The sequence below is a fragment of the Miniopterus schreibersii genome (genome assembly GCF_964146895.1).
Source record: "Miniopterus schreibersii genome assembly, chromosome: 22".
Classification (NCBI taxonomy): domain Eukaryota; kingdom Metazoa; phylum Chordata; class Mammalia; order Chiroptera; family Miniopteridae; genus Miniopterus; species Miniopterus schreibersii.
In genome coordinates this window covers 1,579,564-1,651,652 of record NC_138124.1, presented here as the reverse complement: position 1 = coordinate 1,651,652, position 72,089 = coordinate 1,579,564, and the positions used below count along the sequence as shown (strand labels likewise).

General features: G+C 47.4%; 1 protein-coding gene across 1 annotated transcript; it reads left to right on the top strand.

Annotated features, from left to right (window-relative positions):
* Window positions 1–22,114: 22,114 nt before the first annotated feature.
* On the top strand, window positions 22,115–70,657 carry LOC308550481 (neuronal acetylcholine receptor subunit alpha-7; the record flags this gene model as incomplete). The annotated part of the gene is made up of 10 exons (XM_081124355.1): window positions 22,115–22,160; window positions 22,377–22,516; window positions 49,985–50,029; window positions 54,239–54,348; window positions 59,198–59,277; window positions 61,472–61,639; window positions 62,533–62,727; window positions 63,664–63,750; window positions 65,613–65,722; window positions 70,157–70,657. The coding sequence occupies 10 exons, from the start codon at window positions 22,115–22,117 to the stop codon at window positions 70,655–70,657; spliced, it is 1,482 nt and encodes a 493-aa protein (XP_080980481.1).
* Window positions 70,658–72,089: the final 1,432 nt, after the last annotated feature.

Below are 72,089 nucleotides of genomic sequence, written 5' to 3'. Positions count from 1 at the left end.
ATATGACCAACTCTTGGGGCAGAGCTGGATACGCGAACACCAACACGGACTTTTGATGAGGTCCTGGTATCTTATCTCATTGTGGAAACTTAGAGGGGTGCAATAGGTTAACAGGTGGAAAGGCCTCTTCGATGTGCTTCCCATTTACCTGTTAGAGGCCCCCATGGAGAGCCCCATGCAGAGAGATCTGAACTTCTGAGGCAATAGCCCTGGTTAAGCGCCCAGCAGAGAGCCACCCCCAACTCCCCGGCCCTGTGAGGTGAGTGGTCTTACAAGTGGCTCCTCCTCCAGCCTCCACAGAGCTGCACTGACTGGTGCATGGAGCAGGGGCAGGCTGTTCCTTCCTGCCTTGCCCCACTCAAATTGCATATTCATGAACAAAAGCAATGGTGTTCATTGCTTTTAACCACAGGCTTTGTAAAAGTTTGTCACAAATGAATCAATAACCAGTATGCAAAAAATTGGAATATCTAGATATCGTAATCCATCTACTATGAAACCATTCCTCTACGTGTAAGTATTTCCCCTATGTTTTCAGGGGTTACCCCCAACTTCTAATACTCCCGCATTAAACATCACGCAGTAAAGGGTAGTGCAGGGCCTGCTGACCACAGGTGATGCTTTTTCCACACTGGTGGCTTTTCTTCAAACGTCTCATGGTTTTTGTTTCACGGCACATGATTTATAAAACAAGACACAATGCCTGGGTGTTTCTAAAGGTTCAGCCTTGCGGTGCTGCTCCATCAACCCTTCCTGATCTATTTTTCTGATGCTTTTTACTGATGACAGATGCAGACTCTTCCTCCCACACATTAAAAACAACTAAGTTTGATTTTTAGCAAAGTCAACAGGATGAGTCATGAGTTCTTTGAAATGTAAACTCCCCTTTGAGAAGTCTTTGAACTGTCAGCCTGTGGCATCCAGTCTCTTACATGTTTTAAGAAAACTAGTTAGCGCAAGCAGCAAACGCTGGAAAATACTTTCTGAGCTCACAAAACCTGGATACTTTGTCACTTGTCTAAAATGTGTCTGAACAACAACAACAAAATAACACATTGCATTGGTTCCTCTCTACTCCCCACTGAGAAAACCAGCGCTTTGGCGAATCGTTTCCATTTCTCTTCATCATTAAGGTGGTTCAAAAGCACAAGCTGGCTGTGCAGCGCAGTTGGTCTAATTTCAGCATAATTTGTTTGCCGCCTTCCTGTGTGGCACATCAGAACGGCCTGGTGCTGGCTGTGCCATTCGGACACCAGTATGCTCATTTCTTTTAAGCTCCAGGAGGACAAATGGTGATGATTCCCACTGAAACCATGTGATTCCTATTAATTTGGCACTTTGAATGTGGAAATTTATGGCTCTGCTGGTGCCTGCACTCTGACCAGACGATACCATGGGGAAGGACTCCATGGTCAAACATGAAATAAAGACTCCAAGGGAGGCTGGGGAGTTACCAAGAAAGGCGAGCTGCTTACCTGTGTATTTACAAAGTGTATGTACCTCAGTACACTGCCCACAAGTGGGGAATATAGCCTCTCTCGGGGACAATCCTGCCAATGAAGGTAACAGTAAAAGTTAGAACGCCACTTGCTCACTATAATGATGAAGGGGAAGTATATACCCATCAACAATTCCTCTTCTTTGTTACATTAACACCTACACTGGGATGTAATATCTAGGCAACCAATAAAGCATCTATAAAGTGAGATACACTAAAAAATTATAGAAAAATCAAAATGGAATTCTAAAAACTGTTCAAGTAATCCACAGGAAAGCAGGATAAAAACAGAGAAACAAAAAACAGGGGGAACAAAGAGAAAACAAAAATAAATGGGCAGACTTAACCCCTAAATGCCAGTATTACATTCAACATAATGGTCTAACTATATAAATTAAAAAGGACAGGTTGATATAGATTTTTTTTTTAAGTGACCCAACTATACAGCAGCTACAAAAAACTCTCTTCAAATACAATGATCTAGTTGGACAGAAAGAAGGATATGGGAAAACATACTAGATGCAAACATCAATCAAAAGAAGGCCGAAGTGAATCTATTATCACATAGAACAGACTTATCAGGGACAGAGAGAGACACTGCATAGTGATAAAAGGGTCAACCCATCAAGAAGGCATAGCAATACCAAATACCAATGCACCAAACAACAGAGTTTCAACATATGGGAAGAAAATACTGATCAAATTGAAAGGAGAAATAAACTTAGTTATTGCTGGATCCTGCAACACTCCTCTCTCAATGACTGACAGACTATCACCATCAATCAGCAGGATCCAATCAACATTCAGAGAACACTCCACCCAAAACAGGCAGAACACACATTTTTTAAAGCACCCACAGTATATTTACCAACATAGTCCATCTCTTGGGCCATAGAACACACTTCAATGTGAAATGATTGAAATCACACCGAATTTTTCCTATGGTCATAGTGAATTGAAACTGGGACTCAATAACAAAAAAATAAGAGGAAAATCTCCAAACACTTGGAAACAACATAATACACTTCTAATTACCTCAAGGCTCAAAAAGGAAGTGTCAGAGGGTTTTAAAGAGTATACCGAACTGAATGAAAATACCACATATAAATGTCTGCTTCCAGAAAGATGAAGTAGTACCTGGAGCATACTAAGGACTTTGGGCAACGGGATTCACTTCCTCCATTCCACCACTTTCTGAGGTGGCAGATACTGCCTGAATTTTCCAGATGTGGACGCTGCTAAGAGGTGAGGCTGTCTCCCAGATACTTAGCTTGTGAGTGACAGGTGGGGATTTGAACCCAGCTGGTTTAGCTCCAGAGCTTGAGCCCACGACTGCTGTGTTGTGCTGTGACTGACCTGCCAGAGGCTCCCCAGCTCCCCGGGGGGTCCTAGACCTGAGCATTACTGCTATTTCCTAGAGGAGGTGGTACCTGCGGTTGAGAAACTGCCAGAGCAGGGACAACACAGAGGACTTCCCATCCTCACGTGGTGATGAGGTGGGACACCTATTCTGCAGCAGAGGGGAAGGCTAGGGATTGGCCTGCTGATCACCCTAATTTATGAGGCTGAAGCACTTCCTATCTGCCCCAGTCTGCACTATCTCGTCCTCAGCGTTTCCTGCTGGCCACTCAGCATCCCTGTAGGTGCCACTCCTTTGACTGTCATTGGACAGGTGATCATACCTCATCCCAGCAATACTGAGCCTCCGGGGAAAGTTCAAGTTCCTCCTGGTGCTGGAGGGGCTGGGAGGGGCCCGGGCAGCTGGAGTCCACAGCCTCAGTGCCAGTAGGGATAAATAAGGTGTCCTCCTTCCACATCAGAAAACCAAGCAGAGTCCCCTCCAGACAGACAGGCCAATGACAAGATATATCAATTGTCCAGAATCTTGCTCTGTTACCTGTACAAGCTCAGGGACAGACGCAGGATTGGGACGAACACTGGGTGAGGCGACCTGACCTTTGTATTCGATATTCTTCTGTTTTCTCTCTTCTTTCCCCTCCAACAGATGAAATCACGTTGTGATTCTGACACCAAGAGAGCTGAGCAGGGAGGGGTCTGCAGCAGGGCACGGAGCTGCTCCAGGAGGACACGTCGTTCACTGTTCCTGGCCTTAGTGCACGTTTGCCAAGCACTAGTTTGCCCTCATAAGGCAGCCTGGTGGGGGGCCAAGGTCACTGCCCTGAAGGGCAAATAATTACCTGCATTTGAATCTGTATGTTATGAGTTTTTCTATCAGGGAATACAAAGACTTTTATAAAAGTCCTCCAGCAGTTCTTGAAGGTGCTGCCACCCTTGCAAGGTCTGGAGCTGTGAGCTTCAATATTTATTTGGACTAAATCTCTGGACCTTCAGGAAGGGAAAAAAATCTCATCTCGGGTGGAAGGTCAAAGCCGCTCAGGCAGCTGTAAAAGGTAGTTTCGTGGCGCCACCTAGTGCCAAAATGTTCAAACTGCTTGTCCTAAAGCACCACAAAATTAAGATGCAGAAGGGCGGGGACTGTGGAGGGGGCGGCAGAGAGGCTGGAGGGAGGGAGGGAGGTTTCTTGCTTTCTCGGCTTTAGGACCAGAGAAGAGCTGATGCACAGAATCAGTACAACCTCAGGACCCTTCTCAGATTCCTCCCTGACCTACTCCGCTTACAATCACTGGATTAGTCGCTGTCTAACATCGCAGGTGGAGGTGCAGTGTCAGAGCCTGATGGGGAGAACTGGCACTATCTAGTAAAATCACAGACGCTGCCCCTTGACCCGCTATTCTAGGAAATCATGCCAAAAAGTACCCTGGCAAAAATGTCAAATGAGGTACAGATGACCCCTGAACAACACAAAGTTAGGGGCGCTGACCCTTGCACAAATGAAAACCTGCGTATAACTTTTGACTCCAAAAAGCTTAATTACTAGTAGCTTGCTGTTCACTGAAAGCCTTACTGATAACATAAACAGTTGATTAACATATTCTGTATGTTATGTGTGTTATATACTGTATACTTTTATTTTAAATGTCTTGATTTCAGAAAGAGGAAGGGAGAGAGAGAAACATCAATGATGAGAGTCACTGATCAGCTGCCTCCTGCACGACCCTCACTGGGGATCGAGCCCACAACCTGGGCATGTGCCCTGACCGGGAATCGAACCATGATCTCCTGGATTATAGGTTTATGCTCAACCTCTGAGCCACACCGGCCAGGTTATCCTATATTCTTATAATAAAGTCAGCTAGAGAAAAGGACATGTGATGAAGAAAGTCATAAGGAAGAGAAAATGCACTTACAGTATTGTATGTATCTATCAATGCAGTAAGTTTACACCATGTTTACAAAACAAACCATCTGTCAATACCTACACTGTTTTATATGATACGAAACACTGTCGATGTTACTGCATCACTAACACTGGGCACCACAGGTGAAAAGACATTTGTATTTACTTACAGCTATGACAGTTCGTACACTGACGCAGCAGCAATGTGACTGCTGTATGGTACCCTAGTGCAACCAATACGATTGCTTCAAGGTAGGAAGGAAATCTCTAAAAAATTTTCCAAGATAGGTACTGAAAAAAATCTGTGTATAAGTGGACCAGAGCAATTCAAACCCGTGTTGTTCAAGAGTCATGTATAGACATGCTACGCATCGCAGGATTATGGTTTAGTACATGCTATGTGCTGCAGGATTATGTCACAGTGGACGCTACTACCCACACAAAGAATTCCGGCCAGAATGCTCTGGGCTCTGTAGTGGCAACACAAGACACTCAGATCCCATTCTGGAGCCTGGCTGCTCAGTGGGGCGGGAGAGACACGGTGAGCCCTGACTGATGGGGAAGGGGTTCCCCACTCACTCTGCATTCCTCAAAGCTGGCTCTGTGCCAGCTGTGTGCCCACTGCTGTGCTCCTGGCGTCTGTATCCAACACGTGACCCAAGCATGTGTTTCTGCCATGTGCTGGGCATGTGTGCCCGGTGTTGCTTGCTCAGCTGTGTTTGCCTAGCAGTGTACGCTTGGTTCTGTGTGCCTGGTGTGTGTGCCTGAGGGTGGCATGTGCCCTGGTGAAAGCCCTGGCTGAAGGGTGTCTACCTGTGGTGAGTTCACAGGGCCTGTGGGAGTCACTACACGCCCAGATCTGCAGCCCCAGCCATAGGACAGAACCAAAACCCAGCTCCAGAATTAGAGATATGCTGAGACGGCTCATCTCTCAGGGCCTGCGGCATCCCTACCACCTGAAATTGCAACCAGGGCCCAGGTGTCATGGCCTGGCCCAGTGTGATCATCTCCTGATGCAGCCACCAGGTGGCGAGCTCTCTCTGTCCAGGGAAACGATCCTGTCACCTTCAATAGCGGGACAAGGGACACTGCCTCTGCATCAGGGCTCCCTGGGATGGACCCTCCATATGGAGATGGGGTGCAAACACAGAGGTGAGTCAGGAACTTAACCTCTGCACAAACAGAAAGGGCGGCTTCATTAAAAGCTCAGAACACTTACAAATGTAGAGAAAAGCACAAACCTATTAAAAGCACTTAGAACACTGCTTTCTTGTGATTTCAGATGTCAGAGAGCGAAGCATCTAATTGTTGGATGCTTTCACTCCTAATGTTTTAAATCAGGGCTTCTCTTGTTTCCTGCTGCAGTTGGAAGTGGCTGAGTCTTCCTGCCTCTATTGTCTCCTCATAAGGAGGGTCAGAGTGGGAAGGGGCTCAGCGAGCTGCAGTGTCTAGGACTCTTCCACTGAGACAGTGAACCAGAGAGGACCCCTCCAGGATTTTCCAGGGGAGCCCAGGTTGGAGGGCCAGCCTGACATGGGTGCTGCTGTCTGGGAGCCCAGACCTAGGAAGCCCTCCATCCCATTCTCTGCAGCCCTTACCGCTCGCTCCTGGAGCTTGTGACAGGGTACTGTTCTGTGTTGAGTCTGCCTTTTGAAGATTCCTAAAAATTCCTGATATGCTGATATTACTTCACTTTTTGGTGCTATGACAGATGTCTTTTCTTCTTGTTTCTGAAGAGACAGGCAAAGGGGGGGGTGGGGACACTTGTCAGGACCACCCTTGGTCACCCTATGGGGCCTGGTTTGGTGCCCTTCAGGATTCCAGAGAGTCTGTGTTAAGTGGGCAGCAGAGGACTCAATGCATCATAGACGCAAAGGAGTATCTTGTGGTTCCCAGTAGTTCACTGAGGCCCTGAGCTTGACCTGAATCTTAAAGGGGTTAGGGATGGACAGATGGACAGGAAGGGTCTTCTCTCCAGGAACAGAAGAAGCTCGTGTTCCAGGCTTCGGTGTAGGGTTCCCATGATGATGCTGGGAAGGAGTGCAGGTAGGGTTAGAAAGGTGGATGGGAGCCGGGTTCTGAAGGACTCAGGAGGAGCTGTGAACGTGGAAGGCTTAAGTATGCGGCTGGCTTGATTGATGTTTGTCATATGCACACAACCTGTGTGCCAAAGGGGAAGGATTGTGGGGGAAACCATGTGGAAACGGAGCCCCCTGCTGGCTAGGGCACTGGTCCTGGTGGGATACAGGCCAGTGTGAACAGGACTGGCAAGCAGGTGAGGATGTCAGCTCTCAACAAAACCTGGCTGCTTGTTGTGACGGGGCCCTGTATACCCCTTCCGCCTGTCTGTCCATGGTCTTGGCTGGTGAGAAGAACTGGGTGTTTTTATATAAAATTAATCATATACCTACTGTCTGACTCAGAGACCTACTCCCATTCCCAGGTATTTCTTCAAGAGAAATAAAAATTTATGTCCATACAAAAGCCTGTATGGGAATGTCCTTGAAATGACAAATGGATAGTTAATCTATGATACAACCATCAGATAAAATACTTTTCAGCAACAGAAGGAAACAAACCACTCATGCATGTAAAATTATAGATGACTCTTCAACACATTTTTCTAAGTGAAATAAGAAAGACCCCAAAGATGCCCTATTACGTAATTCCATTTCTGTAACACTGGAAATACAATCTATAGAAAGAAAAGCAGACAGAGAGTGTCTTGCATTGGAGGAAGGGTGCATGTAAAAGGGGAGTTCAGGGGAGGTTTGGGGATGGTTGGATTGTTTGGTATGAAAAAGTTGATATGAAATTGTGGTGGCTGACTCTATTTGTCAAAATTCACACAACTCTTAACCATGCAAAGTGAATTTTATTGATATAGTATTTTTAAATCAACCAGGATGTGGGGGAAAGGTTAAACCCAGACTGTGGTAAAGGAATCAAACTATAATAGCAATGAATGACATAAGCATGCTTAGGGGCAAGGAAGAAGAGAGCATCACCCACATAGGTTCAGAATTCCAGTTAGGGCTGAATAGGGTCAGGCCGACGGTAAAGGAGAAATGGGAAGACACCACACTTTCGTTAATATTCTTGTTTTCCAGGGGGGCTGGATTAAGAATTCTGAAACTTTTTTATTTGTGTGCTAGTGTCAAACAAGTAAGTAAATGTGCTGTATAGAATGACAGCTAAGTTTCTCATTGTGGGAGAAAGGAGTTACAAATAAGGGAAGGGAAGGAGTCTAGAATGAATGCTATGATGCTGCCTTGAAGTTGGAGGTTCGACATGGACACTTGAGTAAATGAAAGACAACAATTTTATAAGGGATATGAGGTAGGAATTTTGAATACTTTAAGACCCTTCAAGCAGTACAGTGTATGGGAACATGGACTTGGATTACTCATAAATGGGTATTTCAAACTCTAGGGCAACCACTAAAACATTTAAAAAGAAATACAGTTAATAGGCTAAGGGAAAAGTATTGAATTGTATAAAATTCTCAATCAAAAGTGGAGGAGGCCAAAAATGACAAAAAACAGAAACAAAAACAAGACAATAAATTAAAAAAACACACCATAACAAATATGGTATAGATTAATTCAACTATATCAATAATCACATTATGTGTCAGTAAACTAATTAAAAGACAATATCACCGTGGATCAAAACCAATACCAATGATATGTTGTCTACAAGAAACAATTTTTAACTATACAGACAGATAGATTACACATAAAGGGATAGGGAGATATCCCAGGCTAACACTAATCAAAAGAAAGCCGGAGCTGTATTAATTTCAGATGGAGCAGACTTCAGAGCAAGGACAGATATCAGCAGTAAAAAGAGGTATGACATCATGATAAATGGATTAATTCACCAAGGACAATCCTTAGTGTGCATGTGTCTAACAACAGAACCAAAATATATGAGGCAAAAACTGGGAGAACTACAATGAGAAACAGATAAACCCACTGTTGTGGCTGGAGACTTCAGCATCCCTCACTCAGTAACTGGCAGGTCCAGCAGGCAGAAAATCAGTAAGGAAGCAGGTGGACGGAAGAGCATCACCAATCCGCTATACCTAACTGACATTTACAGGATACTCCTCCCAGCAACAGCAGAATACAGTCTCCACCAGTGCACACGGAACATTTGCCAAGACAGACCACATGCTGGGACATAAAACATGTCTTAACACGTTTAAAAGAATCAATGAAAACAGAGTGACAAAATAAGTATATTAGCTTTTTACAACACTCAATGAAGGGACCTAGGTGCTGACTGTCACTTCATGGTGACAGCACAAGAGTGACATCCAGCTGCCATGTGCTTCCTGGAGAAAGGTCACAGCACAACCTGTCATCTCATATAAGGGACTGAACCTGAGTCAGAAGGGGCATCCAGGTCCCGCTGCTAATTTGCAGAAAACAGGGCATGGAAACATGCTGAGCTGCAAAATAAGTTAGAAATCCAGGCAACAGAAAACTACAGGGCAAAGAGCCCAGATTCTCAAACAGATAAATGATTAAAAAAAAAAAAAAAGAAAAAAAAGAAAAGGGATGGAACAGTGATCTCTAGACGAAAAGAGAATTAAGTAACATAGAAAGTTGATCAAACAAACACGGCAATGCTATGTGTGTGGGACACACAGTTGGATGGTAGAGCCATGGAGAAATGCATTACAGTGCCTATTACAAAAGTCAGCAGTTACATTTAGAGCAAGGGAGGGGTGGGGTTTGGATGAGGTGTAGGAAGGGCTTTCAAGTGACTGACGAGTTCTGCTTCTTGACCTGGGTGGTATTACTAGGGCATTTGCCTTATAATTGTACATCACTAAACTCTAGGTATGTTTTAGTCTGGTTTCCTGCTTGATCTTACAATAAAAAGATAAATAGGAAACAAACTAATGTATACATAAAACCAAGGAAAGAAAATTAATGGGAGTGTGCCGTGGAACTTAATGGAAAACAGGGTATACAGGGGATGGAATGGGATACCCTCCTGCTTCTGTTTCCGTAGACAGCTTCCGCCCTGGCCAGCAGCAGGCACAGCCTCACACAGGAAGTCTCCCTCACCCCTGGCTTGTCGCACTGCCCAGCTCTGAAATTAACCGCCCCTGTCATCCCTGGACAGAGGGTAGGGAGGGAATCTGCTTACCCAGCCAGCGTCGCACCTCTCCCTGGACTGGTCCAGCAGCTGAGCAAAGAACAAAGGCCAGGTACTGCCAGGCTTCCCCACTCTGAGCTGTCTGTGGGGCAGAGCCCACGAGGAAGGAGGGAGAGCACAGAGGGGTCCTGGTCATTTCCAGTGTGGCCCGTGACCCTCAGTGAGTGTGTTTTTGGTCTTCTTGCCTTTTGAGATGTTGGCTTATCTTTCCATGTTGCTGAATTAATTTTTTTCCTTATTTTTAGCATCTTGTTATTTGTGCATAAGAATTCCCAAGTTAAGCAATCAAATTACACAATCAGAGGATCCCCAAGTCTATCTGAGTCCCACCTATCTTATTTTGTGCTCGCTTGACTATACCGATTATGACCTAAGCAGCATTCATCCTCTTTGAAAGGACAAATTAAAAATTAATCTCAATTTCAACTGTCTCGTAGCTGCCAGTTTTCCACAAGCTGGCACTTCAGGACAACACCCTCTGCTGACGCCCGTCTACATGAGTCTCGCAGCCCAGATACAGCTCTGTTCTGTCCTCATCAAAAGCGACCAGCTCTGGGCATGGATTGAGGATGCGCATTTTTTGCACCATTGCTATAAGTTTAGATTTATGTTTTCTGGGTATGCATCACCAAAATAGAAAACTGGTGTCATAATATCACAGAACCGCTCAGGAACATTTTTGAATATCAATGAATCATGTCACCTGGAATCTGCGGAGTCACAACATTTGAAAACGATGTTCCCTTGCCGGCCTGGATTTACACTTGCAGAATCTTAGCTCCCAGCTGTGGAATCCTACAGTCCTCCTCTCTGAGATCTTCAGCCCGATTCAAACATTCTGCGTTTGCAAATTCACAAACTCTGAGAAAGGGAGTCATGGAGTCATAATGTCTTAAAGAGGCATCTGGGAATGCTGAAGCAGTGCTGTGAATGCAGAGTGAGGGTGCAGCAGAAATGCCCCGTTATTAAAACAAGTCCCTGGGGGGACTCAGATATTCAAAGTGTGAGAAGGAGGGCAATGCTAACGCTTTATTCTGCATTAACTACACATCAGCGGCTTTATATAGGTCATCCAGTGTCCGGTGGTATCTCCATTTTAGGGGACAGTCAAAGCTGAGAATGACTGAATAGCAAAGGTCAGCTGACACACACCAGGGCCAGGGAGGTAACTGCACACCTGTCAGATGCCTTGATCGATACATACGACAGCTCCGGGACAGTGAGAAGACCGTGGAGGACTCAGCTTCTGTCTTGTCAGGGCCTCATCTTCTGATCAAACGCAGCCTCTCACAGCCACTCTCTCTCCTGGTAGAATCACCAGAGCAGGCATTCAGCTGACTCGCAGGGTTTGCAAATGATCCCTGTGGACTGATCTGAAGATTAAAATACTCACAAACCTCTACTCTTCCCCTGCTCCAGCCCTAGGGCTATTCTGGGAGAGGATCTAGGGTGGATTCCAAATTTGTCTGCAGGTTAGAATCACCTCCCAATGTGTAGAAACTTCCAAAGCGCTGGCCACACCCAGATCAGTTACACCTCAATCTCTGAGGACTGGACTCTCCATATGATCACAATGGAAAGACAAGGCTGGGAAGCAGGGCTTACTCCGTGATTCATGGAAAGCAGTGGTTTTCACTATACTGAAGCCAAAGCCCGCAGTCATGGGCAAACCGGGCTGGTGCTCCACCTGCAACCAGAGCATCCTGCCAAATTTATTTTTCCCCGGACTTCCCAGAATGACCCTCTTCACCCTCCTAATCGGGGGTCATAATTGAACCACCACCATGATTCATCTCAGCCACGTGGATCCCTGAGTATGTTGGGCACCTATATCCTGAGATGTCATCCACCTCACTGGCTCCCATCCTTGTCAGCTCCCCTCTTCACTTACAGCCATACCCCAAACGACCCCTGGACCCTAAGTCACGGACACGTCTAAGTTGGAACCACCAAGTTTGCCTCCACAAGTCCTGTTATGAGCACCTGCCTCCCCCTGCCCCCACGTGTGGCTTCCAGCCACTGCAAACTGAAGTATGAGGCCCACGTTCAGCTCTCTCCCTACATGGGACTGTGTGGGTCTCCTTGATCACAGTTGAAGGCCACTGTCTAGACAGTCAAGAAAGCAAAAGGATGATTCTCCATGGAACAGATGTACTCACACCACCTCATGCCAATGGGAGGAGGACATCTTAAGAATCCACTTAAGAAAATGGAAAGCAAGAGTCTTAGCTGTGGGTGGGTCTTCACAGGAACCCAGGGAAAGCTGACCAACCATGCCTCACACCAGAGTCAGGGGCTCTGAGTTGGCCACCAGGGAAATGTGAATAGAGGGCTTCCTGAGTCCAAGGCAGCACCAGCCTCAGGGATCCAGGGGCCACTCTCGGGTTCTGTTGGTGGGTCCCTCAGGTCAGCTTCCGTCTGCCTATCAAGGAGCTCATTGTTGCCAAACCTTCTACTTTTAATTCCAGAAAGGAAGACTCCCCCTTGCTCAATCGATACCCATAATATCTGGCAGGGGAAATCTTTCCATGACCTTCATTCACCTGTAGTCCCCTGACTTTTAGAGTGGTTCCCTTCAGGCCATCAGCTGTGGAAGAGAGGGGAGGTCCTGGCACGAATACCCAAGGCTGTCCTCTCGGGGGGGTTACCTTAGGGTGAACAACAAGCCCTAGGGCTGGCATACCTAGCAAGGGGATAGAATCTTGGCGCTGGATGAACCCGCGTGGATAACGAAATGCAATTCCAGACTTTCAGAGATGAACGTAACGTGCTGCATATTGAAAAAACTCACGAGATGTTTGGGTTTGAACCATAGCGCGTTCTCACCAGTTGACCTTGTGCAATTTACATCACCCTCTTGATTCATCTGTAAAATGTAGGAGTAGAATGGTGCCTGCGTCTGTCACGAGGGCTGATTGATGCAGCCTGCCCAAGCCCCCGCACACACGAGGCCCTTACAACTACAGTTTCCAGCGTGGACTCAGGTGCTTCATTCTCCTGCCTTTGTCCTCAGCTGTCACACTGCAACGTGACACAGCACAGTCGGGGCTCTTCTGTCAACAACCAGTTCTGCTTTAGATGGAGCACAAGCTGGCTGGACTTGGGACCCAGCCACCCTCCATCTATCTCCAGTCTCTTACATAATCCACACCCATGATCAGAGGTCTTATTATATCTGAAACCTGAACCATCCATCTTGGAGCTAATAGAATACAGAAAAACACTCTCTCCTGGGATATCACTGAGAGGTCATGGCCTTGTTTCCCCTGATGGATTTTCTGTCGTGGTATATAGCCACATGCCATTGGGTGGCGAGGTTACTGTCCCCCTGACAATAACAGCCGTCTCTGCAGCTATTTTATCCAGCTGTCCTCCAGGGTCCTGAGTTTCTTCAGATATGACTTTTCAATCTAACTTCTAACTAGTTTTACTTCTCAGGACCACAGATGAATAAAATTAACCTAACCATACTCCCTCAGTCTATGGCATACACGCCATCGGTTTCCTCTGCAAAGTCCCTTTTGGGTTCTCTCTTTCTCTCTCTCTCTCTCTCTCTCTCTCTCTCTCTCTTTCTTTCCCTACATTAGTTATTAATTTTCCCCTTCATTCATCGTCCCCATTGCCACTCCACACCCCACCCTGACCTTCACAACATACACACACTGTACCTAAAGAATGTCCATTCACACCATTCGCAATCGTTCACTTAAAAATACATGTGACATAGAGGTGTTCTCTGTGTATGTGGTTAATATAAAGCAATCAACAATGCTTTGTTTTGTTAACTGCACATATGTTGATATATGTAGATGTAATTCATTACTTTGCTGCTAAGGTCTCCACTGTGTACATGCACGTCACTACTCATTTTTTAAAGGAAGGCTGCCCAGACTGTCCCCCACTGCCTGCTGTCACAACCAAGGCTGCGTGTCCTTGTATCGGTCTTCCGTGCTCATTACTGACACTCTCTTCAGGGTCTATGCCCTGGAGGAGGGTTGCCAAGTCAAAGGTATACACATCCATAATTCTACCCAACTGCCTTCCAGAATGGCTCCCCGAGTGTTCAGTTCCCAAAGTAAACACAGCTTCCCATTTCCCCAAATCCCCAGTAGCACTTAACATGATCAAATTTTCTAATGTTGCCCAGTATGGTAATGTGATACTTAAATTCGAATGACTCAGATGACTAGTGAGGTCAGGCATACACTCATTCGATTAGGTATTGTGTCTGGTTTTCCATCTGAAAACCTTTCCACGTATGTTGGTTATTTTCTTCTATTGGGTTGTTGGTCTTTCCATGATTTGCAGGAGTTCTCTGCATATTCTAGAGACTGGAAAAAGTAGAGCTCAGTCTGTCATCTGTATTTTAACTTCACCTTTGCTAAACAGAAATCACAAATTCTGAATGGGCCAAGTCCATCCGTCCTTCCCTTCCCTGTGTGTGATTTTGGGATTTTAGCTAAGAAAGACTCCTCCACTCGAGTTTGCAAAGACATTCTGCAGGTTCTCCTATTAGCTTAATAGGTTTACTTTCTCTATAGAACTTTAACCTATTAAATGCTATTTTGTGCATATATTTCTGTAAGGTAGAAATCCAGCTTTCTCCCTACAGGTAGTCAGCCTACTTACCTCAGAGCAGTTACTAATTAATCAACACATCTTCACTGACGGTCATGTAACCACTGCCCTATATAATTCCCCTAAATACACTAGTGGCTCTGTCTGAACTGCCTAGACGACCCCATCACTCCTGTACGAATGGTGCAGTGCTTTTATTAAAGCATTTTTTTACTGTGTTATTTTGAGGGAGATAATCACCTCATCTTGGGCTTCCCTTTCAGAATTTGCTTACTAGGCGTACACTTCTAGAAATGGTTTTACAATTTTCCCCAAAGATGATTACAAAAATAAAGCCTGGCTATTAGAAAGAAGCTGACTATCTAGACTGATTCCTGGTTTATTCCAAAAAAAGTAAACATGCAAATAAATAGAACAGCAAACAAATGAAGGGAAATTAACCTAAATATACTAGAGGTTTTTTTAATTAAAGAAATTTTGTTTTCAACATCCCACTGATATCAGAATAAAGAGGAGAAACACTGCATCAGTGTAGAAGGACAAAGTAAATACAATGACTTCAGTTAATAGATGGTGGAAACTTTTAAAAGTAGCAACACAAAAGGACTAAGGGTGTCTGTTACCCGGAAGCTAAGTGCCTATGGGGAGTGAGGCCAATACATATAACAGAGGAGATTGTGTCCATGGAATAAAAACAGGATGCTTTTAAAGAGCACCCAGACAACAAAAATTCTTGGAAATTAAATATATGATGGGAAAAGCAATACATTTAATAGCAGGGCTGGAAGACAGAGTGGAGTTACTCTTCAAATGTACAGAGTAAAACAACAAACAGATAAACTATAAGGAAAAAAAAAAGATCAATCTGGGAAGGCCAACATGCAAATAATTGAAGTTCTGAAAAATGAGAACAGATATAAAAGAAGATAAGTTATAATGAGATAATACTGGAAATTCAGAATCGTAGGGCATGAGTTTCAGGGTTGAAAGGTCCTACTGACCAGCTAATGCAACGCAGAAAAGGGAACGAGAGGAAACTCACCCCCCGTACATCAGAGCAATGTACAAAAAATGCATAAAAAAATGACGAATACAAAAGATCAGTCATTAAAATGGCCTCGGACAATAAATGATGCCTTTTCCTTCCTAAGGAAATGTGACTTCCAACCTAGCCTTCCATGCAAACCAGTCAATCAATCTCATATGAGGATACAGTGAAGGTAGTTTCAGAAAGTAAGGTTCCCCCTGGCCGGTGTGGCTGGGCATCGTACCAGGCACCAAGAGGCCACTGGTTGGATTCTGGGTCAGGGCACATGCCTGTTGCAGGCTCGATCCCCAATAGGGGGTGTGCAGGAGGAAGCGAATCGATGTTTCTCTCTCTCTCCCTCTCCCTTCCTCTCTCTCCTAAAATCAATAAAAACAATAAAAAAAAAAGTAGGGTCTTAAAATGAGATTGCAATGTACCCTTTCTTAGAAGGGTTCGCTCTACTAAAATGTGACAGTAATAAAATAAAGTAAGTATGAGACCTAAAAAATTAGCTACTTTAGAAAGTAAGCAAATAGTTCTTACTCTGATAATAAGAGGAAACTCTAGGATGACAGTTGGAGGAGAATTCAATCGAACCAGTTTGCAGATTCCACAGGAGGTCCCTGGGAGAAATAGGAAATTATTAATGGTTTGGATGTATTGAAAGATTTGCTTTTTAAAAAAACAATAAGAAGTATTTATTTGATACAAATTTAAAAAGCAACTTAATTTAAAACTCATTGACAAAAATATTATGAACAATTGTAAAGGACTAAATATAAAAGCCTAGATGAAGTGAGAAATTTTCTGGAAAAACACACACACTAAATTTGGTGCCAAAAGAAAGAAAAAAAAGTAAGGATCAATAATACATATTGAAAGAGTGATCAAATTCTCCCTTTATAGACTGAGACAGTATCACATGATACAGGACTTGAAGATAAGCCTCCAAGCTCATTAGTGAAGTCAGTTAATAACCTCGGTACCATAACAGAGCAAGTAAATTACAGTGAGAAAAATGACAGACCGATTTCACGGGCGAACATGCATTCAGAAATGAGAAGAAGTTAGCTAATTTAACTCAATCACATATTTTTAAATTAACAAAACAAAATGACTATATAGAGTTTATCCCGGAAAAGCCAGGGTGACATCCACAAAGACTCGGCTTCAGATTACTGCATTATTGGAAAACCTGCAGTTCAATGTACAATGTACACAAATGCAGTGGACACCCACATGGCCTTCCCTATACATCATCAAAAAGCATTTTAAAAAGTTCAGTGCCTGTTTAAATGGAAAATTCACAGAAAAGGAGACTCAACAGGCATCCCATAAGAACAAATAAGAAAACAGCAAAATCGCCAAATAGGAAATCATCATATAAAAATGAATTCCATTTCTTTACACCAGTAATAACTATTTTTTTAAATGTAACAGACAGTAAGATTTAATTTATAATAGAAACAAAATGTAAAATATTTATTTTTATTTTTTAAATTTTAATTTTTAAAGTATATCTTTATTTCAGCAAGAGGAAAGGAGAGGGAAAGAGAGAAACATCAATGATGAGAGAGTCATTGATTGGCTGCCTCCTGCACGCCCTCTACCAGGGATGGAGCCTGCAACCTGGACCTGTGCCCTGATCAGGAATCGAACCCCGATCTCCTGGATCCTAGGAGAACAATGCTCAACTGCTGAGCCATGCCAGCTGGGCAAAATGTAAAATATTTAGAATAACAACTAAAAATAGGTCATGAGACCTGTATATAGAAAAAGAATCACTCTATTCAGGACTATTTTTTAAATTAAACTTTTTATTTTGAGATAATTGTCCATCAAGTGTCCATACACATGCAATTGTAAGAGATAAAATAGAGAGAACCTGTGTGTCCTTTGCCCAGTTTTCCCCAATGGTGATATCTTGAAAAATGATACTACAACATCTTGATATAGTCTACCTACATTGTTCAGATTTCCCCAATTTTAGGTATATAGCAGGATAAGGAGAGAGGGAGAAAGGAAAAGGGAGAGAGAGAGAGGAAACTGCAAAACAAAATTTCAAAACTCATAAGGAATTTTAAAAGCTAACAAAGTCAATCCTCCACCCACACAATATCAATAAAAGGAACATATATTCACTGAAGGAAATAGTTAAAATAATGGCACCATAAAAACAAGCAGAAGGTTTTTGGGGTGCTGGCTATGTTCTTTTTCTTGATTTCACCCTAAGTTTCACAAACTCACCGCCCTTTGTGTTAACCTGTTATGCTTCCATAACAAGTTACAAAGTGAAATATTCTGAGGAAGGAAAGACCACATTAGATGGCTTGACCAGCTAATTGTTCTAATGATCTGGTGGTGGTGGGGCAGTTACACAAAGCTTACACAAACCCTTTCACAGTACAGGACATGGGGAATAATTCCCGACTCATTTCATGAGGCCAGCATAATCCTCATACCAAAACACCCAAGCTTATTGCCAACATCAGACAATCAATGTCAGGCACGTTCCTTTGAGAAACATAGATACAAAGCTCAAAAGAAACTATTGACCAAACAAATTCAACAATATGTTTAAAAGTAATAATAACTAAGGTCAAGTGGGCTATTTCTCAGGACTAGAAGGCAGGAAGAAACAGGCTAACAGGCTGTGTCTGTAAGTTCCCTTCTGTTTCTGAGACAAAACTCCCAGCAAAGAATGGCTGATGGAATGGACCAGATATAAGATAAATAAGGACTCAGCAGGGGTTGCTAGGAATTGATTGCTGATCCATGATATATCTGGCTTGTCCACAATGTTTATTATAATAAATCTGAAATTGTACTTTACAGCATCTATTAAGATGATATTGTGTTTCTACTTTTTTCTGTGAATATTTTGAATTACACTCACTTTTTATTGTTAAATTACCCTGTGTAATGGCCCATGCCGTTGATCAGACTTATATGACAGTCGAGTCTTGTCCAGCACTGGTTTTACCAATGATTAGTAAAAGATGCAAAATAAGAGTGATCATACCTTCTACACCAATATCTGAGATGCCCTGACTGCTGCAATTCAGCCCTCTGAGCTCCCGTTTCCCACTCAGAGGGAACTCTGGGGACAGATAAAACAGCTATGTTTGATGACCACTTAGCTTCTATATCCTGCAACTCAGGTAGCCCTGCTCCGGAGAAGTGGCTAGCTTCTATCATTCAGTGCAGATGCAGCCTGCAGATTTCAGAAAGTTAAAATCCTGAAGCTCTTTAGAATAAATATAAGATGATATCTTCCTGAACTTGGGGGAGGCAAAGAAATGTAAAGCAAAACAGACAATGCAAACTGTGATTGGAAATGCTGATGAGTCAGACTACACTAAGATTAAGAACATCTGTTCCTCAAAAGATCCCATTAAGAAAGCAAAAATGAAGCCACAGTGTCGAAAAGAACGTCTGCAATACATACGTCTGAGAAAGGGCTCCTGTCCTGAACAAAGAATGAATTCCCACAAATAACTAAACAAAAGACAATCCAGTAGGAAAAAATGGGGGAAACTCTTGAAACTCCCTTCACAAAAAAAGGATGTTCCAAATAAATATATGAAAAGCTATCCAACTTCCTTAGTCATCAAGGAAATGCAAATTGAAAGCTACAGTGAGATCAGATTATCTATAAGCTGGAATGTCTGATACTGAATTAGAGACAAGCAGATGAGTAGGCAAAGCAACGAGATCACTCACGCACTGTGGTGGGAGCATAATCAGAACAAGCCTGTTAGGAAACTGACCGTATCTGCTAAAGCTGAACATCTGCAAATTCCAGGACCCAGCAGGGCTCTCCAGAGAAACAGGAGATATCCACATCTATACCTATATCCATACCTATAGATAATCATGTAAGCTCTATACATCACATACGTACGGCTTTTATATGTAAATGTTCATGTACAGGGTGGGGCAAAAGTAGTCTTACAGTTGTTTGTATGGGAAGTAATACAATAATTAATAATAAAAGAATAATATAAGAATAAACTGTTTCGAGTACTCACAACTGTAAACCTACTTTTGGCCCACTCTGTATTCATATATATACATATTCATATATATATTCACATATACATACACACACACACACACATATGTCATGATTAGGGTTTTCTGGTCTCAGTTACATGGAAGGGGATATTTTTCCAGGCCCTGGATTTATGCGGACATCTCCATTCCAGTTCCCCACCCCTCACAGACACAAGGCCAGGTCATGTCCTGGGGGAAGGGAGCATTAAAATTTCAGACGCTTAACTGTGGAGCCCATGCCTAGGTTTGTCTCTCTGCTGGGCTGTGTCAGCAGCATTAGCTTGTGAGTAGCTCACTCTGGATTTGTTTCTGGCTCCTGCCTTTCTAAGCTTGAGTATTTATCCATTTCTCTTGTTTTAGTTACCATTTCTTTATGTTAGAAATGGGAGTGAGAGGGGGACCTGTCAGCCCTACTCCCCAAATGTGCTACACTCCTTTCTTTATTTTAAAGATGACAAAGTTGAATCCCGCAGATAGGGGTGATGAGAGCCAAACTCAGACACCGACTTACTGGCACAGCACAGACTGGAATTTACTTCTCACGTGTCAGTTCTAAATTGTAAACAGAGCTAGTGAGTGCATTGTGCTTGTCGGTCTTCCCAGCGCTGAGCAGAACACAGGGCATAAATAAATGCTATTGACCTGCTGTCCCACCGGAAAGTGGTTTATTTCTAGGTTTCTGATATTATGGGGTACAAGGGAGGCAAGGAAGCAGTTATGCCTTCAGGAACATGGTCCCAATGACCATACTGAAGATATATGAATTCCCTGGGCCCCTCTGGGCTCACATCCCTCTAGAATGGAAGGCAGGGCTCTTAGGCCCTTTCAGGACACTGTAGGACAGCCAGCACTGCCATCACGTGGCCAGTGGACATGGTGTGCCAGAATCTCCCAGCCCATGCTTCCTTTGCCTCCTCTATTCTGCTGTTGGGTTTATTTGCCTTCTCTGACTCCCTTCCCTCCAGCAGCCAACACCCCGTTCTCATTCCTCCATCGTGTGCCAGACTGCCACAGATGGTGCGTGACCCAGCAGCCAGATGAGGCTAAGAGTACGCCTGTCTGCTCCCCAGTAAGCATGGCCCTGGTGTCCCCTTCTCCTGGCTGAACGCCTCCTTGGAGGCAAGCCCAGGCCAGCTGTCACCTCTTCCATGAACCCTTCTCCCTACTGGATCCTTCCTTCCTTTCTTCAGGATCCTTTCACGGTCGTCAAAGCCCATAGTGATGATTTGTTTATACATGTAGCTGTTAACAGGTGTGGCTTTGCTATAAGACACTTCACTGCAAGGCTGTCACATTCCTTTATTTTTCCAAATCAAGTAACTGGCTCAGTTGTCCATTCCTGCTGCTGGGGAAAATTCAAGGGCAGTCACGTCTTAACATTCCCTTCCCTAGTTTTTGGCGTCATCCAAGAATCCAGTGTCTTACACAGTTCAGAAATGTGGGCATTGCCTCTGCTGGCCCACAGTGGCTGAGCTCCTGGTACCAGCAGATGCTCTGGGGCCTGAAGGAAGGCCACCGGCAGCGCCCCCTACTGGGTGCAGGGAACCCTGCTGTACTCAGTTTTCTGCAACCTGCTTGCTGTGAGCAAATGAGACAGAGCTTTCTGCCACTGTTGAAGGCCCTCCTCAGTCCCCTTGCCCCTCTTCCAGAACTATGTCCCCTCCTCAACACCTAGGTCTTGACTTGGCCCCTGTCTCTCCTTGACTGGTGTCCTCTCTGAGCATCCCCTTGGCACTTAACTCTCTCCCAGGCTCGCAAATAGTCTAAATCACACCACTGACTTCCAGCAAGAGGGTGGGAGTTAACTTTTCAATCTTTTGACACTCCTTTAAAAGAGGATGGCACATAAAGAGGGCATCCACCGGGGATCCCGTCATACACTTTTGCAGCCTCTCTCCCCAACCCTGTAGAATGCCTCCCTGGTCTCTTCGCCTCTCTTCTGGGCACGTCCAGAGCCTGGCTGAGAGTCAGGCTGGCGATGCTGAAAGAACATCTGGATCTGGTAGGAGGTGGGAGGGGGCTTCCTCTCAGGTCCGTGTCTTCCGGTTGGAGAGACTTCGGAACCTGTGGGAGCCCGGTTCCGGGTCGCTGTCACCCAGCCACCAGCGCGGGAGGGGACTGGACCCCAGAATAGTCCCGGCTTTCTCCCAACGGCTTTGTCCCAGATCAGCTTCCCTGAGAGTGAGAGGGAGCGGAGTGGGAACAAAGAGAGCCCGGCCCTGGACCTCGCCCTGCATAGTCTGATGTGCCCTGCGGAGGGAGGGCTCCCTGGAGACGGAGGCGGGGCGGGTGCACCTCCCACTTGCACCGCGGGCTGCAGTTTCCCCCGCTGCCGGCTGGGGTGGGGGCCGGGGGCGGGGCTCGTCACGTGGAGAGGCTGGGGGCGGGCGAGGCCGGGGTGCGCTCAGCTCTTTAAAGGAGCTGGAGCCGGGAGAGGCGGCTCGGCGGCCGCAGGAGCAGGCGGGGCTGACAGCTGACGGCGGAGACGCGGAGCGCGCCAGCCGCGGCAGCTCCGGGACCCAACATGCGCCGCTCGGTCTGGCTGGCGCTGGCGGCGTCGCTCCTGCACGGTAAAGCCGCAGGGCTCCCCGCACTCCACTCCTCCTCCGCGGGCTCCTGGGCGCAACCGGGGCGGCTCAGCGCGCCCGCGCTGGGGCCAGCTATGGGGGTCGCTAGGGGCATCGGGGGCTGCCTGGGGAGGGTGGCTGGGATCGTGGGCAGGGGGGCGTCAGGCGCACCCCCGCCGGCCTCCCCTGAGCAGCCTGGCCCGCTCTCCTCCCCTCAAGTGTCCCTGCAAGGCGAGTTCCAGAGGAAGCTCTACAAGGAGCTGGTCAAGAACTACAACCCCTTGGAGAGGCCCGTGGCCAACGACTCGCAGCCGCTCACCGTCTACTTCTCCCTGAGTCTCCTGCAGATCATGGACGTGGTGAGTCCTCGCGCGGGCCGCAGGGCTGCCCTCTCCCGCCGCCGCGGGCCCCCGGGGGTCGTGGACGCGGCCGGCGGGCTCTTAGCTGGCCCCCGGCCAGGCGGGCTGTGCTCTGACCCCTGCCCTGCCCTGGCCTTCCCGCTGCTGCGTGCCTCAGTCTCCCCGCCTGCCCAGGAGGAACCAGGGACGCTGTTCCACCGCCTGGGCCACCTGTGCCTGCCTGTCCCCCAGCTTAGAAACTCAGGGCCAAAGTACCCCGAGCCAGGAATCAGCACGAACAGGGTCCAATTGGTTCTATCTCAGCTCCACATGTGGAATAAGTGTGTCGGCACAGCAGCCTGGCACTTGGTGTCCTTTAGCCATTTCTAGATTTCTCTGCTGCTGCCCGTGGCATGCGGTTTCTTTGGGTAGGGCCTTGGCTCTGGGATTTGCAGTTGGTCGATATGCCCAGGCAGGGGGCTAGCTGTGGGCATTTAGGACCCCGCCTCCCCGATACCAATAACGCACATGGGCTGCCTCCCGCTGAGGGTGGCGCTGGGAGTCCTGCTGGGAGCACGGGCGAGGCCGGGCCCCTGGGCACCTTGGCTGTTCCTCGGGGCAGCCGCCCCAGCCCCACGGGCTCCCTGCCCCGCAGGCCTCCCCCAGTTGCCACATCTATGCAGTGGCCGTGTCACGTGGCTGTTTCGCTCGTCTAGACCGCTTTGAATCTCCGGCGTCCATTGCCGTGGCCTCTCCACGCTACAAACACTTTTACCAAATGCTTCATTCACTGCCAACGGGTTGGAGTGACCCGTGGGGGGTACAAGGCGCGGGGTTCGTCGCCGGGCGTGCGGGGCTCAGGGACACAGACCGGTGGTCAGGGAGAGGGAGGGATACGGTGGGGAAAGGCTGTGGTAACGGCCACAGCCCCACGGACGACGCGCTAAGGAGCCGCCCGAGGGGCTCGGAACAGGGGGGCAGGAGGGCAGGTGATGGTTCACAGTCACGCCCACGAGGGCCCGGGACAGGAGGACGCGGCCCTTGTCCCCGCGCGTGGGCAACATCACACTCACACACGGACAGAGAGAGCAACGACGCCTGAGAGACGACCGGGCCGAGCGCCCAGCTCTGGAAGCAAACGCGAGACAGGCGAACAGAGACGCCGGGGCCGGGCCTGCGGGCCTGAGGAGCCGCGGCCGCCCTGGTCCTGGCCCGGCCCGGCCCCGCCGCGGCTGAGGGTCTCTGCCTACCTGAGGGTCCCCCGCTGGGTCGCGGCCACGTGCCCGGCGCCCTGGGCCCGGAACAGCTGGAGCGAGCGGAGCAGCGAGGCGTCCGCGCAGCCACCGCCCCGCCGGCCTCGCGCCCGGAGCGGCTCCTCCCGGCAGGCAGTGCGCGCTCCTCCCGGCAGGCAGTGCGCCGCTCCTCCCGGCAGGCAGTGCCCGCTCCTCCCGGCAGGCAGTGCCCGCTCCTCCCGGCAGGCAGTGCGCGGCCCCGGGGCGCCTGCGCGGGCTCGCCCCGCGTTTCCCACAACCCCCCGCGTGTGGGGCGCGCACGAGGAGCCGGCGCGAGGCCGACGAGGCCGAGGCTCCGCGGGGAGGCGGCGGGCCCCGGGCGCGGGCGAGGACGGCGGGGACTGTGGGCGGCGCGGCCGGTGAGTAGCGCTGCGCGTCCCTCCGCCTCCGTGGGGGGGGCTCTGGCCCGGGGCGCGCCCGCCCGCGCGGTCCCCGCAGGGTCGCCCCGGCCTCGCGGTCGGACGCGGAAAAGGCGCAGAGGCGCCCAGGCCCGAAGGGAAGACGGGACGCCGCCGTTCTTTGCGGGCGGCAGGGTCGTGGGCACAGAATCCCCCGAAGGCTCCCCTAAAACTTAGAGCTGACACGTGACTTGGCAAGTTTGCGGGGCGCGCGGTCTGCGGAACCGGCTGCGTGGCTGGGCAGCAACCGCGCATGCGCAGAAGCTAAGACACCGGCTCCATCGCGGGGGCGTCAAAATGTGTGAAATACCTGCCCTGGCTGGCATGGCGCTGCGGTTAGAGCATGGGCCTGCTCACCAGAGGTCATTTGGGTTCGATTCTGGGGCAAGGGCATATCCCTGGGTTGCAGGATCGATTCCCACTCTGCTAGGGGTCCGTGGGGGAGGCAGCCAATCTCCATGGAACACATTAATGTTTCTCCCTCTCCCCCTCTCTAAAAGTCAACAGAAAAAATATCCTCTGGTGAGGATTTAAAAAAAAAAAAAAGGTATAAAATAGCTAGGAATAAATTTAACCAAGGAGGTAAAAGGTCAGTACTGTGAAAATTATAAGACACTAAAGAAAGAAATTGGGCAGGATACAAAGAAATGGAAGGATACACCTTGCTCATGGATTGGAAAGATTAGTATTGTTAAAATGTCCTTGCTGCCTAAAGTAATACACAGATGCAGTGTAATCCCTGCTAAAATACCGATGGCATTCTTCTCAGAATTAAGACAACTACTCCTAAAACTTATATGGGGCCGCAAAAGACCCCAAATAGCCAAAGAAATCTTGAGAGAGAATGAATCGGGAGGTATCACAATCCCTAATATCAAGTATGACAAACCTACAATAATCAAATCAGTATGGTACTGGCATAAAAAACAATATAAAGATTAATGGAATGGAATAGAGAGCCCAGGAATAAATCCTCACTTAGATGGTCAGTTAATCTATGATAAAGAAAGCAAGGGTATACAGGGGTGGACAAAAGTAGGTTCACAGTTGTTTGTATGGAAAAAGACATGCAGATACCTATTAATTAATAATGCAAGAATAAATTGTGTTTCGTGTACTCACAACTATAAACCTACTTTTGCCAACCCCTGTGTAATGGAGTAGAGACAGTCTTAAATAGTTGGTGTTGGGAAAACTGGACAGATACATGCAACAAAGTCGCCCACTTTTTCACACCATATACAAAATTAAGCTCAAAATTGATTAAAGTCTTAAATGTTAGACCATAAAGCTCCTAGGAACACTTTGGCAGTAAACTCTTTGGCATTGACCTTAGCAATATCTTTTTTGACGTATCTTTTCAAGCAAGGGATTCAAGAGAAAAAATAAACAAATGGGACTAAACACTGTCCGTGGGATTGTAAATTTGTGCAGCCGCTATAGAAAACAGTAAGGAGAGTCCTCAAAAAATTAAAAATAGAGCTACCATACTATTCAGCAATTCCACTTCTGGGTATTTATATGAAGAAAACAAAGACACTAATTTGAAAATGTATATCTACCCCTATGTCTATTGCAGCTTTACTAGTAACAGCCAAGATATGGAAGCATCCTAGGTGTCCATCAATAGGTGGGTGTACAAAGAAGATGTGGCACATATGTGGAATATTCAACAATAAAAAAGAGTGAAATCTTGCCATTTGCAAAAACATGGATGGGCCTAGAGGCATTATGCTAAGTGAAATAAGTCAGACAGAGAAATACAAATACTGTATGATCTCACTTCTATGTGGAATTTAAAAAACCCCACCCAGAATATGAGGGGTGGGTGGTGAGAGTAAAAGTGCACCCACAGTCCTACATTGATGCCTACCGCATCACTAAACAGCTGTTAAAATAGCTGTGATGGATGACTTCCTTTCTCACACTACACCTGTGTTATAGATGAGTACTTCCTCCTACAGATAGAGCTGAGCTTTAAAATAGTGAATATATATGTGATGATATGGACAAGATATCGTAGGAAGGGCTGTAAAGGAAGACAAGTGTCATCGTATAGGTTACAAAAGACTGCTGTTTACAGAGCTCGGGCTATAGGAAGGGAGAAAGGACAGAGATTTTAAGTTAGGAGAGGAGAGGCTGAAAGGAAACCCTAGTGTTGATCTAAGCTAGGTCGGAGAAATGCCACTGGGGAGGGGCATGAGGTTCCGGGGCATTTGGGGGGGCAGGCACTTTATAGAGTGACTCCTCTATGACTTGAAGGAGCTTAGAATTTGTATTTGGGAGCCTTGGTAGGTTCTGGCTCTGTTCCTTTCTGCATTGTCAGTCTTACGTAAGTTTCTTGAATGTCCCCAGTCTGTATTTTCCTGTTGATGAAATGGACACGCTAGCACTTCATTGCTTATTGTGATGAGCTAAAGAATGTGGAGGCAACTGTGAAAGAGACCACAAAGCTAGACGCATGACTGTGGTCATTTTCATCAAAACAAAGAACAATCCTCACCACCACCACCGGTGACAGAGGACCAGGCAGGTGAGCTAACACACTCCACGAGTGGAGCATGATAGGGTAAGAATGACAGCCCCATCCCATCCCACCATGTGTGTGCTGCATAGCCACCTCTCTTGGCCTGGTCCTTGTGCTGAATGGATGGGATGTGAGGGTGCAGTGGCCACTCAGCCAAGGAGCAGGAGCAGCAGTCAAGTTGAGCAGACCTTCCAAGGGCCATAGCAATCTGTTTTGCAGACAAGACCACTCACTGGACATCCCAGCCTTTTTAAGAGACCCTTAAGAAATCAGGTTATATGAAGGATTTGGGATCTTATGGGAAGTATAGGCATAGGCTAGGGTGACACTATGTGAAAATTAAGAACAAACAAACGTTTGCAAACAAATGCAATTTTTTTGGTCAAGTTAGGAAATTTAAAAGTAACAAATCATAAGCACTGTGTGTCATCAACATTTCACTATGTGAAAACAGTTGTCAGCAGCCAGAGGTCATGGGAGGGTGGGAAGGGAGAAAGCTTTCTTGGTCTCACCTTGGCCGTGGATCTAGCCATGAACCCCTTGAACTTCCCAGCCACACAATGCTGGCAGCTCATGCAATAGCCTTGAGCACATTACCTTTCTAAGCCCTGTTTCCTCATGTGTAAAATGAGAGTAATACCCGCTTCACAGGGTTTCAAGAGGATTAAATAAGAGAAGTGCCTGCCACACATCGATGATTCACTGAAGGTTTGCTCGATCTTAATTGTGTAGCTGTTCGACTCAGAGGTCGTGAAGTTAATGCCTGGAAGGGTGTGATCACTTCCCCAAGGTCGCTAACTGGTTAGAGGCAGGGCTGCAAGGAAAACCCATGTCTGACTCACAGGTCCTTCGGGTCTCCTGCCTTGTTTAGAGTTGGTGACTTCTTTTGCAGAACAGAGTCAGCTCAATTTATTTTAACTGGCTGAACTGTAACTGATTGAATGTGACTGTCCTGAGATCCTGGGTGAAAGGGAGTCTCTATATCAAAGTTAATGAAATATGCAAACATTTGTATTCCAGTCGGTCTTGGTCCCGCCTGGTTTTGAAGCCAGGCCAGGGCTTTCCAGCTGGACTCTCAGCACCATGGACAGAGACACTGTGGCTCGCATAAGAGCTTCATGTGACAAATTCTTGACTGGTACAAGATTCTCTTTACTAATTCAGTTCCAGGGGGCATTTGCCCACTCTGATGAGCTGTTTTAGAGACTACCCCCCCCAATATTATTACTGTTCCCCTTTTTTTCAAGCAGAGATGTCCAGGCAGGAGTGATGAGATGGAACGATGCTCACATTTTATTTTTGTGCAAGATCCTTTCTCTGTCATCAGTTTATTTCACACATATTTACTGAGCTTGGCTTGTGAACTTCACTAGATTCTGGGAATTCATAAATGAATAAGTGCTAGTTTCTACATAAAACCCACATTCTGGCCAGGGAACTGACATGTAAATCCAGGATTCTCGCATGTGGAATTGAACATAATAAATGCCTATACAAGGTGCTACAAATACATGCAGGAGAAAATGTTTATTTCCAGTTCTGGTGGCTGGGAATGGTTTCAAATTTATATTTTAAAAGTGAACAGGAGTTTTCCAGTGGAAGAAGGTAAGGAAAGCTAATAGGACCAGGGTGAGGACAGACAGGGAGTGCATCTCCTCACCAGGGTGTGTTCTGAAGAACACGGGCTCCTAGTTTTCCTGGCTCTAGGTTCTTCAGCAAGACATCCCAGAACATTGCATGTGCTTATATCTATTGAACATTTCTTTTTTTTTTTTTAAGTATATCTTTATTGATTTCAGAGAGAGGAAAGGAGAGGGAGAGAGAGAGATAGAAACATCCCTGATGAGAGTCATTGATTGAGCCCGCAACCCAGGCCTGTGCCCTGACGGGGAATCGAACCCTGATCGCCTGGATCCTAGGTCGACGCTCAACCGCTGAGCCACACCCGGCCGGGCTCTATTGAACATTTCTAAAAGATGGATGCAGTATTGACTGAACCACTCATTTTTCTTTATAGGCCCTTTCATAAGAATCGTGTTCTAGAAACACACCTTACAAGGTAAAGGGTAGGATTATTTTGGAAGGAGATGATCTCAAAAGGTGCGTTCAGGGACAGGAGGGGTGTGGAGTGTGGGGTGTTTGGGGGCCTCTGCAGAGTTTAGGTTTTGCCCAGAGCTCCAGTCTGGGTATCTCCAAGCACAGCAGGAGGTAGTGCACCAGGGGTTTTGTGAAGCAACAAAATCAGCTTGCCATAGCATATTTTCCTAGAAATGGAAACAATCCAAACCATGACATTTGTAATAAATCCAACAAGCATAAATTATAGATGAGAATAAAAAAGATGTGCATACATTTAAAAGACAAAACGTGCATCTTCAAAGGAGCGCTTTCCCTGCCGGGGTCTGTTCTAGTTCCTCACCCAGCCTCTTGGTGAAAGACTAGGTGGAGAGAGTGGGGATTCGTGGTGGATTTTTATGGAAAGGGATGTAACTAGACGTGTGTTTAGAGAGAGGATGCTGAGGGCAGTGAGTGGGGGATAGAGTAGAGAGGAAGGAAAGTGTAAGCAGGGGGCGAGGAGATGGAAACTAGAATGGTCACCGCGGGACTGTGGAGAAAAGGGCAAATTCCAGAGACATTTGGGATCTATTATCTGACATGACTGTGTATAAACTTCATGCCGGTACTTAGATGAATTTGTTAAGTGACGGTACCTAAATTATTCCTGAATGCACACTCCGACTTATGGTGATGATTAATTTACTTCATGGGCTGGGAATGAGAGAATACATAAGAAATCATTTTGAAGTGATGTAAATGGGAGGTCCTAAACCGCCAACAGTTCCCACAGTATTTCTTTTTCATGCATGCCATTTAGTCACTCACCAGCTCGCATGCGTGAAGAGGCCATTCTAAACCTGGATTTGCGTACAATGTGCACAGTCACAAAAGCACGTTCAGAAGGCCGGGCACTGAAAATGAACAACATGAATCACACATAATTATGCGTAAATGTAAAACACATCATTATGAGCGAAGGATATGGGGTATTTCATAGATTTGGGGTTGCAGGTTCACCTTTTTGGAAGTTTTAGTCACAAGACAGTAGAACCACGTGGTCGTGCATTTGGGGTTTCCCAGGTGTGGCTGGGAAGCCCAGTAGCTCCCCTATGGGCTTGTATGTTACCTGATATCTCTATGGGGGCTTTCTGCTCAGGTTCGTTAGACTTATAATTTTGCATTTACTAGCCAGTATTTAAAATACTTACAACTCTGACTTAATACTATCAAATAATTAGCTGTAAAAATCACACACCTTGAACACAGTCTATGAAGACAACCCAAGGTACAATGAAGTCATTCCTAGTAATGTTTTGAGAAGTGTTATTTTTTTTAAGACTACAAACAAAATTTAAAAAAGGACTTGGGAGGTGGTTACCCAAATTACCATTACTCAAGACACTGGTACAGTTCCTGGTCTCTCTTCTCTATGGCTATAGGGTGTACAGAGAAATACTTAAATATTAAAGTGGTCTAACAGCATTAGGGTATCTTAGACACTAATTAATAGGCATTAATTTAAAAATGACACAAATAGGCTAAGTCGTAAACAAATGGGAGTTTTAAAATAAAATTGTATCTTTGCCCCACAATTATGTAACTCACATCCTCGTTGCATATTCAATCTCCATTCCAATTTTTATTTTAGAAAATGTTTAAAAAGCGTTTATTGAAATGATTCATGATGTTGCTTCTGAGCCTGCTTGGTTATTTTTAAATCATGTCCCAGGCATTGTGTGTGGAAAAACTGTGGAGATAATTTGGGGGTCTTGAAACTACTGTATTCCTCCAATTTTATGTTTGTCGGACCAACACCCAAGCTCGGGCACCAGCAAGGACAAATCACTGTAACGCAGTTAGCAGAGATGAGCTGGGCTTCGTGTCCTGTGAGGCAGGTCTGTTTCTGGCCCTTGCATCTACTTTCTAGGGTGTAAATAGAGGCATTGACTAGGGTCCTCTATCCAGGGTCCCTGACCTCCCATTTTGCCCCCTGGCTCGTGAGTCTGTCAAGATCTGGTTGAACTTGGCCTCTCCGGCATTGCTTTAGGAATCATCACGTTTCTGGAAAGTGGTCTCCAGTCTGGTTACTCTCTCTGGGCTTGGCCCTGCAGTTCCTCACTACTGGTTACTTCTCTGGTGCCTTTGTGCGCAGGACTGTCCCACTTCTGCTTTTCTAACTGTCTTCCCTGGAGGTTGGTGGGAGCCTCCAGCTCCTCATCCCTGATGGCAGAAGGGAAATGCTAGGTTAAAATGTGTTTACAATGCACCTTGACAATGGATCCAGGTTTATTACAGTACAAGTTTTATCCCTCGCAAACCTCTTTATGGCTCTGGGACATAAGCGGGCACAATTCTCTTGGCTTTATAGATTGAGAATTATGGGCATTTTTACTAAAGGAATCTTTCTTATAAATGCTGCCTTTCAAGTCTGCTGCCGAAGGTATTTCCCAAAGGGTTCAGTTTTCTCCGAGCCCGTGTTTCCTCCCTGACATGCTGTCAAAGGAACAGATAGTCTTATCACGGAGGGGTGCCCATGAAAATCTCTCTTCCCTATTGATTTATTAGGACCAGGTAGCGTTTTACTCAAGAAGGCGAAAGTCATTTGGAACCTACTAAGAGCAATTCCCATGTTTATTTCAGCAGCTCCCTTATTTACAGTCAACATCAGCTACGTACGATTTTAGCAAAAATAACAGCCCAAACTATTGTAAAATAGTGCGTCTGTGTGCATATTTATGTGTGTATAAACACACACACACACCTGTTACTCTTACCTCTCCTTGCTGGTTTTTAAAATTTCTTTTGTAAGACATTACATAATAGGCTTCTTACATTTTCAGGAGGAAAAGCTAGAAGGTACAGCAGAGCCAGAAAGCCAAAAATAATTGACTGAAGCTAACTTGAGATTAAGTAAGGAATTACATAAAGTCCTGCACAATGGGTTAAAATTTACTGCAGGAAAACGGGTGGTGGGAAAGGCCCAGGCATGAGGCTGACTCCAGGTTCAAATCCAGGTGGGAGATGAAGGAGCTGACCTCTCCTGACTGCCGGTGGCAAAGGTGAAGGGGACAGACATTGCAGTTGTCGTGGCTAGTGAATGTCACCTGTGAGATAATTCTCAAAGTGGGACATTTTCTCAGGGATCCCTTGGAGCAAATTGTCTGAACGTTCCCATCTTGGGAGAAAGAGGTGGTGTCTGTATCCAGGCCAAAGGCAGATAGAACCAGGAGGATATATTTGTTTTGTGAACGGAAGATAAGTGTTCATTCAGGTAGAGCTTAAGGTGTTTTGAAACGTTGGAATTGTAAAATGATTTTCTAATCTAATGTATCTGTTTTAAGAAGCTCACACATACAATGTTATGTTGGGAGGTTTGGATTAAGCAAATTAAGCCCAAGCTGCTCACTGATTGCCAAGGTAGATCTGATTAAGCCCAAGTTGATAAAATTTACAGTTGAAATCACTAGTCAGGAAACATTAGTGGATTAATTGTTTTCTATTAAGATGTTTTATTGGCATTTGGTCCTTTTAATACACCGAACTAGCTCATAGGGATGCTTACATTTCATTTTGGAAGTCTTTAATCCTATTTTTAACTTTGAATTGTAGTATAATAGACAGCCACAGTGTGATAGAACATCCAAACTGACTCAATGAATTATCACAAGGAAACCCACTCAGTTATTACCACCTAACTGCTTCCCCCTCTTTCCCATCAGAAAACACGACGCCAAATGCTAAGGTTTAGTCTCACCCTTGTCTGCATTGCTATGTAAGTGGAATCACACATGCACGCTTTATGTATTCTTTTCGGTCTGGTTTCTTTTGCTCAATTTTATTTTTGTGAAAATCACCTAAGTTGTTGCCTGTTGCTATAGTTCGTTCATTTTTATTATTTTATTTTATTTATTTTTTAAAAATATATCTTTATTGATTTCAGAGAGAGGAAGGAAGAGGGGGAGAGAGAGAGAGAGAAACAGAAATATCAATGATGAGAGAGTCATTGATCGGCTGCCTCCTGCAATGCCCCGGACTGGGGATTGAGCCTGCAACCAGGGCATGTGCCCTAACCAGGAATTGAACCGTGATCTCCTGGATCCTACATTGATGTTTAGGTTGTGTCTAGCTAGTGTCTATTATGAAGGACACTGCCTTTAGTACTCTTACTGTACGTGTCCTTGGATGCACACGTGTTTGCATTTCTATCACATGTGTACCTGCTTGGTCATAGGGTGGCATATCTTTAACTTCTCCAGATAAAGCCAAACAAATTTCAAAATGGTTATTCCAATTACCATTCTCACCAGCTGTATGAAGGATTCTTGTTCTACGTACCCACCCACACTCGGTATTTCAGTCTTTCTCATTTACTGTTCTGGTGGGTGTGGAGCGATCCTTCCTTGTGACTTTAATTAGCAGTGTCCCGATTACCAATAAAGTTGAGGACATTTTCATTTCTTAATTTTCTGCTTAGACATCTTCTCCTGAGAAGCGTCTATTCATGTCTCTTGCCCGTTTTTATTGGTGGATTTTGTTTCATGTTGTTCTGTTTCCCTCCATATTGGTATCTATGTTTTTCTGTGTTATGGATGCAAGACCTTAGTGACATGTTTTGCAAATAACTTCTCAGACTCTTTGGCTTGTCTTTTCACTGTTTGAATGCTCTTTCTTTCTCTTTGTAAACTTTTAATTGAAGTATGACATAGTTACAGATAAATGGTGTCTTTTGATGAACAGAAATTCTTAATTTTAATGTGGTCAGATTTATAATTCCTTTCTTCTATGTGTGTTACTCAAGCTTACAAGATATTTTCCTATATATTTGCTTTTAGAGGCTTTTTATTGTTGTCTTACCTTTCACATAGGAATCTTGACTGGTGATTAACTTATTTTGGTTTTCAGGGATAAGTAAAGGGTTGTTCAAGTAATGACCTCATGATTGGTGAGGCCAATCAAATCTTGATGTATTAACTACTGTGTCTGTGCACAAATGGGTATGTTAATTATTTAATGTGTATATATGGAGAAAATGTATGGGCCATAGCATTAATATTTTAAAATGTCGACATGGGCACTGGCTGGGTAGCTCAGTTGGTTAGAGCATCGTCCTGATACGCCAAGGTTGTGACTTCGATCCCTGGTCAGGGCACATGCAAGAATCCACCAATGATCCATAAATAAGTGGAAACAAATCGATGTTTCTCCCGCTCTCTTCCTTCTCCCCCTTCCTTCCTCTCTCTCTCTCTCAAATCAGTAAATTAAAAAAGAGTTTTAATAGTCGACATGACACACAGCATTTACAGAGCCGACAGGAGGGCAGGGTCTGAGACGCCCGGCCCCTGGCCCCATGGTCCCCATTGCTATCGATTCCCCAAAGACCCCCAGCAGCCCCTACTGCTGGATATCACCCTGACAGCTATGTGTACGTTAAGGGAAGCCTCACCTCTGCATACATTTTACTTGGAGATGTCAGGCAATTCTTAGTAACGCAGGCTGGATCCGGAGAAGATGGCAGAGAGCGGCTCAGTACTGAAACAATCAATCCGATCATATTTACCACTACACAGGGGTTGAGAAATACGAGGCCCACAGAGTGGAATGTAAGCGACCATTTAAACAACTGGGTTTTGCTACAAGTACAACTTAATGGGATGGTTTTCTTCCATTTCGTACATTAATGTTTTCACACGATTACATTCTTTTGATGATATTTTTAAAGTTATGTAATATTGCCTTTTGTGGCTATGCCACAGTCTGTTGTTGAGCAGTTAGGTTGTTTATGTGCAGTATTGTTGACACTATAAATAACAACATAATCAACATCTTTGGACTTCCGTGTTTATTCTGATATCTGACTGGTTATTATTATTATTATTTTAATTCTCACTTGAGGATATGTTTTTACTGATTTTAGAGAGAATGGAAGGGGGAGAGAGAGAGAGAAAAAAAACCCCCACACCATTGATGTGAGAGAGAAACATCGATCCCGCATGTGCCCAGGCTGGGGATCTAACCTGAAACCTGGGTATGTGCCCTGAGCACGAATCGAGCCCACAGCCTTGGTGTACAGGACAACGCTCGAACCAGCTGAGCCACCAGCCGTGGATGATGCCTGACTCTTTATGATCGTTTCTTAGATGAGGAATTAGCCCCAAAAGTTAATAATGTTTTTTAAAGTCTCAACTTAAAAGTAATTTAAAGGTTCCTTAGAAGAAAATCTGTACAGTTTCTGCCTTAATTCACACTGACTCACATTGATGGAAACTGCCAGTTTCACTGTCCCCTCGTCCGCTCTGAGCCTCATGGTTTAAAATAGTTCATAGGCAGTGTGGTTTATTATTACATTTATTTTACACTCCCCATCGTATTAGTGCAGATGTAAGAAAATGGTCCACGGTGATGGAGGCCAACCATTCTTTTGTTTCCCTGTGATCATTTCCTGTCTGTGGTGCAAAACCCACCCAGAGGAAGAAAATTCCAGAATGTAGCAGTATTTGGCCTCTGTGCCCATTATTTATAAATCTGGTGTTAAAAATAACCCAGTGAAGAGAGAAGGCAAACATACTGAAGGGCAGTCTGTCACTGTCACTTTTTTCTCACGTATGTGTTCTGGGAAGCCTCATTTTACCCCTCCCACCAAAGCAGCAAGATATATTCATAATTTTTATAGTATTTTTCTTTCCACCTCATGCGTGAGTTTATTGGGCAAGATTTTCATTCTTAATTGTGTTGTGCTCAGTTTGCAAGAGCCAGGAGAGAGAGTGTGCTCTCCAGTGTCTTAGTGCCCTTCCTCTGAGCCTTTCTGGTAGAGCTGGCCACTGTCAGAGCTCTTAGAGCACCCAAGAGCACAGAGGTGACTTTGGACTCTGGGTAGAACAGCGTAGGTAGCACTGGGTGTGGGGGCAGAGGAAGTGAGTGCTGTGGCGCCTGGTTGGACAGGGGAGAAGATAGGAAGTGTCATTGTTGGGTAAGAAGAAGGTAGAGAGCAGCTCATTCTTACAGTTTGCAAAGTTTTAAAGTAGATTATAAAATGCCAGGGCCACTTCCTTCCCTGGGAATCTTTCATTATTTCAATATTTAATCCTCTGTAACAACCTGACTGTCAGTGGGATCTGAGTAAGGGCAAATGCATCCTTTCATTAAATTGAAAATAACCCGATTGGGTTAGGTTATAATGAACATAAAAATACGTGCAAATTTATTTTGGTCTACAGGCTGAGGGCTGATCATAGGTAGCATGGGGTGAGGAGGTGACGAGTTGTGGGATAGGAATTCAGCTACCACTGCTGTGTAGGTTTTAACTCAAGCATTCCCTACACTGAGCTCTTTCTTCCTAGCCAGGCCAGGGTTGATGATGAAAAAAATTTCCCTGCCGTATTGACTGGCTCACACTTAACAAAAGAAAATTTATGAGGGAAGAATGCCTTTGGAACTTAATGCAAACTACTAAATCACCTGAATTACCAAAAAATTTCCAAGTAATTTTGTTCCTGATTTCTGATAGGAACATTTTTCTTGGTAGTGTGACATGTCCGGAGTTACTTCACTGTACTTTTCAGAAGAAAAGAGGCCCATGAATAGTCTCAATTTTATTTATTTAGCTCCTCACTGCTCTGTGTAAAATAGGACATCAGAATAATGCTCTGAATTAGATGAAAAATGGACTTCTGGCTTGGGGACGGCGAAGTGTAGAATTTTCCTCTGTGAGTGTTCGAGTTCTGCTGTGATTAGTTAGAATAAATTGCCAAATTATTTCTGGCCCCAGTAATTTATTAGCTTTCTGCCAGCCCGTAAGAGAAAAATTAGAGCCTGAAGATCCATAAGGGGGCTTATTGTGTATAGATTTCACAGAGAAACAAAAAGGATGAGCTAATTCTACCTGGGGACCACTAGCTTCATCAGGTTCTCGAGGATCTCTTAGGATTCTTTTTTTAAAGAGAGAAAGGGGGGGGGCATTGATGTGAGATAGAAACATCAATCCGTTGCCTCCTGTGTGTGCCCCAATCCAGGATTTAACTTGCAACCTAGATATGTTCCCTGATCAGAACTGAACTGCAGCCGTTTGGTGCGCGGGACGGTGCTGCAAGCCCAGCTGGCCGGGCTGTCCTAGAATTCTCGTGATGCCCATGTGAGCCAGGAATCCGAGAGACTCGGGCGTCCCAGTGCCTTGTCTTCACGGGTGTACATCTTTGTGCTCTTAGCCCCCAGGTTTCCAAAGTGACCTCAGCCTGGTTTCACGAGGGGAGGACTTTGAAGCAGACTCCTCTGCCCCACTGGGTCCCTAGGCGTGGAGGCAGCGCTGGGTTCCTCCTGGGTACCAACATGCATGAGGACATAAAACACTCAGGACAGCTGTTTTGGGACATGGACAGAGCCCCTGTAGGTCCGGGTTGGGCCTCTGGAGCCTCCATAGAGGATGAGTGTTGGCACGTCACCCACAGACCTTCTGTCTCTCCCTCAGGCATCTGTGTGGCAAAGAGGAGGTCCTTTGTAAAGGTGAATCACTGGGCTGGGTGCTGGGTCCCAGAATTAGCGTGGAGAGGAAGCTGCTGTGGGCAACCCCATAGGCTCCTTGAATTCAGCACTGCTGACTTTTCATGCACGTGGGTCAGGTGGGGACTCCCGGCCGTCACCTGACCTCTGACTCCTCTGAAGGGTCCCGGGGATGTTGACCTGTTTTCCTCCGGGAGCCCCCACCCTCCGGCCTCTCCTTTAGCAGATCGTTGATTGCTTTCAGTGCTCATCGTTTCCTCTGCTGTGTTGTTGCAATATTTGGAAGAGGAGGACATTCCCATTTCGCTCCTCATGCCCTTCCTTAAGGTGAAGCCAGGACACCTGGAAAGGGGCGATAATGACCTGCAGCTTCCCTCCTGAGCCCCAGCTGGTAGCGCTGCCACCGCCACGTGACATCACCTCTTTCTAAGTCTTGTAGTCTTGCAACGCGTTTCCGTAGGTTACCCTCATCAGCCTTCTCCATTGACGTGAGTGTGGGAGTGTCTGCAAACTTTGGCACTTCTCTGCCTTTCAGATAATTTATAAAAATCTCAGTGTTGATTCTGGAAGACACTCCCCTAAATGGGGACATTTAGGCCCTTTATCCTGCGTATTTTTCAAACATTAGAGTGAATGACATTTGATAGATAAAAATAAATTTTATACCAATTTCCATCGATTCTAAGATGTGCATTTTTTCCACATTTTAATTTTTTTGAAAACAGATGTGCCTTGCACTCGAATGGCATCTTACAGTTGGTGAAACATGAAACCGTAGAATAAATATTTAGTTGAAGGATAAACAGTGGAACTGGATTTATCCATCAACTCAGATGTCAAAAATAACCTGAAAAAATTTGTGTTTATCTTTCCAAGTATTTTCAGTGTTTTGAACACACTGAATTTGTTTTTCGTGTCCCTTTTCTTCTGAATTCAGTGTATTCTTTCATCGATAGTAAATGCTCCAGTGAGGTGGTATGAGTGATCAACAATTTGTTTATCCGGAAAAAAATCTCTTTATTGGAACCTACTCTTGGATTACAGTTTAGCTGGGCATGGAATCCAAAGTTGAATCCCAGGATTGCTTTTCATAATTTGAAAATGCCACTTTCTGGGTTTCTGGCTGGTATTGCTGTGTCTCGCCATCTGCTGTCAGCCCAGCTGCGTTCCCTTGTAGATAAGCTGCCTTAGACTCCGGATGCTTTTATGATTTTCTTTTTCATAGTCTGCAGTTTCATGGCAATGAGATATAGTTTTTAAATAAACATTTTATTTTAGAACAGGTCTAAATGTAAAGAAAACTTGTGAGGATACTATCGAGTCCCCATGTACCTGACTCCCAGTTTCCTCTGTTATCATCATTGATCATTTGTATGGTACATTTTAATCAATGAACCAATGTTGATAGATTATTGCTGCCTAAGGCCATTGTTTATTTCAGTTTTAGTTTTTTACCTAATGTCCTTTGCTTTTGCATTAATCGTCTTCAGCTTCTCTTGACCGTGAGCTACTCAGACTTTCCCCGTTTTTGATGATCTTGACAGTGTTGGAGAGTACTGGTATTGTGTTAAATGTCCCTGCAGGGGATCCGTTGGATGTTTTCTCATGATTAGACTAGGATGATGTGCTTCAGGGAGGAAGACCAGAGAGATGAAACACCTTCTCATCAGTCCCACATCAGGAGTTCACACCTCACACCGTCAGCATGACATGACCATTGATACCGACCTTGATCATTTGGCGGAAGGTTATGTTTGCCAGGTCTCCCCACTGGACAGTTTCTCTTTTCCATATTTTCAGTATAGACTCTTTAGAAACTAAGTCACTATGCACAGCCCACATTGAAGGAGCAGGGGGCTAAGCTCTGCGTCCTTAGGAGGTGAAGTATCTACATAAGTTATTTGGAATTCCTCTGCACGAGAGATGTCTTTCCTCTCCCGTTTATTCATTCATTCAATCAGTCATTTTAGGTATGCCAGTGCAGGCTCATGGATATTCATGTTATACTTTGCATATAATCAACCCAACACTATTAAGACTCCCTAGGCTTGCCTGTCTTTCCAGATGTCAGTGCGGTGCTCACCCTGCAATGCCGGCCTCTCATGAGTCCAGCAAAGGCATTGACTTTTCAGTGTGTTCAGGTTTTTTTTGTTTCTTGCTGTGTGGATGGGATTAATTCTAAGCTCTTTGCATGTACAGTCTGAGGAAGGGTTGAGCTTCGATTAGTTTCTGAATCATACTTATCTTTGGAGGAACCTGTACTTCCTTTATCTGAGGATTAGCCAGTTCTAGAAATTTCTAATCCATTGCTTCTTTAAATTTTATGAAACCTTCTTAGATGCATATTTGTATCTCTTAGTTGTATCTCTCATGTCTTTTAAGCAGCATATTTTTTCATCTATCATTCTTTACCATTTGGTCGGGTCTGTCTTCGCCTTACTAATTATTACCTTAAGTCTTTCTAGCCTGATATATAACCCACTCATTGAGTTTTTATTTCAGTTACTACCTTTTTTACTTTGAGAAACTTTTACTTTTGTTTTGTCTTGTTTTCTTTGATGGTATCTTATTTTTTTATTAGGCTTTTGATATTTTATTGTGTTTAATCATTTAAAATGTGTTTATTGTTAACCGTCTGATAATTTCTCTTGTCTGAATTTTGGGGGGCGAGGTATTTCTGCTGATTTAGTTTTCTGCCACTGGCTAATGGAAGATTTTTTTCACTTATATATTTATATTTTGTATCAGAAGGCTGTAATCATGGTTGTATTTTCTAAGCAAGGGTGCTTTTTGGGGTTTTTTGTGTGTTTTTTTGGAGGGGAGTGCTTATCTGTTCACTCTCTTTGCATCTGGTGCCTCAAATTTCACTGGCCTGAAACAGCTTTTTTTTTTTCTTTTCTTTTTTTAAATTTTTCAATTACAGTTGACATTCAGTATTATATTCATTTCAGGTATACAGCATAGTGATTAGAAATTTATATAACTGACAAAGTGATTCTCCCTGATAAGTCTAGTACCCACCTGGCACCATGCATAGTTATTACATATTAATGACTATATCCCCTGTGCTGTACTTACATCTTGTGACTGTTCCATAACTACCAGTCCCTTCACCTTTTCCCTCATCCCCCAAACCCCCTCTGTCCTGGCAACCATCAGTCTGTTCTCTGTATCTATGAGTCTGTTTCTGTTTTGTTTTTTGTTTATTTTGTTTTTTAGATTCCACATATAAGTGAGATCATATGGTATTTGTCTTTCTCTGTCTGACTTATTTCACTTAGCACAATACCCTCTAGGTCCATCCATGCTTTCACAAATGGTCAGATTTCACTTTTTTATGGGTGACTCTTAGCTGGAGCAGGTTTTCGGCTATGTTCCTGGCTTGCAGATTTCCAGACATTGTGGCTTCTTCACATGTTAATTCTCCATCATAAGGAAGACCCATACTTTTTAGGAATTATCCATCCACCCCTTTGCTCCCACGCCATCCCGACTGAGACAGACTTTGTTTCCTTCTGGTGGTGGCTCTTCAAGATCCCTGTGACAAGGATGGATGTGTAGCGTGGGGGCTTGTTCAGCTTCCCTCCACCTGTGGGGTTAAAGCCTTGTCTTCAGTCCCACGGACACACCGTCCAAGCTCTTGTGAACATAACTGGCCACTGATCTCCCACCCCCATGGCTCTGCCAGTGACCACTCACGCACTCACAGTATTTTTTTAGTTTCCTTTGTGGGTTTTGTTGTTGTTGTTTTGGGGGATTTCGCATACTTTCTTGAGGGATTAGGTTTGCATTTAAAAAGACATTTGTTTCTTTTTTACAGCTGAGTAATATTCCACTGTGAAAATGTACCACAGCTTTTTTATCCGCTCATCTACTGATGGGCACACTTGAGTTGCTTCCAGATCTTTGCTATTGTAAATAGTGCTGCTGTCAACATAGGGGTGCATACATTCTTTTGAATTAGTGTTTCAGGTTTCTTCAGATATACTCTCAGATTTTCTAACCAGTTTGCTCTACATCTGAAACAAATACAGATTAATATTGCATGTAAACTGTAATTGAAAAATTATAAAAAGGCATTTGTTTGGTTTCCTCCATCAAGTCCACATATTTTGTGGCAGGATAGTGCTCAGATCGTGGAGTCTGCTGTTTTTCTGGAAGCAGAAGTAGGTCTTCTGTTTATGATCCTGGAACACTTCTTATTTCCCGTACGTTCTCTGTTTCAGGCCTGGCTGTGTCTTGTTTCACCGCGGTCTCCACCCTTTTCCCTAATTGACTTAATCTCTCTGTGGTTTTCTTCTGCACAAACTCTGATTAGCTCATGCCAGTGACTCGATTTTCAGCCGGGTCTGTTTTGTTCCTCTCTGTGTGCAATTGATTGGCCATGGAATAGTGCTGTTTTGATTAAGTTTACTTGTTTAGCTCTGCAGTCTCCCTTTCATTTTATTTGATTATTTTATAGTCTTGCCTTTGAAATCATGCTTAATTTGATCCAAGACTTTATAAAGCTATAGAATAGAAAGAGCTCATGGGAGGCATCCCAACTTGTGTGGGCCTTCTTCCAGACTCTACTTTGTATTTTAGTTGTGCCTACCTGCCTGCCTTCATTTCTTCCTTTCTACCTTGCATTGGCTATTTTTAAAACATTCATTCATTCATTCATTCATTCATAGCCACATGATGTTCATGTAGCAGTCATTTCCAATTTTTTTCATCTTGCCCAAGCCTTGTGAGGCTTTGTCTATGCATAATTTTTAATTTCCTCCGCTCTAATGGTGATAAATTATTTTTCATTATTCTTTCCTTAGATGTGGTCCTAATTTATTTTTTCTTGCTATATTAAGCAAAGTAATCTCCAGGACTTGTAGGAAGTTTAGAAGCTTCAAATAACAGCAACAACCATGTGCTGCTCTTGTCCTCCATTCACATATCTCCTCCCCTTCCCCTCCCTTTGGCCTTTGAACCCACCTGGACCCATATGTAGTCATCACAATATTATGGACTGCATCCCCTGTGCTGTACTTAACATCCCTGTGACTGTTCTGTAACTACTGATTAGTACTTCTATTTTTTAAAAAATATGTTTTTATTGATTTCAGAGAGAGGAGGGAAGAGAGAGATAGAAACATCAATGATGAGAGAGAAACATCTATTGATTGCCTCTTGCATGCCCCCTGCTGGGGATCGAGCCCACAACCTGGGCATGTGCCCTGACCAGGAATTGAACCGTGACCGCCTGGTCCAGGGGTTGACACTCAACCACTGAGCCACACTGGCTGGGCCAATTAATGTTCCTTAATCCCTTCACCCTTTTCACCTAGTCCCCTAACCCCCCTTCCCTCTGGCAACCCTCAGTCTGTTCTCAGTATCTATGAGTCTGTTTCTGTTTTGTTGGTTCATTTATATAGTGGCCTCTCTGCATGGAGGGCTCTTTTGGGACCCCTGATCTCTGGGTCATGTCTTTAGGGGACCTCATTTTTGCTGGGACATCGCAAAGCCAGTTTCCTGACAGAGTTATTGGAAAAGCCTGGGGCTGGAGCTCCGCACGCTCCATAACTCAGGCATTTGGAGGTGGCCAGTTGTGCGTACGGTGCTGCTCTGGGCCTGGACAGATATAACTTACATGCTGTGTGTGTTATAAACCGTGAAGGAAATGCTTGGACACAGATTCACTGAGGATGATGGCTAAGCATAAAGAGAATGTATTGCCCCTCTAGGGAGCGTGTGGGTAAACCTTGACTCGGTGCACGCAGTGACTGGGCCTCTCCCCACCCCACCGGGCTCCACAGTCTCCTCGCCTGCCTTGCACCATGCCCAGCTCTGCTAACTCAAGGTGGCTTCTCCTCTCTGTCAGGTCTACTCTCATGACCCACTTGTCAGGGTTTGTTCTTCCAAATTTGTCATTCAGGGGGAGAGAGGGAGGTCTTTTCTCCTAACAGAAATGGAAAGAAAACCTTTCAGTCCCAGTTAAAAGTGTATCCTGAACCCCCTTCCCCTCCCTGGGGAGATCAGGGCAGTGCTGGAGATGGGGTCCACCCAAATGGCCACAAGGTCAAGGTCAGGCAGGGGAGTCACTTCCTTGGGGGATCCTCTGGTACCGTCACATACTAGAGCAGCTGGAGCAACTTGGCCATGGGCCTTGTTCCCCCCAATATGGCCTTGGGTGGTGGGTTTTATAAGGGACACACCTGCCCCTGTTCACCTGGCAAGCAAACTTCCCAAAGGAGCCAACCTGGTTGGCCAGTTTCCTACCATGTGTCACGACGTGTCTTATGGGGCATTATATCAAAAGGGAATTACAGCCCTGCCCGGTGTGGCTCAGTGGTTAGAGCTTCACACACGCGCGGTGTGGCTCAGTAGTTAGAGCTTCACTCACTCACGCACGCACGCGCGCGCGCGCGAAGGGTCTCCAGTTCGATTCCTGGTCAAGGGCATGTACCTGGGTTGCAGGTTCAATCCCCAGCCCCTGTCGGGGTGCATGCAGGAGGCAACTAGTCGACATCTCTCTCACATCGATGCTTCTCTCTCTCTCTTTCTCCCCCCCCTCCCTCCCTTCCACAATCTCGAAAATCAATGGAAAAAATATCCTCGGGTGAGCATTAACAAAAAACACACAAAAAACAGGAATTACATAGTGACCCATGGGGAGGAAATAAAAGTGTGTTATACTCTGGCCTAAGTTGTTAAAAGTCCTCAAATATTCTAGAGATGTGGAGGGTTAGCTTTGGTAGTTAAAAGAGGGAAGGGGCCCCGATCCCTTTGGACAGATATAGAGGCAGAGGCCTTTAGGGCTGTAGTCTCTGCCTCCGCGGCTTCTTTAGAGCAGCATCTATGGGTAGCACCAGGCTCTTCCGGGTGCTGGGTTTTAAAGGGCCAAAGAAAAACACGTTTCCTTTTTTGTTAGTACTGTTAGAAACACACATACAGGGTGTCCCAAAAAATGTATACGCACTTTAACCATTGATAGCTCAATTGCTGTTTCTTTCTTTACGGATTTAACCTGTTGGAATTAATAATGGGTTAAAAGTGTGTATACATTTTTGGGGGCCGCCCTGTATGTCTTTAAACAGTTCGGCTGTGCTTGAGAAGTTCCAGACCTCTGCAGGGAAAGAGCAGAATTCCTCGGCGAAGCCCTCTGCAAGGCAGGGCTGCTGGCGGAGGCCGGCTCCCAAAGCGCCAAGGAGCTCGGGGGCCACACAGGCTTTAGGGAAAGATCCACATTTGCACATCAGACATCACAGAAGAGCTGCAAACGCTCTGAGAAAGTTAAATGTGGCCGTCTAGACGGTCACCTTCGAAGCCTGGATCTCAGTGAAAATGAAACTAGCGTCATCGAGGACGAGCTCTGAAAGCAGAGTATCAAGGCAGAGAGAAGTCGCCAGTTTGGACCAACTCTCCAAGAGCTTTGTATTTTTTTGCACAAAATACAGGAACTTGTTTCTGATCGTTTGAAGGTGGAGGGCTTGACTTTAGGCACTTTTCATTGTGTTTCCTATGTCAGCCTCGTACAGCACTGGGGAGATGGTGAGCCCTCTCTTTATTTTTTTAACCCTCACCTGAGGATATTTTTTCCATTACTTTTCAGAGAGAATGGAAGGAGAGAGAGAGATGTGAGAGACACATCGATTGGTTGCCCCTCACATGCGCCTCAACCGGGGCCAGGGATCGAGCCTGCCACCAAGGTGCGTGCCCTTGGCCAGAATCGTACCTGGGACCTTTCAGTCTGTGGGCTGACGCTCTAACTACTGAGCAAAACCAGCCAGGGTGGCGAGCCCTCTTTTTATATGTACGGGTGTCAGAAAAGCCCAATGACCCCAAGTCCACAGCTGCTGCGTAGCAGAGCCTAGGGCTGCCTGTGATGTCCAGACTTTTCACACTGTACCCCCAAGACACAGACCCTGAGCAGCCCCCAAATAGCAAGGCGCTGTACCCCAAGAGGGCCAGACTCTACACCAGTGGCTCCCAAACTTTTAAATTTCAGGACCCTGTTACTCTCATAAAATCATTGAGATTTACTGTGTTTGAAATAAAAACCAAGAACACATGCTGAAGTCCATTAATTCATTTACAATGATAATAAACCCATGTTATGTTAACATAAATATTTTATAGGGAAAAACTCGTATTTTACCAAGCAAAACACGTTTAGTGAGAAGGGTGGCGTTGTTTTATACTTTTGCCAATCTCAGTGGCCAGTGTAATAGGAGTCAGCTAGCTTCTCTTATCTGCTGCTACATTCAGTCTGCTCCTGGTATCACATGTCCTGTGGCCTCGGCAGAGCTCTCCTGAATGCCCACAGGGAAGCTCGTGAAACAGCTTATGACTTCTAACAATTACAAAAAATGTTCGAACTTCACTGATCTCCTGAAAGTAGCTTAGAAACTCTGGGGTTCCCAGGCTGTCTTTTGAGAACTTCTGTGCTATACAGATACCAAAGGGAACCCTTTTCTGCTCTCATTACCCAAGTGGCCCCTGTTACGACACTGGGGGGGCAGAGTTGTCTGAGGCTCAAACCCAGGTGTTGCGCTGTTCAGATGAGGGGTTGGATCTCGGCCCTCGCCCTGAGCCGTGTAACCCGGGGCCAGGAGCGTGGCTTGTTCCCCAGCTGTGTTTAAGCAGCGCCCTTCCCTCTTGGTTATGAAGGTGCTATATGCTCCCTGCTAAACCCCCAAACAGAACAGACACAGAGAGTTAAGTGCGGGAGGGAGCTCCCTCCCAGCCCCTGTTGCTAGATGAGAGCAGTGGCTGTACTGACTGTTCGGTGTGTGCACATTGCGTGTGTGTGTGTGCGCGTGTGCACGTGCATGTATGACAGTTAGAAAAATGCACTCTATTTAAGTTCAGCCCTGTTATTTTCAGGTATCATTTATTGACATCCTTGGGAGTGAGGAGGACGTGCTTGTTCATCTTTTGCCCATTTTTCTACCAGATCGCCTGCCTTTGCCTTATCGATCTGTAGGAGTTTGTTTCTTACCCTGGATATGAGTTCTCCATCAGCTCTAATATCTCGCTGACTCAGGGAAAATCACACCCTCAACTTATTCTTTAAAACCGGGACAAAAATACATTTGGTGGAAAAACTAAATGAGATAGACAAGGAATTCTTGTTATAAACTACAGAGTGCTACGCAAATAGGAATTTATATTACCCAGCAGTTTTCTGTGCAAACAAGAATGTAGACATAGTTAGATCTATGGTTATCTGTTCCTTCTTAATAGCTTCACAAAAGCAAAGAGAAAGTGTTGGGAGCTCTGCAGAATACTGTGGAGTAATGGCTGTGGAAATGTGAGATAGCACATTACACATTACCAAAGGAGTTGTACTCGAAGGCCAATGCACAGCTATTCTGGGAGATTGATCTTTAAAAGCATAGGTACTTAAAGTGTACTTAAAAAAAATATTTTTATTGATTTTTAGAGAGAGTGGAAGGGAGGGGGGGTAGACAGAGAGAGAGAAACATCAATCTGCTGCCTCCTGCACGCCTCCTACTGGGGATGGAGCTCACAACCCAGGCCCTGACCAGGAATTGAACCTGCAACCTGAGCTGCTGGCTCCCAGTCGGAGACCCTGGTGAGTCAGGAGGCAGCCCCAGCCCAGTGCTGCCGGCTTGGCCCTGGCTTTGAGCAGAAGGGAGGAGGGTGTGAGGCAGGGAAGGCTGGGGAGGGGAGGAGCATTGAGGCCTTTAAGGGCACATGGTATACATGGTGGGTGTGGGGATTCTAGCCTTTTGGTTTTTTAGGATCATAGTTGTGTACAGGGAAGCCTTATCCATAGGACTCTGCCCCTGTCCCTCTGGGTAAAGCCTGTCTCCTTGTCATCTGCAGCAGTGCCATGTTCCTGTCCTCTATGATCCTGTCACTGTTTGTGATTATAGTGTATCACTGTTGAACTGTGTGATCCCCCCACCCCGTGAGCTCAGGAACAATGTCTGTTCAGATCCCCCTGTACCTGTCATGCTGACATACTGCCTCAAACAGGAAGTATTCCATCACCATTTGCTGAATAAGTGAATGAATGAATGAATGAAAGAGTGAATGAATGAGTGAGTGAATGAGTGAGTGAGTGAATGAACTATAGCTTGTGGAAAGAGCACGTGTGTGCACTGAGGCCCGTGGACTTGAGTCCTTGCATTGTGCAGCTGGCAGAGAGCCCCATCAGACTGTGTTGGGGGTGGGTGTGCATCAGCTCCGGCTCCTATAACACCACCACCACCACAGACAGAGCAGCCAAAACAACACACATTTATCTCTCACCTTCTGGAGACTGGAGTCCAAGGTCAGGGGGCTGGCAGGTGTGGTGTCTGGCAAGGACCTGCCTCCTGGTTCATAGACAGCTGACTTCTCACTGGCTCTTCACATCACAGAAGGGGCTAGGGAGCTCTCTGGGTCCCTTTCATAAGGGCACTAATCCCAGTCATGAGGGCTGCACCCTCCTGACCTAATCACCCAGCAAAGGTCCCACCTCTGGATACCATCACAGTGGGAGTTAAGTTTCGACACTGCATACTGGGGTGGGAAGGAGGTGAGACACCTTGTCATGGAGAGACTGAGAGCTGAGAGACTGAGCCAGCAAGTGGGTGTCCCTGGGTTGGGAGGGGAGGAAGGGGGCCTGCTCTGGGAATGCAGACAGCAGCCTGGCTGCTGGTTCTGTGGGCGCGCCCTCCCGCACCCCCACCTGGCATCGGCGCTCTCAGATGGTGACTGCCGGCTGCGCTGTGTTGATTACAGTTTGAAATGCCGTACTCGGTCCCACGCTGCTGCGCTCCACAGAAATCCCGTTTCTCTCTAATGAGGTTTCAGTCAGAATGCTGGAAAGAAGAAAGCCTTTTAATTAGATCGGTGGTAATCAAACTCCCAAACCACAGAAGCCTTTCTCTGAGAAGATGAAGACACCAATGCAATTAAAAGGAAGAGAACCACCTCCGTGGAACACTGGCTAATTTTAAGTCCTTTAAAAATAACAAATCCTTAAAAAAATCAAGGCAACGGATATATGTCCTGAAAGAGATTCTCGGGGCTTTCAGGTAATATTGGAGATGGAACTGGTTGGTTCTGGAGGACTCTGCAGGGCAGTTTGCTCAGTAGAGTATGGAGAAAGGTTAGCTCTACAGCTTTTTCCATCAAAAACCTTGGCATGGTTTAATTTGCAAAATGGAATGGTTTGTGTGTTTTACTGTAATCAAATTGGCAGCTTCTTCTAGGCAGTCCCCAGCCTGGGACCCCCAGGGGTTTATCCATTGTCCGTCTCCAGGCAACCTATTCTCTCTGCAGAATTCATAACCCCCTGAACCCCTACCTTACCTCTCAAATGTGCTCAGGGTGTAAGTGCCTGGGGCAGGGACACTCATGCCTCGGCCTCTGCAAATCCCTTACACATCCAACCCATTTTTATTTTTTTAAAGATTTTTAAATTGATTTTGAGGGAGAGAGGAAGAGAGAGAGGGAGAGAGAGAGAAACATCGATGTGAGAGGGACACATTGACCAGTTGCCTCCTTCACAGCCCCTACTGGGGAGGGAGCCTGAAACCCGGGCATGTACCCTGACCGGGAATTCAATTGGCAGCTTTTTGGTGCATGGGAAGACGCCCAACCAACTGAGCCACACTGGCCAGGGCTAATACAGTTTTATTTTAATGAGAAGCTGCATCCATTTCTCATTTGTATCCATGTCCTCTGACCACGCCCCAGCAGATGCCCTGTTCTCTCTGCCATGGCTCTGTGTCCTCGAATGCCATCAGTGACCCAGGCCAGACAATTCCTGGGCCTGTCTGCATGGGATGATTAATAAGTGCTTTCTCCTGGAGAGGGTGGAGAGTGCTAATCTGCAGAGTCCTCTGGGTAGGAACTGAGCACTAAATACTGCTGAACAGTCTGGCCATTGTGGCTCAGTGGTTGAGTGTGACCCATGCACCAGGAGGTCACCAGTTTGATTCCCAGTCAGGGCACATGCCCAGGTTGTGGGGTCCATCCCCAGTTGGGGTGAGTGCCAAAGGCAACTGATCGATGTTTCTCTCTCATATTGATGTTTCTCTCTCTCTCTCTCTCTCTCTCTCTCCTTCACCATCTCTCTGAAATCAATAAACATACCCTTGGGTGAGGATTTTTTAAAAAATTAAACTGTGTACTCAATTTAATTTTTTAAGTATGTAAATTATTTTTATTATTTTATTTTTTCTTTATTTTTAAAAAATATATCTTTATTGATTTCAGAGAGAGAGGAAGAGAGAGAGAGAGATAAACATCAATGATGAGAGTCATTGATCAGCTGCCTCCTGCATACCCCTGACTGGGGATCGAGCCTGCAACCCGGGCATGTGCCCTGACTGGGATCAAACCGCGATCTCCTGGATCCTAGGGTTGATGCTCAATTGCTGAGCCATGCCAGCCGGGCTGTAAATTATTTTTAAAACAGAAAAATAAACCAAACCATTAGCAGGAGTCACCTCTAGGTGGTGGAGTTGTAGGGTTTTAATTTTCTCTCTTATCCTTGTCAGTCTTTTGCAAGTGCTCTGTAATAAATGTGTATTACCCCAGAAAGAAGAGAAAAGCTTGCCTCTGGGAAAACTTAATGCTGCTCAAGTATGCCTGGAAGTGCTTGGTGCCTTCTGATCCCTACACGTTCCCGCAGCCCTGGTGGTCAGACTCCTCTGTGACAGTGTCATTCCCTCTGCTGGAGACCAGATAAGCCATAGTTACAGGTTTTTTATCTTTTCCTTTACAGGACGAGAAGAACCAAGTTCTAACCACCAACATCTGGCTGCAGATGGTAAGTGGAGGCAATGGATGTCCCCCCTCTGGCCGAAAAGGGCGCTAATCCCCTTCTCGGGACTCCACCCTCATGACCTAATCACTCCTGAAGGCCCCGCCTCCAGTAACCTTACATTGGGGTTAGAGTTCCAGCATCGGGACTTCAGGGGCAGACAGACGTGCCGCCCACAGCACCGGCTTCATTGTGCTCCCAAAGCACTGGTCACCAGGCACATCCTTTTTACTGTTCATTTGTCAGTGGCTCCGAGTCTCCCGCCACCCTCTAGAATGTGCCCCAGGAGGGCAGGGCTCTCTTTGGATTTGTTTACTACTCTTCCGAGCTCCTAGCCCGCTGCAGACCCTGAGTGCCTCTGTGCAGTGAATGAATGAAACAATGCTCCAGGTAAGCCTGGGAGGGGCTAAGATACGGTGAGACAAAGTCAAGCCACCTCCCAAATCATATTTGAGCGCTGTGGTGTGAGATAAAGCTCTAGGAATTCTGGGGGGTGATGTAAATGCTCCCTTGTCTACGTAAAACAGGACATTTCCTGTTCCCTCTAAAATAGAGAGCTGGTGTTGATGTTGTTATAGAGAGAGACACCTAATATGCTCATGGCCATAGGCAGGTCCGTCCCCCTGGTGCCTATATTTCTTACCCCTCAATAAGCGATTGATCTTCAGCAACATATAAAATTTGGTGCCCTGGTCAGTGTGGCTCAGTTGGTTGGAGCCTTGTTCTGTACATCAAAAGGTTGCAGGTTCAGTTCCAGGTCAGGACACATACTTAGGTTGTGGGTTTGATCCCCAGTCAGGGCGTGTAGGGGAGGCAAGAAATGGATGTTTCTCTCTCACATCGATGTTTTTCTCTCTCCCCCTCTCCCTTCCTTTCTCTGTAAAAACCAATGAAAACATACCCTCAGGTGAGGATTTAAAAAAAAAGATTGAGCACTTTTTTTGGAAGGGTGCTGGTTTCCAGGAGAAGTTTGTAACCAGACTGTCAGTTGCTCCATAAATAAGCAGTCCTGTTTGGGAGGATCACCAGAGGCCTCTAAATCTCCACGCGCAGCGCAGTTCCAATTAAGACTTGTGACTCCTTAAAATGCAGCAGTGTCCTCCGCTTCATTTGCTTTAAAACACCTCTTTGGTCGCATTTCCTCACGCAGCTCGTCTTTCCGAGCACATGCGAGGGGGGCACCGACGTAGACCGTATGAGGGGGGGCCCTGGAATGGGTGAGATGCAGTTTCTGCGTCTAGGCCACTTCAGTCAGGCTGTGTAACTGAGAGCCTAAAAAAGGTTAAACTGTCCAGACCAAGTGACTCCCTGGAGGTGTCACGGAGGCAGGCTTGTGTGTGAACAGCCCAGAGCATCAGTGTTTCTAGATGTGGCATCACTAATACCTGCTCACAGGGGCCCACCATGTGGAACCCCTGCCAGGTGCCCCCTGTAGCTATATGGCAGCTGTGACACTGACTCCCGACTGGATTTTAAGGAGTCACAAGTACCTTGGGATTAGGATGGACCTTAGTAGCCATCTAATCAAAACCTCTGCCGCCCCCCCTCCCTGCTACTCTTTCCATCTGGAAGGCCGCACCATTTCTACTGCGTCCACAGCCTGGACACGGGGACCCTGATGTCACCTCCACAGGCCGTGGGAGCTGCCCCTGAGCCATTTATAGGACAACTGCCACCTTGGTTCCTGCTCTTTGTGTTCTCCCACTGGGACCAGCCACCTGAGCCAGCTTGGCTAGCAGCAGATACAAGAGCAGCTCCGTACTGAAGACTAACGGGCCGGGGGCCGGAGGGAGGGTGGGCACGTGGACAGGTCGGGGACGCAGAGCCCAGGGAATCGGGCTCCTGGAGTTCCCTATCGTCAAATTCCTGTTCTGAGCATCTGAATGCAGCCAGTGTGCTCCCGGGCATCTCAGGTCAGTGCTCTGCCAGTGCTAGGTGTTTCTATACGTCCCAAATAGAAGAGGCAGGAAGATGAAAAACTAGAATGCAATGAATTCTTTCTGACCAGCAGCGTATTGATTTTGTTTCCCATCCGCTCACTTGCCCTTGATTCTCTCCGACTCTCCAGTTGCTTAGCCCGGAGGAGGAGAGAGCAGCCGATCTCGCCATTTACCTCTTTTCAGTTCCAGGAGGAAGCAGTTGGCCAGCTTTCTCTGTGGATTCGTTTTATTGTTTCAGAAGGCCTGTCAGACATAATCTGATTTAATCCCTGAGAAGAAACAGCCGAAGCCATTTCCGTGTCTGCAGGGACGTTTGAGCCACCCGGAGGCTCCCATGTGCTCTCTCACAGTGGGGGACGTCCGTAATAGTGTCAGTAATAAACAGCCTGTCCCCTCTAAACTTGGCATTCTGCTCATTCTTGTGGCTCTAGGTTTCCAGTGCTTCCTGCATGATGATTCTCTATTTTTTTACCTCCCAGTTCTGGTTATGGACCTAGCAGCATGTCCGTTGCAGATAGTAGACTGCGTTTCTTTCTAACTCCCTTACCTTTTTCATTCCTGAGCTCTCTGGTACTTCACGCATTGTGCTCGTAGAAGTTCAGCCCAGTGGCTTGCTTGGGGCCATGCCAGCCACCTGTAGTTAAGGGTGGCGTTTCAATCACGTCGCACTGAAAGAAAACGAAGTTTGGGGGCCAGGGAGAAGCAGGGGGCCCACTTTCTTTCTCTGATCTCCAAATAGTTCACTGGAAGACTTTTCCAAACATAGGTATGTATGGAGTTTTTTGTTTGTTTGTTCGTTTTTGGTTAATCCTTTATCTGAGGATACATTTTCCGTTACCTTCTAGAGAGAGTGGAAGAGAGGGAGGGAGGGAGCGAGACAGAAACATCCATGTGTGAGAGAGAAACACTGATGTGAGAGGGAGACATCAATTGGTTGCCTCCCCCACACACCCTGACCAGGGCTGGGGATCGAACCTGCAACCCTTCCATGCAAGGGCCGATGCTCTAACCACTGAAGCACACTGGCCAGGGCTGTATAGAGTTTTTTGACAGCAAATACGCAGTGTCTTCCACACCAACAACTAATTATCTCGTTTTCTGGACACCAACTGGGTGCCCATCCATTCAATTTCACTCTGACACCACCTCCTGGAAAGCATCAGATCCCACCAGCTAAGGGATCTGCCCTCCACTTCAGATGCCACCTGCAAACAGGGGTGCCCGGCTACCCCCGCTCCCATCCAGCTGAGTTCAGATTCGGTTCCCTGCTGCCCCTCTCGGTTTCTGTGCCCCAACCCCCTCTTGTAAACAGGAATAGTAATCGGATGACACCCTGGATCATGGTGACCAAGGCCCATGCACAACACTGAGGAAGCAGATGGCCAGGATTCAGGCCCACAGGCAGGTGCCGCTCAGCTAGCGTATGAGGCAGCAGATGGGAGATGGGAAAGTGCTGGGAGGCATCCTGAAGCTTAGACCGGCTTAGTTTGACCAGTTGCTCTCACTTCCCCGCCTCCACAGGCTTCCAGAGACAGGGGAGATGGCTGTGCCCACCACTCCCACCTTCCAGGGCAGCTCTGGGAGCCCTAGGGCCCCCATCAGCATGGTGGTGACAGTGACGGGCTCGGTGATAATCAGTTCCCAACAGAGACAGTCACCCCAGGGTGAGATCTGAGATGGTGGAAAGGGAGGCACGGATGTTGGGTATGGAGGGGCTTATGCCAAGAACAAGGGAGAGAAAAGAAGGGAGGGCTGGAGAAACGGTGCAGAGAGAGCATACTCGGGAGCGCCAGTCCTGCTGAAAGTAAGACTCCAAGCCCCAAACAAGCTCTTAGAAAGTCCTAAGAAGTCCCCCCACATGAAGTTGTTTCATGGAAATAAATAATCTACGTTTTTCCAGCCTGGTTCTTATTCCAGTGGAAATATTTTTGCAGAGCATCCTTATGGGAAACTTTGAAACCAAAACACATTTGGCTAGAAAACACCCACCTGTCAGGGAGGGGAGGGCTGGGGTATGCAGTGGATGGGATTTCAATGCTTCCGTTGGAATGTGGTGATGTTGACAGCAGGGTCTTAAATGCAATTTTTATGCTATTCATGGTCATTTTTGAAGGGATTATTTCATTCCCAGTTTCTTTATATTTTATAGACAGCAACTCAGTCATGTAAATAACTATCTGGGACTCTTTCTGGCTTTGAGCTTACCTGACAATCTCGTAGATCAGCATGAGTAGGCAAGGACACCAAGCTCTCCTGACGTTGTTGTCTGTGTCAGTCCTGGACAGATCACTACCTGCAGTGGAACACGTCGGAGTACCCGGGCGTGAAGACTGTGCGCTTCCCGGACGGGCAGATCTGGAAGCCAGACATTCTTCTGTACAACAGGTGAGCCCCTCGGAAGGAAGGAGAAGGGATTGCCTCCTCGCGTACGCTTAACAATCAAGTGAGCCTGAGCATCTCGTGGATGTGCCTCATGCCTTATTTATAATTTGGACCATTGCTCCCCCAGGCTTTGTAAGTGGCATTTGAGAAGCGGCACTGTCCCCTCCCCAGTGACCTCTGCATTGGCCTGCAGCTCACGTCACCCAGCATGCTGCCTGGGACGGCCATGGCCATGGGCTGTGCATTACAGATGCGGAGATATTTTTGTGCATATTGGCACTGAGGCATTTTTCTCATGGGGTGTTATTTTGTCCCTGAGTGACAGCAGCTCGGCCACGGCAAGAGAAGTTTCTGGCCCACAGGAGATGGGACTGGAGTCCACTGTTTGTGCATTTGGAGAGTTGTGTGAAAGGGTGCTGCGTGCTTGGGGACTGTCACCTCCAGCAGCCCTCAGAAACTTGTCTAGCGGCTGGCAGGAGCAAGGCAGGTAGTGGTCATGTTTAGTCCTCCTGAGGTCAAGAAGTGAGGGATTCATCTGTAATCCAAGGCCGTCTGGTTGGTAGACCAGATGCCACAAAGGTATCCAGGTCGGGTCACTTTCTAAAAGCACTAAAATTCTTTGCTAAACTGCACAGCAAATGCAGAGCTTCTTGTTGCAATATGGTCTAGAAAGTGATAAACAGCTAAATATTTTTTAAAAAGAGAGATTGCCACCCGGCTAGTGTGGCTCAGTGGTGGAGCATCCTCCTACGCACCACGAGGTCACCAGTCCAATTCCCAGTCGGGGCACAGGCCCGGGCTGCGGGCTCCATCCCCAGTGGGAGGCATGCGGGAGGCAGCTGATCAAAGACTCTCTCTCATCAATGTTTCTCTCTCTTTCTCTCCCTCTCCCTTCCTCTCTCTCTAAAAGCCAAAGGAAAAAATGTCCTCGGGAGGGTTAACAAACAAACAAAAAAATGTGCTCAATAAATACTTGTGCACAGACGAGATGGAGGGACGCAGGGACAGGGGAGCAGGAAGGGGACGTGTCCCTGTGATAACAGGAGAGCGGAAGGGAGAGGAGAGAAAGCCTGGTGGCAACCTGGAAACAGATAATGCGACTGAATCCAAAAATAGACACCGGAAGTCGCAAAACCAGCTTGAATTTAATGAGATCCTGACCTTCTGATATTCTGTTACTGAGATTTGGAGAAATGTTGAGCTTAATACTTTCTGCCAGCTTCCGGGCACTCGGTGGTGTGTTCTCTCTGTGGGCTCACTTGATGTCTCATTAATGTGGGGGGGGGGGCTAAGGCGGGGACATGCCGTCATTCCACGTCAGCCGGGGCTTGGAAAGGAGCATCGGTGCGGGACAGCTGAAGCGCCCCATCCTGTCCATCACGGTCCTCATTCCATTCCAGCTGGACACTGGAGGCCCAGCATGAGCCACTAATGGTTCTGGAGATGAGATACGTTTTCTGTGCTTTGAACAGGCTGGGACACTGCAGACCAGCCATCCTGCGTCGCAGCTGGGATGGGCTTTATTTCCCTGATGGATGGGGAGCGAGGCTGGGCACTGCCAGCCAGCTGGCCAGGCTGCTCGAGGAGAGGGCGGGCTCTGAGCAACTCGCCTGCCAGATGCTGAGCCCAGGAGTTTCGTGCTTGCCTCATCCTGCTTTACCTTAAGCCTGCGGTTCAAGGATTTTTCTGAACACAATTGCACTCCAAGTGAGCAGCGTTGGTGGATTGCTAGTCATGCCCCTTCTTGGATAGAAGGAAAGGCCTCGCTGGTATCAGTAGTCAGAAAGCCTGAGCCCAGGACATCTCAGCCACCCCTGTGCTGTGCAACTGCGGGCAGCTGCCTCAGCCTCTCTGGGCTTCTCTGTTCTTGTGCTGCTCAGTCAGAAAATCCCATAAGGACAATGTTTGTTGAACTTTGTTGATGGATGTATTTGAAGTTGCTTTTGTTGCGTCTGCAGGCTTCTGCGTGGCTCTGGGAGTGCAGCCCCCTGGCTACAGCCCTCTTTCTGTCACATGTTCCCTTGACCCTCGCGCTGATGGCAGAGCCTGGGGAGAGGCTGATGCGTACAGTACGTACACAGGAGTGGTGGAATCCAGCCTGTGAGGGCTCATATTGTGCTCATCAGTGAATCACCAATGAAATAGAATTTATTTCCTTCCCAAGTGTCTTAGGCTCCGCCACAAGTTGGCCCAAGGCAAGGGCTTCAGTGCACATAGTTAATTAGGGAGAGGAAGTGAGACAGAGAAGGGCTGGAAGGAAGCCAATATTGAATACATTCAAAAATTCAAAAGCAAGCTACTTCCATGGGTCATGGGCCCATTCCCACGGGCGACCCCTGAGCGTTTATCTGCCAGCCGCCTCTGTTGTGGGTTGAAAGCTGCTTCCGAGGGTGTCAGTTCTCTGGCACCACCTCTGCTCCCTGCCCTCTGGTGGACCAAGTCGACAGCTGTTGGGGCCTGGGGCCTGGGGCCTGGGGCCTGGGGCCTGGGGCCTGGGGCCTGGGAAGGACGCTGTCGGTGTGGTTAGTTAGCTACAGCCCACGTGAGCCACACACTCAGTTCCCATCATTTCGCCTCATGCTGAAGACTCGATCCCAGCTCCTGGTGGGGAGCACAGCACTGAGGTGAGCGGTAGGGACAGCGTCCCGGGACCCAGGGGGTTTCTCAGCCTAGCAGGAGAGGCAGGCAGGGAGCAGAGGTAACAGAGTAGCCAGGACCTGCATCCTTCTGAGCGGTAACAACTCTGCCGTGGGCTGCGTGTGTTGTTACCATGGTATCGCATTGGTCCGCACATGCACTGGAATCCCTCAGGTCCCACGTGGCCACTGTTAATGGCTGCTGGGGATGTTCATCAGTTGGTATTTAAAGGCTCCTATCATCACAGCTGACCTGGGGGTGCCGTGGGGACAGGAGGCCATCACTGGAAATCAGTAGCTGTTCTTGGGTCTGGCAGGAATCTCCAGTTGAGCAAAGGTCGTTGTGCAGCTTTGGACCTTAGAGAAGGTTCTAAGAAGTGCTGTTGCAGCATCTGCATTATCATATACTCAGACCTGCACGGAGGGAGGCTGTTTCTAAATCGGGTCTGTGGAAAGGAAGTGGACAGAAGCGAGTGGAGCCGCCAGCCTGTGTTTGCATATCCAGAATTCTCCTCCGAGCTGTCCATCTGCACCTCCCTTCTCACCCCTGCCACTGCGGATTTTGGTTTTAATTCCTTCATTCACTCAACCAATATTTAAGGAAGGCTTATAGGCTGGTGTCACAGTGCTCTAGGATTCAAGGTCACAGGAACAGTTGAGCCAGACAAAAACCGTACCCTCCAGAAAATGGGACAGAGAGACAAGAGTATAGAAGAGGGGGACACCCACCAGATTATAGGGGCTCCAAGAAAAGTACAGCCGGTGGAGGGAGTATACAGGTGAGGCAGGTTGTCCAGGACCTGGAGTGGGGACTCGTCGGAAGGGGCCTGGAAGCAATCATTTTACATTTTTACCAGGATGTGGAAAGAACAGGCACTGCCACATCATTTATCATCCTAATGGAGCTGCTGGAGAGGACATGTGGCTGGCCCACCGAAGGCTTTGGTAGGGATTTACTGTGCTGGACATCATGGCGTTTGCTTGGTCCCAGCAGAGAGATAACATTGCTGACATGTCGCCTGCCAGGTTCTTGCAGTGCCTTTGGCCACTTGTGTTTATAGGGACTCATTTCTCCTGTCTCAGAAAGCTGTGCTCAGGCTCCGTCTTTAGCAGCGGGGCCCTTTTTCAAACAAACCTCATCTCCAACCCTAACGGTCAAAACAGATAACGTGGCATTAGCACACATTACTGTAAGAATTTACTTTTATCTCATTTCTGTAATAAATTTCCCCTTGCCAAGGGGAAAGAACTGGGAACTGCCCTAATGAATATTAAGATTTGACTTTTGATGATGACAGGGGTACAGTTTCATTTATCTCAATTTTCTGCCTTGGTTGAGCCGTGTTGAGAGATCACCGAGTCACACAGGTAAGCCGTTGCTAATGGCAACAGGTCTTTATCGAGTTTTTACCCATTTATCTTGTGATCTCAAGGGTCTCTTCAATTAAATTGATCCGATTGCTTCCAGGAAGAGCTCGGAGGAATTTTTTATCCTCCCAGAATTGAATCATGGATCTAACAGATGCTTTCGGTCTTTGTTGTAAACATAAAACTCAGATGAGAAGAAATCCAAGCTTAAAATAAGCAAAAAGATACCTCCACGGCGTGCGTGGCCTCACACTCGGTGTTCTGCTGGTACAGTGGCAGGAACATGTGCTGAGCCAGATGCAGGCTCTGTGCTGAAATCCTAGGTGAAAGTGTAAACTTTCTAAAAGACCAAATGCAAAACTGCAGTCCTACTGGGTGACTCACTTCAAGAGGTGCAAATACATGCACTTTCATGGGAAGAGAAATTGATGTTTTTCTCTCCTTCTCTCTCAAATCAATAAAAAATTAAAACTTTTTTAAAAAGAAAAGATTTGTTTGGGCCCATGAGTGAGTTCCACCTTCTTTTTATCTCCTGCAGTTAAATCAGAGTTTCCCATTCCCTGATGTCCCCCCTAAATTGTCTTCAGGTTCATTTTTGCTGAGAACTTTGTTTTACACTCATATGAAAAAACACACACAGTTTATATGAAATAAGGGTGGATATTGGCCTCTTCGAGCCTGTCTCTGAGAAGGTATCCCAGGTCAGCTGCAAAATATGCTGTCAGACCAGTACCTGGGGCAGGGGGACAAACAGCAGCACCTCTCAAAGCTGCTGGGACCACAGTCATAGCAGACCTACGGGCATGGGGGGGCAGTGCCAGCTCACGAAGTCTTTTTCCTGTTTCTAGTGCCGATGAGCGATTTGATGCCACCTTCCATACCAATGTGTTAGTGAATTCTTCCGGCCATTGCCAGTACCTCCCTCCAGGTAAGATCACTTCCTTGGTCGTCCTTGTTAGACAAGTTGTGTTTGGGGTGTCAGCCCTGATGCTGCTCCCAGGAGCTGTGGGCCCGTTCTGAGCCCTGGGCAGGTGCTGCTCTGCAGGCGCTGGGAGCGAGACTGTGAATGTGCTTAGCGACCCTCTTGAGCACAGGCATTGAGGAGCACTTGCCTGTTAGACCCCCGATCAAGGGGCTTCAGCAGGAGCTCATTAGTGACATGGTTCTGAATGAGTGCTGCTCCTCTCTCTCAGACAGCAGTTAACCACTTCCTGGGACTGATTCTTTCCCCACCAGCCCATCACTTCTGTGGACTCACAGGGCCCTGGGCTGCTCAGCGACTGGGCCATGGGCTTTATGGTCTATGGATAGTAACAGGATTAAAAAGTCTTAGATGATTTTTTTGGATCTTTTCTAAGGGAGTCTTCTCCCAACCACAACTGATTAATTTTGTGCTCCCAGGCAATCTGCAACCACCCCAGCTCACCACCTCCATACACACACCCCCACACTCACATACACACATGCAGACACACATACACACTCACAGACACACACACATTCACACACACACTCAGACACACACTCCCATGCTCACACACACACTTTTCGAATCCCGGTTGTAAGTACATCATCTTTGTCAACTCCTCTGGGATTTTTGCATCCTTCACTTTCCTGTTACTGTTTAGAATCTGAAGATGTGCATGTGTGATGAGAGCATGAGGATTGTGGACCTTCTCGTTATTTGCCCAGGACTCCCTCAGCACGGTCTTCAGTAGAGCCTCTGGTGCTGTCTTGAACTTGAAGACAGTGAGGCTTCAGATGAGCTCTTTTCTGGACACTTTTTCAAGCAAGATCCAGCTTGTTCTAGAAGGCTTAGCTGCAGTCTAGAGGGGCAGGAGGGACTCAAGTCCTCTCTGGTCACACTCAGTCAAGAGACCTTCATGCCTACATCGCCTCCTCTCGAAGGGGGGACCAGAAGGCCAGAAGAGTGTGTGCACAGTGCACCGATCAAAAAGACCTGCAGGCCCTGGATGGTGTTTTCGGTGGTTAGAGCATCAGCCAGCACATCAGAGGGTCTCAGCTCCATTCCCGGTCAAGGGCACGTGCCCGGGCTGCAGGTTTGATCCCCAGCCCCGGTCAGGTTGTGTGTGGGAGGCAACTAATAGATGTGTCTCTCCCTCCCTCTCTCCCTCTCCCTCCCTCCTTTCCCCTCGCTCTAAAAATCAGTGGAAAAACATCCTTGGGTTAGGATTAACAACAACAAAGACACACAGGGCATCATGAAGAATGCGTTGTTTAACTCACCAACCCTTTACTGGGACGGCAAGCCTTTCACTCCCATGAAGGGTAGGCATCGCTTATTATGAACAGCATGTGAGGGTAGAGACCAAGGCATCTCTGTGTGTTTATTTTTAAGATTTTCCAGCTTTATTGAGATACAGCTGACAAATTGTAATATATCTAAAGTGTACAATGTGATGGCAATATACGTAAACACTGTGAAATGATATCAAGTATATACGCTATTACTGACTATAGTCACCGTATTGGACATGAAACCCTTAAACCTTACCCATCTCCCACCTGCAAGCCTGTGCCCTTTGACCAACCTCTGCCCCACCCTTCAGCCCTGGTAGCCACCATTTAGCTCTGTTTATGAGTTCAACTTTTTTTTTCTTCTTCAAACTATGTATAAGTGAGACCATATGGTGTTTGTCTTTCTCTGTCTGGCTTATTTACTCAACATAATGCCCTCAGGGTTCATCCATGTTGCAAATCGCAGCATTTCCATCATTTTAAAGACTGAATAATATTACATGTAATCCATAAGTGTGATATATTATACATATATACATATATGTGTGTGTATTTTTATCCGTATATGCATCAGTAAACATTTAGGTTATTTCCATGTCTTGGCTACTGTGAACAATGCTGCAGTGAACATGGGGGTGCAGATACCTACTTGAGATAGTGCTTTTGCTTCCTTTGGATACATACCCAGAAGTGGGATTACTAGATCATACGGTAGTCCTATTTTTTATTTTTGAGGAACCTCCATGCTGTTTCCATAAAGGCTGCACCAGTTTACAATCCCACCAGCAGTGCAAGGCTGCTGTGTATTTGATGCACATCTCATCAGCTTCCATTCATTCTGACGGTGTCCGTCACGCATACAGGCATATTCAAGAGCTCCTGCTACATCGATGTGCGCTGGTTCCCTTTTGACGTGCAGCAGTGCAAGCTGAAGTTTGGATCCTGGTCCTACGGAGGCTGGTCCTTGGATCTGCAGATGCAGGAGGCGGATATCAGTGGCTACATCCCCAACGGAGAATGGGACCTCATGGGTAAGCCCAGCAGAGGTGTGACACTCGCTGCTAGAAGAAAGCTGCTCTATTCCTGGGCTTGCTTAAAACTGGGATTTTCCACTCTGCTTTCGGTATATTGATTGCACCCTGTGGCACCCTCCATGATTTATCGAGAGCTATAGGATTAGAAACAAAAGCAGTTAGAAAATTCAGTGCTTCCTGTGGGGAACTTGGTAAGAAACATTTAAATGAGCCAGAGCTAGTGTGGGCATCCCTACATCATTCTGATCTCTGTTCCTAAAATCATGCTGGACAGCAAATTGCATTTATAATGGTGTAAAGTTTACAATGCATTATTTAGAATCATTGTGTCTTAGTCCACTCTGGCAGCTAGAACAGAATATGACAGACTGGGTGGCTTATTAACAACAGAAATCTGTTCCTCACAGTTCTGGAGCCTGGGAAGTCCAAGATCAAGGTGTTAGCAGAGGGAGGCCGGTTCATAGACAGCTGTCCTCTCTCTGTGTCCTCACGTGGCAGAAGGGGCCAGGGAGCTCTCTGGGGTCTGCTTTCAAGGACACTGGTCCCATTCATGAGGACTGCACCCTCGACCTGGTCATCTCCTAAAGGCCCCACCTCCTAACACCATCACATTGGGGGTTAGGTTTCAACATATGAATTTGGAGGGGACACACAGACATTCATGTAATTCCAATCCATGAAAGAAAAAACCTGCTCATTTGTCCAAATATCACTAAGATTCTCCTAAACAACTCTATGATAAACCAGGAAGTGTTCATTCAAACACTGATTACCCAGGTTTTTTTAGCACATAAACTGCATGGCTGTGCTTGGGTGTTAGACCCATTAAAATAAACAAGCAGGGTCATTTCATTTGAACTGTGGCTCCTTTCCCCCCCGCCCACATGGAGGAATCCCGGGCAAGCGCAGCGAGAAGTTCTATGAGTGCTGTAAGGAGCCCTACCCCGACGTCACCTTCACGGTGACCATCCGCCGCAGGACCCTCTACTACGGCCTCAACCTCCTCATCCCCTGCGTGCTCATCTCTGCCCTGGCCCTGCTGGTCTTCCTGCTCCCCGCAGACTCTGGAGAGAAAATCTCCCTCGGTAAGTGCAGGAGCCTTGAGGTGGGACGGGAGGGCTCCGCCTGGGGTCAGCACTATGGACAGCGCCAGGGCGTGTCGGGGCTCCTGGGCAGAGAGGTTACCAGGTCCACACACTGACCTAGCCCTGGACATCTCCCTGACACCACAGGCTCCAGAGGTCAGCTCTGTGCTGGATGCTACGCCCTCCTGAGGTACCGTGGCATCCTCTGGTCCTACACAGATGAGAGCACACAGGAAGGGGCCAGCTCTTCCCTGAGGGGCCTGAGTTTTCTCCCCTCCTGCCACCCAATTCTGCTTTTGGGGGGCAGCATGCAGTGTGTGCAGGGAATAATTCGGGTTAATCCAGTCTCAGCTTGCATTTGCAAGTTGCACTACTCAGTGTAGTTCCTTAGGGTCATCCAGCAGGAAGAAAATTCAAGATTTGGAATGGCTAAAGGTGCTCAGACTCTCAGAGCTGCTAAAGAGCATAGTTAGCACATGTAGAAGCCATTCTCAGGCCTGGATCTTCTGAACATTAGGCTGGGGCATGTTCAGTGACTTGTCCAAAGTCCCATAGCCGGGGAGCAGCAAAGGCTAGTCTTCAAACTGGCTGTTTTCTTTTTCCTGCCTAAGGAGACTACCTCTCAATACCGGTGTAATAAAGAAAATGGGAGATACCGGTGCTAACTTCAGCGATTTATTTAGTGTTGTTCTTCTAAAGTTCTGGCTCCTAAATGGGACTCCACCAGGGACATCTCTGGAATGCTGGTACATGGCATGACTGTCCCGAGAAATGCCCATCCCACAAATATGGCAAACCGAGCACTTGGTTTCAGGAATGTCTTAGACACACCTGCCCCTCCCTAGTTCTTTGAACCTCAGGTTAGGAGCCCCTGTGAGATGGAATTTTGAGGTCTCACGGTCAGTCTGTTTCAGGTGCCTTGTGTTTTTGTTTCAGGGATAACTGTTTTGCTCTCTCTCACTGTGTTCATGCTTCTGGTGGCCGAGATCATGCCTGCAACATCCGACTCAGTGCCCTTGATAGGTAAGGAGACGTGGGCTTAAAGCGTGCCTAGGATTTCCCAGCGCAGAGCAGAGCGTGTCCTCTGAGGCCATGGAGAGCTGCACCTCCCTCTGGTGTCTGCCGAGGAGATGGCTGCTGTGACTGTTCAGAGCGGCGCATGTCCTCTGCTCACCTGGGCACTAGCTTCGCAGTTTGGCTCTAAGCTGCAGACATGCCCCCTTCCTCCCTAATTCTCCCCCCTCATGCTTGCTGTGGAGCCAGAGATTTTATCATTAGAGATTCATTATTTTAGCTTGGATCATCATTTCCCTACAAATCATTTGTTAAAATGGGAAGGTCACACACTTTAATTCTTAGTCACTGTTTCCTGGGATAACTTGATGTCTCTGTATAAAGTTAAAGCATGTGAGGACATGTGAGCAGGACAAATATGTTCTGGCCAGGACAGATCTAAGCATGACCTTCTGCCCAGGGTCCCTACGTAGGTCACTGGGTAAGTCTGCTAGAGATGCCACAATAAAATTCCACAGAATGGGCGGCTTACACAACAGGAATGCATGCGCTCAGTTCTGGGGGCTGGAGTCCAAGGTCAAGGTGTTCCCAGTGTGGCTTCTTCTGAGGCCTCTCTTCTTGGCCTGCAGATGGCCTCCCTCCTGCTATGTCCTCACATGGTCTTCCCTCTCTGTTTACATCACTGGTGTCTCTTTGTGGGTTCAAATCTCCCCTTCTTACAGGAAAACCAGTCAGATAGGATCGTTAAAACGACCTCATTTTAACTTAATCACCTATTTAAAGGCCCCATCTCCAAAGACAGTCACATTCTCAGGTACAGGGAGTTAGAGCTTCAATATTTAAACTTCAGGGGGACACAGTTCAGCCCATAATAGTCGTGTTTGGTTCACTCTCATTCCCCTTCTGGTCCGTGGTGCTAAGTTTCAGTCTCAAATGTCCACCTCCAGAAGCTCCTCCCAGGTACCTCTTGGTTTACTCCAGAGGCCAGTGAATTCCTTCCTGCCTGGAGGGCACCAGGTACTTTTAAACGGGAGTGTGGGCTGTACACTTGGCCTCTACGCCAAGATGCTTTCTGCTTATAACAGCCCCTTCAGCAGCTAGCCACACTCACGGTTCTGTAATCAGAGTTGCTGATCAAGGAATGCCTCCCCGTGCCAGCCTTTGACCTAGACCCCTGGCCCACAGGATTGCTAATTCCTGCACCAACCCTGCAAAGAAGGTGTTCCCATCCTGCTGTAGTGGTCAGTGACCTGAGGCCCCGAGAGGTCAAGTCGCTGTCCAGACTCACAGATGGAGCCAGGGGACCAGCTCGTTCACATTCTCTGTGCTGCTGCTCGCCTGGGCCAAGGTGGAGACACGCATCCTTGCCCATCAGAGCTGAGGCTGATGTTCTAGCCTAAAAAGTCACTGCAGCTCACCTCTTTCTCAGGCTAGACACTGGCGCCCCCTAGTGTCTCTAGGAAGATGGGGCCAGACTCACGGTCCACACTAATTCCCTACGTCTCCAGGCCTGGCCCCAGGTTCCCGGGCCCTACATTCTCACTATCCGGGTGTTTTCAGTGGCACTAATGGCCCATGGGCTTTCTCATGGGAACAACCTCGTCACCATCCTGCAAGGCGCTGTTAAGTCTCATTGGGGGAGGAGGCAGAGGTCACAGTCAAGGACAGGAAAGTGGGTCTTTGTACTGTGAGCTGGCTGGCCTCTGCCCGTGTGGGGTGGCCAGCAGGCCAGGAGGCAGCCCTGCTTTGCCCCTCGCCGCCACAGCCCCTGACAGCCAGAGAACACGGTCTGGCCCCACTGCCCTGTGCCGGTGTCTGTGCGCCTTGGGGTGTGGAGCCGGGTCTCACCCTGCGCCTGTTCTCTCCCGCAGCCCAGTACTTCGCCAGCACCATGATCATCGTGGGCCTCTCCGTGGTCGTCACCGTGATTGTGCTGCAGTACCACCACCACGACCCCGACGGCGGCCAGATGCCCAAGTGGGTGCGTTCCTCCCGCCCTCCCTGCAGCGGGTCAGGGGCCCTCCCCAAAGGAGGCGCCATGAATGGGTGACTGGTCTAGTTTAAAAATTTCACCAACAGCTAGCATTCCTAAGACAAGACCTGTAATGTCCACAGTCTCCTCCTGGGGGACAGTGATGGAGGCAGCTCTCAGGGTCCCACGCTCTGTTCTTACAATCTGACACCCAGAGCAGGGCTCACACACTAACATCCCCGTGTACTTTGCTAGCACAGTGATTTTAAAACTTTTTGCACGTGTGCTACGGAGAGCTGTGCAGTGGTTGGACGCAACGCCAGATAAGCACGCAGCCACGTGGTTGGGTCTTCCAAACAGAAACAGGGAACTGTATCCGTTCAGTGCACAGAGGGATGCAGTGTAACTCAAAGCCTATAAAGTAAAGGTTACTAGTTCCCAGTGTGAGAGGGAAATAAAAGGAAATACATAAAAAGAAAGGATTGAATATAGTACCTTGTCCTCTTAGCCCGGGTCATGCCCACCTCTGCAGCGCCTCGCCTGCGGGGCACCGGGCAGTGTGCCATCTGCTGGTGTTTCCCACCCACGTTCTCTTCAGTCCTGTTTCCACAGCTCCACACCCACCCTCCCAGACACTCCCCCACACTCAGGAAACCTTGAGGAGAGCCAAGCAGGGCCTCGGCTTTCACCCCCTCACCACGGTGTGACAAAACCCCGGGCAGCAGAGGGCTGTCTCCCCCTGCTGCTTACCTGGGCTCTGCAAACCTTCCAGTCTTCCTGTCCAGACGGAGGGGCCCAGGGACAGTTGGGAACTAAAGGAGCCCTCTCCTGTCAAAATGAGCCCGTCTTTAGACCCTGGCACTCAAGTTCAGACGGGTGTCTAGGACTCACCAATGGGCTAAATGCAGTTACAGGATATAAGATGCATTTTGTTTAACCTCAGAACAGGGAGATCTGGACCTTCTAACTATTTGTTGTGCGATAATTTACAGTTACACCAGGTTAACAGAGGAACAGCCACAATTTTTGATGATTTTGTAGCACGTATACTTTTAATCTTAGCAAAGCTTGAAAGCGCAGTAAGACTTTCCAGCATTATTTACAACAGCCAAGATATGGAAACAACCTAGATGCCCATCAACAGGTGAATGGATAAAGGAGTGGCACATCTATACAATGGAGTATTACTCAACCATAAAAAAGAGTGAAGTCCTACCGTTTGGGACGGCATGGATGAACCTAGAGGGTATTATGCTCAGTGAAGTAAGTCAGATGGAGAAAACAAAGACCACGTTTTACTCATATGGAACCTCAAAAAAATCGCTTTACTAAGTGACTGTGTCCCCTGGGAACCTTTTCCATGGCAAGTTCTTACCCTTAATAACAAGCCTCTCTCTTGCCTCGTAGCATCAGCAGCAGAGTGAGTGGTGCTGCCTCACATACAGGCCACGTCGCCACGGCCTACGGGCTTGTTTGGAGAAAGTCCCCCCCATAAAAGCTGGGACACATTTGTGCACATTCATCTCCACTCTCGTGCGACTTCCTTATAACCCTGACACACTTTCCATCCGCCCATCTGTTATAAAAGTGAAACTATACGTAAAGAAATTCTGCCCCTCACCCTCCTTCCACCATCAGCGCTGATAACCATTTCAGTGAATCCCTTCTTTTTCCTCCCAGTGTTTGTTTATGCAAAATCAACACATATTCTTATTTCTTACTTTTGGACAGATGTAAAAATAAGGGAATTAAGACATAAAAACACCCAACCATTTTTAATGACCTACTGGTGCTTGACTGTTCCAGAAAAATCTTAATTAAGAGCCATAATTATTTGCCTCTCGGCACAAGAGCGCGTTCAAACCAATGGCTGCAAGTGAAGTATGAAGCTTGTCTCTCTCTCTCTCGTTTTGCACAGCAACTGCATTTTTTTTCCAAGTGTCTTTGAAACATAAACAGCCTCCAAGGGGCTTTTATGATGATCTGTTGCTATGATGAAGATACTGCCTAGTGTGGTGGCATTATGTGACATTTGCACAGCCAGAAACAAAACTGTAACCTAAGAGGGGAGGTCACGAGCAGTTATCAAAGTGCCAAGAGGATAATTTCACTTCAGAGATGCTTTAGCCTTGCAAGTTAACGATTCAGGCCATGGAATTTAAAATCGACTTGGTGGTATGGATCTTTCTTGCCTGAGGTGTGCCCCAGGAGATGCACAGGCCCCCCACGTGGCAGGAGAAGCTGCTGGTGCTACCTGGCTGCCTCTAGTTTGGATGCATTCGCGCCTGAGCTACCTCAAGCTCTGGTCCAGGCTTTCTGGTGCCTTCTGGGTGAGGGTGGGGCTGCAGGCACAGGGGTTTGGAAAAGAACCCTGTAGAGGCTTTTGCAGATCAGGCCACAGAAGCCTACATATGTTAGGTCACTTAATCCCTATAAGACCCTAAACCAATGTGCGAGTCTCTTTGAACCTCAGCTGCTTTACCTGTAAAATGAGGGCATATGCTGACTTGGCAGAGCCTTAAAAGGCCCCAGTGACATGGGATGTCTCATGAGCTCCATGTGGGGGGCCAACATGGCCTGAAGATCTATATGGGACAGATGTCCCTTCTATACATCATGGGAAGCCCTCAGGCGTCAGCAGCCAGGCCTCTCCAGGCTCCGGAGGTGATCTCGGAATGTGGGCAGGATACACAGAACGCCACCTGCTGTGACCAAGCGGTATCTTTACAGCTGCGGTGAAACTACTCTTTTCTTTTCATGGCCTGTCTCTAGGCCGGTCTACTGCACATTCTTTGATGTCCTAAAAATGACTGCCAGGGAAGTGCAGCAGACATGAACCTCACAACCTACTGCCCATCCTTACAGATGGAAAACGTACCTGTTATGTCACGGATGGATTTGCCTGCAGTCAAACCAAAACGAAAACAAAATCAGTATCTGGATAATTTCAGAGAAACTGCCCACTTTTCAGGTTCTTGTATAAGTAGGCTGGCAAAAATGCTTTTCATTTCCTGGACTGAGGCTTCAGGAGGCTGCCTTCTTTCCACTAGAGGGGAAAACAAAATTTCTCTCCAGCGTCTTCTGTACGCATGAGCCATGCCTGATTATAAAGCACTTTCGATCGGAGGTCAGCAAACTAAGGTCCCAGTGGCCAAATCCAGCCCACCAAGTACTTTTACAGATGAAATTTTATTAGGAATCAGCACACCTGCTTTTTTATAAGCTGGTTGTGGCTGATTCTGCACCATGTCAGCAGAGCTGAGTAAAAACAGATCTCAGGGCCCACAAGCTAAAATACTTACTACGTGACCCTTTACAGAAAGGTTGACACGCCAGCTTCAGGCTTTTCAAAGTACTTCCATGCACATCGTCTTAGCCAGGCTTCCTTGCAGCCTAATGAGTTAGGGTAGAGGCTCCTGAACTCCCTTGGTTAATACACCTTTAGTGTCTGAGGGTATTTTTTCCCACAGAGCCCCTAGGGCAAAAGAAATACCTAATAGTTCTGTTTATTAAATATGTCAAAACAGCCCTGGCCGGGTGGCTCAGTTGCTTGGAGCATTGTTCTGTACACCAAAGGGTTTGATCCCTGGTCGAGGCACAAACGGGAGGCAACCAATTGATGTTTCTCTTGCACATTGATGTTTCTCTCTCCCTTTCTGAAATCAGTAGAAAATATATGTCAGAACAACTTAGTAAGCCTCAGCAACATAGCACCGGTTGGCACAGCACACCTCTCAATCTTGGGAGCACACCACCCCCACTTCCTGTTTCACATTGTTGACTTTCTCTGCACGTGCTTTTAGTTTTTATATATATTTAAATATACTTTTACTGATTTCAGAGAGAGGAAGGGAGAGGGGGAGAGAGAGAAACAATGATGGGAGTAATTGATCAGCTGCCTCCTGCACGCCCCCTGCTGGGGGTCGAGCCTCCAGCCCGAGCCTGTGCCCTGACCGGAATGGAACCGCGACCTCCTGGGTCCTAGGTCGATGCTCAACCGCTGAGCCGCACCAGCTGGGCCGCTACACGTGCTTTAAATTCAAAAACCTGCTTTGCCAAATGACACTGTAAGGGGTGTAGCGATCTGACATGACAGTCTGAACCGATTCAAGTTAGGGGATCAGTGGCGTCAGATCGGGATTGCTGGGGTGCCCTTGAAAATTAAAAATCTTTGGGGTGCCCCTGTGAGTTTGCTGCGGCGCCCTGGGGACCTCCTGGGGAGTTAGGTACGACGGTCCCTGGTTACAGGTAAGGATCCGAGGGAGGCCACTGGCCCTGTCCGCGCAGCTCGGGGCCCCTTTGCAGGCAGAAGCCGCAGGGCCGCCTTCCCTGAGGCCGCGGCCTGGGCGCCCAGAGAGGGCTCCGGCTGGTTCCCGGGCGACGCGGGGAGCAGGGCTGGTGCCGTGGGCCCCGCCCCGCCCCTAACGCGCCGTGTCCCCGCAGACGCGGACCATCCTGCTGAACTGGTGCGCGTGGTTCCTGCGCATGAAGCGGCCGGGCGAGGACCGGGTGCGGCCCGCCTGCCCGCACGCGCGCCGCTGCAGCCTGGCCAGCGTGGAGGGCGCCGCGGGCGCGCCGGCCAACGGCCACCTGCTCTACCTGGGCTTCCGCGGGCTGGACGCCGTGCGCTGCGCGCCCACCCCGGACTCGGGCGTCGTGTGCGGCCGCCTGGCCTGCTCCCCGGCGCACGACGAGCCCCTGCTGCCCGGGGCGCCCGAGGGGGACCCCGACCTGGCCCGCATCCTGGAGGAGGTGCGCTACATCGCGCGGCGCTTCCGCGGCCAGGACGAGGCGGAGGCGGCGCGCAGCGAGTGGAAGTTCGCGGCCTGCGTGGTGGACCGCCTGTGCCTCATGGCCTTCTCCGTCTTCACCATCCTCTGCACCATCGGCATCCTCATGTCGGCGCCCAACTTCGTGGAGGCCGTGTCCAAGGACTTCGCCTGACGGCCGGGGCGGCGTCCCGGGCCCCGCGGGGCCGGCTCAGCGCGGCCCGGTGGGCCCCGTCGGACGCGCTGCGGGTCTCCCCGGAGCACCTCCCGGCCGGCGGGCCCCGGGCCGCTGCCGCATGTCTGCATGTCACCCGCCGCCGAGGCCCGCGCCGGCCCCGCGGACCGGCCTGACGGGACAAACTGGACCGGCCCGAACCCCGACTCCCGCCGGGCTCCCGCGACCCGCTTCTACTCACCAAAGACGGGGTGCGGAGCGGTTCGCGCTGTCTCCGCGTCTGCGACAGACGGTCGGTCCCGTCGCGACGCGCTTCCCGCCCCTCCGCCTCCCCGCCGGGCCCCGCGCGAGTGGGGGCTCGCGGCCCAGGAGGCTCCGGGCCAGGCTGCCCCGACCCGGGAGCCCGGCAGCGCCGAGTCCCGGCCCAGGGTGACCGGGCGAAGCTACCGCGCGTGCCCCCGGTGCAGGCGCGGCGAGGCGGGAGCCTGTGGGCCGGTGCTCCCCCCGCGTCGGGGCCGGGCGGGGCCGGGAGGGGGTGTGGCGGGCGGGGCCTTCCCGGGTGACGGCCCGGCGTGGCCAGCAGGAGGCGCTGGCGGCACAGGGGCTCGGGCTCTGGAGACGGCTGGTCCACCCAGCCCCCCCCGGGCTGCTGCCCCATGCGTGGGCTCCCTGGAGATGGCCTTTGAAAGCCAAGGAAGCTTTAATTTTAAGCTTGCATGGTGACAGGAGTCACCATTTAGATGATCTAGCTGACAATAGTCGCTTGGCCTCTTCCCATATTTCTTGATTTTTAATAATATCAGAGAGAGACATTTCATCCAGTAACTGCCCAGAGCTCAAAGCTGCAGATGGCTTTCAGCCCCCGGGGATCTTTATCTGCTTCTCACCCCCGAGATGGGGACATCACGCGCACAGATTCGATTTTTCAGAGCAGAAGAAATTGCATACGTTTCTCCAGCCCTTTATTTCGCTCACTGCCGGGTAATGCCCATGGGTTTCTTTGCACTGAGGAAGGTGCTTTGCACGTGCTGTGCGTGTGCACCTGTGTGCACCTGTGTGCAGGTTCAGAGGGGACGCCCTGTTTACGGCCAAACTGACAGATGAGAGCATCCCTGCGTCACCCTGCCCTGAGTTTGCCCGTCCTACGTGGACAAACAACACACACTCTCTTCTTTCTTTTTAAAAACTACCTTTAGAAAGACAAAGAATGTTTTGATATATAGAAAATGCTTCATTTCTTCCTGCTCTCTGGAAATTGATCCCTAATGCATTTTGCTTTTGAAAACAGCCTTTTTGGGTTTGTATCTTGTACAGAAGAGCGTAGACAAGCAAACAAAGAAATTCATATTTTGACCATTCAAATAGCTGCTCTGCCATTTTTAAATGTAACAAGAAAGAGAGGGGCATGTCTCAGAAGCCGGAAAGGCTGAAG